The following is a 72089-nucleotide window of genomic DNA, read 5'->3' as shown; positions in this document are numbered from 1 at the left end:
CATCTCTACTGACCAAGTCAAATGCCTTGCTGAGATCAATAAACACAAGGTAGAGGGGCTTCTATTGTTTTCTGCACTTCTCCTGGAGCTGGCAGAGAGAGAAAATCATGTCCACAGTTGACCTTCTAGCAAGAAACAACTCTGTCACTCCAGGTAGACACATTCAGCCAACTTCTGAAGCAGAACCAAGAAGATTCGGCTGAAGACTTTGCCAACAACACTTAAGAGAGAATGTCCCTGTAATTGTCAAAGTTGCTTCTTTTGCTTTTGTTTTTGTAGAGGGTAATGATCTTGGTGTCCCCCATATTTTATGGTAAAGCTTCTTCATGCCTGCACTGACAGAGTACTTCATGTTGCGGGTGCAGTGGGGTAGTCGTGCAGTGCTTGGTCAGGTCTTGGGCAATCTCATCATGGTCTGGTGCCTTCCCTGAGGCCAAGCTGCCTTGCTGAGCTCCTCCAGGCTGTGCATCCAGTCGATCCATTCCCAGCAGGAAGTCAGTGGTGTCCAGGGCTGAGGTGGTGACAGTGTTCACTCTGGAGTAGAGGTCAGAGCAATGTTTTACCCACCTCTCTACCTGTTTGTCCCATCTGTGATTTCTTCCCCATTGAAGGATTTGAGGAGCCATCTTGCTCTGAGATGGGCTGAGGGATTTCTTGATATCCCTGATATTGACTGTCAGTCTGTGGTCTGGATGTCTTCACTGAATTGCATCCGGTACTCGTCTGTGCAGAGCCTGGCGGTCTGCTGAATTTTTACCTCCAACAGCCTTGAGGATCTATATGTTCCATTCATTGGAAAAAGCTTATACTCAACCTGGGCAGCAGATCTGTTTTCAATGACAGGGTCAGCTCAATAGATTTGGCTTCGAACCAGTTATTTGTTTTTGAGGTCATCTTCCCAAACGTAGCTAAGGCTGTGCTGTGGATGGGAATTTCTGTGGCATATGATTTTTCTGTGAAGAGTTTCCAGGCTGTTGGGTGCTCAATTCTTTCTAGATGGACTTAGCAAACTGCTCAAACAGGTCTGGGTGAGACACCTTGTTGAAGTCAATGTGAGGGTTTCCTTCTTCTTTAGTGCAATGGAATTTCTTTGACCACAGTCTGATCTTACAACACACCAACGAGTGGTCTGTGTCACAGTCTGCACTATTAGAGGAACTTGTGAAGCGTATGCTGCTGAGGAAGGTGTGTTTGACCAGTGTCAAATCCAGTTGTTTACAATGTCTGGAGTGAGGGTGCCTCCAGGGAACCTTGTGTGGAGATTTGGTCTGGAAGAATGAATTGTTGGAAAAGTACGTAGATTATGATAGGTACAGATCTCCAGCAATCACTATCTGTTCTCGTTCAGGTTACCCACACCAAAGTGAGCTCGGCAGAAAGATCATGAGTCAAGATCTGCACCCACTCTGGCATTGAAGTCATCCAGGAGAACAAGATGCTCCTTGCTGGGGGATTCTTGTTGGTGGCTGCGATATTCTCATAAAGCTCTTCTTTTCCCTCAGATGCGGAGCATATTGTGGGAACATACATAGCAAGAAGAGTAACTGGAACTTCGGTGGTGTTGAGCTGAAAAGTAAGAAGATGCTCAGATCCATTGCTGCCTGGTTCCATCATCTTCAGCGGAGGTGTGAGATCAAGATTCTCCTTTATGAGCTACCAAACATAGCTCATGTGCCCCTTCTGCCCAAAACTGCCAAACACCCCATGTGCAGAAGACAACCTGTGCTTGAGTAGATATAGATGATATTCCTTTGAGATTAGAAGAGAGGAGCAGTCTTATCATAGTTTAAGAATAAGAAGCAGGAAGATCCAAACTAAAATGAGAATAAAGTTCATCATTCAGTGAGTGATAAACCTTTGGAATTCCCTGTCAAGGGGGCCTGTAGAAACTCAGTCATTGTTTTAATTCAATAAAAAGAGCTGTAGATTTTGGCACAATTGGGTGTCAGGAGATATAGGTATTGTACTGCAAACGCTGAGGTAAAAGCTTAGCAAATAACTTTATGAAAACTAGGGCAGAAACTGATAGTCTACTCCTGCTTTTATTTCTTATCTTCATAAGTTCACAGCTGATTCTTAATATATAGCCTTGAAACTAAGTGCAGGTATGTTCCTAGGCTAGGAGGGGATAACCATTTCTGAGTTATCTGCACAGTTTTGTCGCAGACAAAATAGAGAGACATTGCATGTACAATTTACCAATATATAGGAATTACATTTTTAAAGATATTACTAACTGCACACAGCCAATTAACTTGAGCTGAGTTATAATTTTCAACATTTAATTAGAGATCAACAATCTGGTCATCAATCCACATATGTTGGCAGTAACATTAAAAAATATATATACTTAGAGATAGAGTGCCAAACAGCCCCTTCCAGCCCAGCAACCCACCTATTAACACTAGCCTAATCACAGGACAATTTACAATGACCAATTAACCTATGAACTGTTACATCTTTTGAATGTGGGAGGAAAAACAAGCGCTCACAGAAAGGATGTACAAACCTCTTACAGATGGCGTTGGAAATGAACTTCGAACTCCGGAGCACCAAGCTGTAATAGCGTTGTGCTAACCTCTACAATACCAAGACACTCTACTGTTCTGAAAGGTTGATACATTAACAGCAGAAAGTCTATCGAACGATTCCTTCAGGATGTGATCAATTTCCCAATGCATATGCCAGAGCACAACATTGTCAACAATTCTGAGACATAGTCACCATTAAGAAATGTTGGTGGGAAGCCAAGAAATAGTGTCACATATCAGAACACAGAAACAGGTACTTTGGCCTCTCTTATCCTTGGAGCCATCAAGTACCCATCTATAGAGACCCATTTACCTGTACCTTTATGCACTATTTTTCTCCATATCCTTTGCTGTCATAAATGACAACTGAGATGAAAATATTATGTATTAATTCACCTGAAAGATGTTTTGCTTTGAATCATTAGTTATAATATCATCACAGATGGGCATTTAGTGGCTTGACCTTCAGATTAATTGCCAGCCCCTTATCTCCATGTTCTTGCAATTAATGACAAATAAAGTATTGTAGGTAAAAAAAAACTACAAAAACAAAATAACAGATTTCTCTTTACAGTATTTGTTGCTTCATATCTTTGCTGCAATGGATGAACAGGCAGCAAATGGAGGTGAAAAGAATATGTTGATTAATATATTTTATTTACCAACAGGTGAGTCAGGGAAAAATAAATCAATGTCCTATTCAATCAGAGATAGAGTAGTTCTGCTCACATATTGGACTGCTTAAGGGACACATATAACTTTGCAGTTGTCAATCAGTGATCCCCAATAGTGTCATTCTTCTACTTGTCAAAATGTAAGCTTCTGTATCCGTATACCTTCTTATTGTTCATGCTTTAGTTTACAGCCTTTTGGTTGATATTATTTATAGTCATAGTCATACTCATACTTTATTAATCCCAGGGGAAATTGGTTTTCGTTACAGTTGCTCCATAAATAATAAATAGTAATAGAACCATAAATAGTTAAATAGTAAGATGTAAATTATGCCAGTAAATTATGAAATAAGTCCAGGACCAGCCTATTGGCTCAGGGTGTCTGACCCTCCGAGGGAGGAATTGTAAAGTTTGATGGCCACAGGCAGGAATGACTTCCTATGACGCTCTGTGCTGCATCTTGGAGGAATGAATCTCTGGCTGAATGTACTCCTGTGACCACCCAGTACATTACGTAGTGGATGGGAGACATTGATCAAGATGGCATGCAACTTAGACAGCATCCTCTTTTCAGACACCACCAACAGAGAGTCCAGTTCCATCCCCACAACATCACTGGCCTTACGAATAAGTTTGTTGATTCTGTTGGTGTCTGCTACCCTCAGCCTGCTGCCTCAGCACACAACAGCAAACATGATAGCACTGGCCACCACAGACTCGTAGAACATCCTCAGCATCGTCCGGCAGATGTTAAAGGACCTCAGTCTCCTCAGGAAATAGAGACGGCTCTGACCCTTCTTGTAGACAGCCTCAGTGTTCTTTGACCAGTCCAGTTTATTGTCAATTCGTATCCCCAGGTATTTGTAATCCTCCACCATGTCCACACTGACCCCCTGGATGAAAACAGGGGTCACCAGTGCCTTAGCTCTCCTCAGGTCCACCACCAGCTCCTTAGTCTTTTTCACATTAAGCTGCAGATAATTCTACTCACACCATGCGACAAAGTTTCCTACAGTAGCCCTGTACTCAGCCTCATCTCCCTTGCTGATGCATCCAACTATGGCAGAGTCATCCGAAAACTTCTGAAGATGACAAGACTCTGTGCAGTAGTTGAAGTCCGAGGTGTAAATGGTGAAGAGAAAGGGAGACAAGACAGTCCCCTGTGGAGCCCCAGTGCTGCTGATCACTCTGTTGGACGCACGGTGTTGCAAGCACATGATGCTTGTGCATTTATTGGGATAGATGTGAAAGCTCTCTCTGTCCGCTTTTCCATCCCTGCATCAGTACCAGCACAGATGACTGAAAAATAACCATGCAAAATTATTAGTGTTAACAAAATAGTTCTGCTTTTACTTCAGCATTGTCTATGAGAGGCATAAAAGCCTCTGTATCTGAACCTTTAGTAAATAGAAATACAGGATTGGTATTAGACTCTCAAGTCTAGTTTGGCTTTCAGCTCGGAAGCGTTTGAAATGTATCTTTTCTTATCTATCTACCTACCTTGCTTCCATAACTTAAATTCATTCGAATCCTCATTGTCTATTACGAGGGGTGATTGATAAGTTTCTGGCCTAAGGTAGAAGGAGATGAGTTATTAACTTCAAACTTTCTGCATTTTCACTCAATGAATTCAACTGCATGGGCATGTAACGAGAGCTGTATAACTCATCTCCTTCTACCCTAGGCCACAAACTTATCAATCACCCCTGCTGTGGACCACCTGCAGGTCTAAGACGCTCTCATTACATGCATGTGAAAAATAAATGTGCTAGGTTTTCTTAAATTGACTCCTTCTACCTTAGGCCATGAACTTATCAATCACCCCTCATATTAAAGCAAATATTAGTACAGTATTTTGTATGGTGTGTCAAATAAGCTAAGCTCCCCAACCAGAGGCATCTTCTTAAAGTTTTTTTTAAAAAAGAATTCATCTGAACTTTACTCCTAAATTTACTTCTTTCTTTATTTCTCTTCCCTTGCTGACCCTTTTGCTGAGTAAGAGTGTTAATGTTTAGGTTATTTTTCCAGGTAATGACCTCTTCTACAAATCTCTCTCAGATTACCCCTCTCTATAGATAAAGAAATGTTAAACTTGAAAACTATCAATCTAGCTCAAAATTCCCCTTACTTTTCTAAGTCGTTGAACATGTTGTAGCCCTCACAGTTCATGTGCCCAACTTTCCAATCCCTGCATCAGTGCCAACATAGATACTAACGTCCCTTGTGAATATTTGTCCCTCTTTAATCTTTTTGTGCTCTTCTCTTTTGCACTTTTTTTAATATATTGTAACTTAGAATAATTTGTTATGCCTGTACTGTACTGCTGCTACAATGCAATACATTTCATGATTTATGTCAGTGACAATAAAGCTAATTCTGGTTCAACTGACTACAAGTTTTCACAATGTAAACCACACCATCTTCCTGCAATGAAATAAAACCAGAAGAATGATTATCCCTCTTTTTGTTACTACTGATATCTTTTAGTTACTGCTACCTCCTAGATTCTGTATGCTTGATGTTTTCTAAAAGCCTGCTGGCCATTTCCAATCTGCACTTAATTCCATTCATTATCACTCCAGTGATGGTGGAATTACAATGCTCACAATTTGGCATTGCATACAGTTAATTAACATCTCTGGTTTAAGAAGTTCAAATTCCTTCATGGTCCTGCCCATTTCCTTTCTTTATAATCTTGTTCTTCAGCCATAAAGCCCTCAGAAATTTCTGGGCTCATTCAGTTCTGATCTCTTGATCACTAATTGCTTACTAAGACCTTAATATCTTCTCTGCCTCACTACCTATATTTCCTCATTAAGATGTTTATCTGCCTTAATATGGAACTAAACAGACCACAACTTCTAAACCAAGCACTGAACACTCATTTAAACTAATCCTAAACCTATCCAATTTTTCTCTCTTTCATTCCCATTAACAACCCTTCTGAATTTCATACAGACAAATCGACTAGGAGCAATTAAGAAAAACTAAGCAACCTACTAATCTGTCACAAGGGAATAAACCAAAGCACATGTGAAATCCTATGTAATCATAGAAAGAATGTACCATCTCCACATCGGAGTTTAGGTCTGTGAATCTGTCAAGCAATTCAAAGTTCAAAAATAAATATTATTATCAAAATACATCTATGGCACCACGTACAACTCTGAGATTCATTTTCCAATGGGCAAATCTAGAATAGTAACTATAACAGGATCAATGCAATATCAAGCAGAGTGCAGAAGACAACAAACTGTGCAAATGCAAATATAAATAAAGAGAACATAAGATAATGAGATAAAGAGTCCTTAAACTGAGATCATTGGCTGTAGGAACATTTCAATGATAGGACAAATGAGTGTAGTTATCGTATTCAAGAGCCTGATGGTTCAGCAGTAATAACTGTTCTTGAACCTGGTGGTGCAAGTCCGGAGGCTCTTGTACCTTGTACCTTGTGCCTGATAGCAGCAGTGAGAAGGGTGCATGACCTGGGTGGTGGAATTCTCTGAAGATGATGCTGCTTTCTACAGCAGTCTTTCATGTTGATGTGCTCAAGTGTTGGGAGGTCTTTACCCATGGTGCACTGAGTCGAACCCCCTATCTTTTGTAGGATTAACCATTCAAAGGTTTCAAGGTTTCAAAGGTACATGTAATGTCAGAGAAATGTATAGAATATACATCCTAAAATGCTTTTTCTTCGCAACCATCCACGAAAACAGAGGAGTGCCCCAAAGAATGAATGACAGCTAAATGTTAGAACCCCAAAGTCCCCCCCAGTTCCCCTCCCTCCCACACATAAGCGGCAGTAAGCATGATCCCACATCCCCCCACCGGCAAAAAAAATGCATCAGCACCGATCACTGAGCACTCAAGCATGAAGCAAAAGCAACAGTAACAACACAGACTTGCAGTACTCCAAAGACTACATTGTTCACCCAGCATTCGACATACCAGAGGCTCTCTGTCTCCCTCATAAGGGAGAAAGTGATGTCTCCATTTCACAGTGAGAGGGGAGACATAACAAATAACTCAGTGGTTTACGATGTTAAAAGTCTGTTGCGTCACTTTTTTTTTTAACTCTGTGCCCAAAGATCTCAGGTCTCTGGGCACACAACCAAAGATGTTCCAGCTCCCACGATGCACCCGTCTGGGACACTAACCTTCAATCTGCCTGTCTTCAGAGCCCTGAGATCCTAGGCCTCCAAAGCCAAACCAAACTTTTACGCCAAGCCCTTGGCGTGCCGAACAATGGCCAGTTGTGAAACCCTGATGGTGAGTCCCATTCCTGCAAAGAACCATAGTCAGCGTATAACTCCAGGTCAGGGTCTTCAAAAGAGCACTGAAAGGGAAAAATAGAGATATTAAAGATGAAAATAGAGCTGTCTCCAAAGATGCAAGCAACGGAGTTGCTGTTTAGCGCCATCATCACTTCGCTCCATGCTGCCTTAATATCATGTCTCAATGTCAGTTATTTTGTGAGACAGCATGGAAAGTGTACACCAAGATGATATACTAAAAGGTCTGTTCTAATTAAATCATTCCCATCTTAATTTTACAGACTTGATATTGACTTTAGCTGGAGGTACAAATCAGCATTGATGAATCAGCAGCTTGGTTGAACTCTTGTGGATGCTTCTTTTCCACTGGTCAATACATAAGAACTTAAAGAGGATCCTAACAGTGGATGCCAAATTTGCTACCAACCTGGCATCCATTTAGTAACAACTCGTTTCTAGTACTTTGTACTTCAAGTTGAGTTTATCATCGTGGACATGAGTACAGTGAGGACAGGTGCAATGAAAAATTTACTTATAGCAGCAGTGCAGGCATGTAGATTTAGACAATTCACAGAATATAGGCTATACAAACAGTAAGTGATAAAAGACTGTGCATAAAAAAGGGCTGTTCAAAATAAGATACTAGAGGGAAAAATAGTTAAGTCCTATAGTGGTCTATAATGTTCCTTTGTAGGATTAGTATAGTGCAGGGCAGTTCAGGAACCTAATGGTTGCAAAGAAGTAGCTGTCCCTGAACCTGCTAGTGTAGGACATCAGGCTCCCGCACCTCTTCTCTGATGGTAATAGCAAGGGGAAGGCATGGTCTGGATGTTGTGATCCTTATGATAGAGCTGTCTTCTTGTGGCATATCGTTACATACCGTTGATGCTATTTTCAAAACTGCTAATTTCCAGTTCAAAATATTTTGATAGACACAGTAGTTCTGCTCTAGAAGTCAATAGCTCAAAAAGAAAATGAAGATAGCTCACTTGAGTGGTCAGTCCCAAAGAAGAAAGATGGAATATTTCTTTGAAAAGGCTGAAATGAAAGCAAAACTGCATCTTGCAAATTGGAGCAATATTACTCCATGAAACTTTAATGAGATCATGCAGAATCACTCTCCTACTTTCATCGTGATGTTACTCAGTTAATGTTTGGATGAAAAAGATTAATGGGGAATTTGAGAGAGGCATTGAGAAGGAATAATTGTGGCTTAGGGTATTGGTTTAAAATCTGACCAAGTGCCTTTTTGCCTCCTCAAATTTTATTTCTATTGACTTTGAGTGCAGTGAGAGTTGCACAAGTGGCTGATCTGATATTCGGCCAGATCTCAAGGGTGGTTTGCAGGTGTGTGTGCAGCAGTATGTTCTAAAATATAATACTAGTACAAGTTGTGAATATGCTGGAGATCAGATACCTATGTGAACCATCAGATACTCATGTAGATGTGCTCAGAGGCATTTAGAAAGAGTACTCCAGCATTTGCTTCAAGGTAGAATCTTACTTAGGGACTCCATAGGTGGGAACTTACTTTTGCCCTGCCTGTTGCCTTGCTACTGCTTGCTGCACCTTGTGGAGCAACTAAGGTTGTGACACTTGCAGCAGCGTAGCAACTGTGTGGCTGCAAAGATCTTCTGTCGATATAAACTATGAGTGAGCATCTACTATGAAGCAGAGTTTGGGAACTCCCAGAGACATGGGGAGATATGAGGATGATGGGCCTCATTAGAAAGAGAAACAATTCCTGATGTTAGACCAGCTAGCTGGAGTTAAAGAGTGTGATGGGGAACAGACACATATAGAGTTGTTCAGGACAAAAACAGGTTATTTGGCTCACCATATCCATGACAACTGTATTGTTAATCTATACTAATCCCACTTAACTGCATTAATTCTATAGCCTGCTCATTCAAGTACCATCGTTCTCCATTATAGCGCTGGCAAAATACTTGCAAAAGTACCTGAGATATCTCCTATGAGATATCCTTTTTCTGGACTATGTAATTTTCCTTTTATAGACATACTTTTGAACTGTTTAAGCTATCTTGTGATGTAATGATCACCTGAATGCTTCAGCAAAATTGACTCTCAGAAACACATGTACAGCATGTTGAAGCAGACAAATGTCAGCCATCAATGGAAGAGAGCATGCCAATTAATTTGTTATGCCAGATTAAAGCATCAAGGTCCCAGAGTGGAAAGCAAACTGGTCTTCAACCCTACTACTCTATGTCACCTAAGATCCCTCACCTGAGATTGCCCAATCTGCCTGCTTGACCTGCCACTCTCTCTTCTTGCTATTAATTGTCTATTTGTAAAGTTTGCAGACAGTATGAAAAAAGGTGGAGGGGCAGGTAGTTCTGAGGAAGTACAGAGGCTACAGAATGACTTAGACAAATGAGGAGAGTGGGCAAAGAAATGGCAGGTGGAATATAGTGGCAGGAAGTGTATAATCATGCACTTCGTTATAAGAAGTGAAAGGGTTGACTATTTTCTAAATGGAGAAAAAGTACAAAAACTGAGGTGCAAAGGGACTTGAGAGTCCTTGTTCAGGATTCCCTGAAGATTAATTTGCAGGGTGAGTCCATGGTGAGGAAGGCAAATGTGATTTTAGTTTTCATTTTGATAGGAGTAGAATATAAAAGCAAGGATGTGACATTGAAACTTTATAAAGCACTTGAGGGGCCTCAATTGTGAGCAGGTTTCGGCACCTTAACATAGAAAGGATGTGCAGAAACAGGAGAGATTTCAAAGGAGGTTCACGAAAATGGTTCCATGATTGAATAGTTTGTCAGATGAATAGCATTTGATGGCTCTGAGCCTTTATTTACTAGAATTCAGAAGAATGAGGGGGTGACCTCATTGAAACCTCGTTGAATTGCCTTTTTCTGGATGAGACTCTCAATATCCCTCATTAGCCAGAGTTCCTGAATCTGGTAAACCTTGCCCTGCACTCTAGAAGGAGCGTGCTGGCCCTGAATTCTCCCCATCTCATTTTTAAAACTCTCCCTATTGTCAGATGTCCTTTCACCTGCAAACTGCTTCTCCCATTCAGTTTTTAAGAGTTCCTGTCTGTTGCCATTAAAATTAACCTTTCCCAATTTAGGATTTCAATTTGAGGGCCAGTCCTGCTTTTTCAATAATGATCTTGAAACTAATGGAATTGTGGTAATTTGTCCCAAGGTGATCTATAAACCTTTTACCCAGTCTCTTTTCCTAAGAAGAGGTGGTCAAGTGTTGCCCCAACTCTAGTAAGGCCATGCATTGCTTCAGAATCATATTGCTTCTGAAACTTTCCTGGAAACCCTTAAACAAATTCTGCTCATCTATTGCCTTAACTCTAAGGCAGTTGCGGTCAACTTTAGGGAAGTTATAATCACCAGTTATTATAACCCTATTATTCCTATACCTAAAGGTGACTTCCCTACATGAATGATCCTGCGTAATCTAATCAAAGTGATCATTCCTTTCTTATTTCTATGATGTTCCCATATAGCTTTGCTGGTCATCACTGCTGAAATATCTTTTCTAAGTGCAATCCTGATGTTCCCCTGAATCAATAGTGCAAATTCTTCTCCTCTCTTACTTCCACCTCTGGTCACATCACCTCTGACTTACTTATCTCCATCAGTACTCTAAAATGTTGATCTGCCAGTCTTATCCATCCCTCCACCATGTTTCCAGAATAGGTATAGTATCACAATCCCATGTGGTGATCACTGCACTGAGTACTTCCTTAACTATGAGCTTTATTGCATGTGGCACGTGGCCAAGTGGTTAAGGCATTGGTCTAGTGATCTGAAGGTCGCTAGCTCGAGCCTTAGCTAAGGCTGCGTGTTGTGTCCTTGAGCAAGGCACTTAACCACACATTGCTCTGCGACGACACTGGTGCCAAACTGTATGGGTCCTAATGCCCTTCCCTTGGACGACATCGGTGTCGTGGAGAGGGGAGACTTGCAGCATGGGCAACTGCCGGTGTTCCATACAATCTTGCCCAGGCCTACGCCCTGGAAACCTTCCAAGGCGCAAATCCATGGTCTCACAAGACTAATGGATGCCTATTATTATTATTATTATTGCATTTAACTAAATTCAGCTTAGACTACCATGTCTTTCATTCTCCCTGTCCTGCTCTTGTCTGGACTTGCTTATTTTAATCTGGATATTTGGTTCATCCTCCTCATCTGCCATACTACTACTTTAGGTGCACCCACCTGTCAGATGAGTTGAAACTCTCTTAAATAGCATGAGCAAATCTCCTCTGTAAGATCCACTCCAGTACAAATGCAACCTATTCCTCTGGTGCAGGTCACCTCTGCATTTGAAGAAATCCTCATGATCCAATAAGCTGATTGCTTCTCACCTGCACCTTCTCTTCAGCCACACAGTTGTTTGCCTCGTCCTATTCCTACCCTCACTTGTGCATGACACACGGAGACTCCTGAAGTTATCAAACTAAAGATTCTTCCTATTAATCTTCCATCTAACTTTCTATACTCACTTTGCAATTCCTCTTCTTGTCAATGTCGATGGTACCTATACCAACCATGACCTCTGGATACTCATCCTTCCCTTTCAGAATGTCCAGCACCTGTTCAGAGACACCCTTGACCCTGGCTGCAAGAAGACAACACAGTATCCTGCAGTTTCACTCACGGAAACAAATTTTCCATTCTGTGGCCCTGACTAAAGAGTCCTTAGCTTGCCTGCATTTTTAAGTTCTCTCATGTACAGCACAGCCAGTCAAGGCGCTATTGGTGCGGCCATTGCTGCTGTCATCTTCCCCTGAGAGGCCATTCCCCAAACAGTATACTTGTTAGAGAGGGCAATAGCCACAGGACCCTGGCAATAACACATTTATCTGGCTGAACCTTGGGTGTAACCAGCTCCCATTTATGATTCTGTGCTTGCTGTATGTTTTCTGGTCAATCCAGCTGCCGCTATATCTGATCCATGTGATGCAAGTGGAGGAACAGCTGTAAATATTTCGTCCAAATAGAGTCAGTTGCAGGAAGTATGTACGCTTGCCTTCACCCTGCTTCCCCACAATTCTCAGGACCAGCATACCACTCCACTGACTGCCATTTCTGCCTTTGAAGTTAGTACTAGATTAAGAGAAAGAAAAAGGATGTTGTTTGTATCATTTGTCAGGGTATTGATGATGCAAATTCACCTTAAACTCGAGGCAGGATTGAGAAAGAGTCAAGAGACAAGTAAGATACTACACTAAAGGAGGGTCATCTCTGTAGCTGAGATCAGGCCATAAGACAGAAAAGAAACATCTTAGACTTTGTAACAATAACATGAAACTTATGATTTCCAATTTTCATATATTGAACAATTGAATATTGTCCATGAATATAAAGGATGATGTGTATTCTAATTTCCCAAAATTTATTCATTAATACAAAGTGACTTACTTATAGCTTCTGATCTACCAGCTATCTGCAATTAGCTTTCATCTGCATGGGTACTAAACCGAAGCACAAATCCAAGAGAAAACAGCACTTCTGTTCTCTTCTTACCTGAAAGGTTACTAATTCCTTGGGATCAGCATAAATTGTGAACATTTCTTTTTGACTACACAAGCTGTGACTGAATGTAAATTGAATGTGATTGAAAAGCAACAAAATAACTCCCTACATAAAATATAAGAGGAATATGCATATTGCAGCTGGTTGAAAAGCTTAACCAGATATTGTCATCCTTTAACCTTCTTCCTGTATTCACTTCCCTTGGCACATTTATAGCTCTGTTCTTTATTGCTTAAAGAGTTATTCTCCACTAATCATTTCCCAGCTTTAGAATATATGATAAATATAAAAGAAATACATGTACAGCTTTTTTCCATGAGCTAAATTCATATTGATGTACTTTGTCTTTGCAAAGAATCAGCCTATTCACTTAGTTTATTTATTTATTGAGACACAACGTGGAGGAGGCCCTTCTGGCCTTTCAAGCCATGCCGCCCAGTGTCCCCCAATTTAATCCTGGTATATAGGAGGTTGATTGAAAACTTGGCTGAGAGGTACCACAACAACAATCTCTCACTCAACATCAGTAAAACCAAAGATTAATGACTATGGGAGGAAGAAGCCGGATGTTCATGAGCCTGTCCTTACTGGGGAATTGGAGGTGGAGACAGTCAGTGGTTTTGAATGCTTTGGTGTTAACACATCAGGGGATCTGTCCTGGGACCAGCAGATAAGTATAATTACAAACAATGCTCAACAGTTCCTCTACTTTTTTCAAAGTTTTCACAGGTTCAGCATGTCTCCAAAATCCTTGACAAACTTCCAGAGTTGCAGTGTGGTGTATCTCCTAACTGATTGCGTCGCACCCTGATATGGAAAATTCAATGCCAAGGAAGAGAAAAGGATATAGAAAGTGATGGACACAGCCCAGTCATTATGTGCAATGCCCTTCCCACCAGTGAATATATTTACATGGAGTACTACCACAAGAAAACAGCAGCCATCATCAAAGTCCACCACCATCCAGGCCATGCCCCCTCCTCATTACTACTATTGGGCAGGAGGTATAGAATCTATAGGTCACACACCACCAGGTTCAGGAACAGTTATTACAATCATCAGGCTCCTGAAGTGACATGGATGATTTCAATTACCACCACTCTGAACTGAATCTATGACTGACATTCTCACTTTCATGGAAATTTTACAACTAATCTTCTCAGTATTTTTTGTTTGCATTGCTTGTCTTCTTTTGTACATTAGTGGTTTGTCAGTCTTTTTCTGTTTATGAATAGGCATGCGTTAGTCTTGTGAGACCATGGATTTGCGCCTTGGAAGGTTTCCAGGGTGCAGGCCTGGGCAAGGTTGTATGGAAGACTGGCAGTTGCCCATGCTGCAAGTCTCCCCTCTCCACGCCACCAATGTGTGGTGAGGTGCCTTGCTCAAGGACACAACACCCTGCCTCAGCTGAGTCTCGAACTAGCAACTTTCAGATCACTAGACCGACACCTTAACTACTTGGCCATGCGCCAACCTGTTTATGAATAGTTTTTCATAAATTCTATTGTATTTCTTTCTTTTCCTGTAAATGCCTGCAAGAAAACAAATCTCCAGGTAGTATATGGTAACATATATATACTTCTATAGTAACCATGCTCTGAACTTTTGATAAAGAAAAGCATTATAGTATAGTTAGCACTTCGGAATTTCAGAATGCAAATACACTGCTTGAATCCAAGTTTGAATTTTTTGAAGTCTTAAGGTTTTGATGGACATAATTCAAACTTTTATGGACCTAATTTTACACTTCTTGTTTGCTTGCACATTCCATTTACTTTATACTGCCGTAAGCATTAGGAAAAGAAAACATAAATTGCTTCTAAAAATGTCTTTCCATTTCTGCACTGAGAATTGTCTTGCCTTAAAGGAATCTGTTAATGGATTGCTCTGTTTTGTTGGAAAGTCAAGGGAGGGAAGGTGTGCAGGATATTCTTTTAAAGTTTTTCACAGGCCTTTGGAACTGCCCAATAATACTCCTGCTTGCTCAGTAATACAGATGTTAACAATTAAGAAGAATCACTGAGCTTTCTTGACAAGCAACTTTTAACATAATCCACAACAAAGTTGCTGGTGAACGCAGCAGGCCAGGCAGCATCTCTAGGAAGAGGTGCAGTTGACGTTTCAGGCCGAGACCCTTCGTCAGGACTAACTGAAGGAAGAGCTAGTAAGAGATTTGAAAGTGGGAGGGGGAGGGGGAGATCCAAAATGATAGAAGACAGGAGGGGGAGGGATGGAGCCAACAGCTGGACAGGTAATTGGCAAAAGGGATATGAGAGGATCATGGGACAGGAGGCCCAGGGAAAAGGAAAAGTGTGGGGGGGGGACCCAGAGGATGGGCAAGGGGTGTCCTGACGAAGGGTCTCGGCCTGAAACGTCAACTGTACCTCTTCCTAGAGATGCTGCCTGGCCTGCTGCTTTCACCAGCAACTTCGATGTGTGTTGCTTGAATTTCCAGCATCTGCAGAATTCCTCGTGTTTATGTTTTAACATAATCCTTTTGTTTGTTTCTTGGTACTAACTGAGCATACATATGTTGAAGTTAGATCAGTGACAATGGTTAAGTAGCATTTCCACTGAAGTTATTTTCACCATGATATGCAGCAGTTTTGTACTGACCTAACTGGATTCGAATTTCAGATTCAGATTTATTTATCACATGTACATCAAAACGTAGGGAAATGCGTTTGTTTGCAGTATCAACCAATAAGATCTAGGGTTGTGCAAGGGGCAGCCAACAAGTGTCACCATGCATTCCAGCACCAACATAACATGTCCACAGTGCTCGGCAGAACAACACAACAAGCAACGAAACAACAACAGCAAAACAAGCCACTTTTCTCCCGCCCAGCCACCCACATACACAGACAATCTCCTTACTCTGGGACTTGTCTCCAGCCTGCAGATTCCAGGATTTGGCCACTGGTCTACTTTCAGACGTCCAATCGAGCTTTGGGCTCTGATATTTAATATCGAGCCCCATACTAGCCGATGACGGAGCTCCAGGCACACTGACCAAATGGCCCTTGTGGGTCCTGCTGACATGAACACCCGAACCCAGGAGACACAGTCTGGGATAGTCCAATGTCAATGGATGTTCTTCGTCATCTATCCACACTGCTGGCCTTTGAGAGCTGAACAGAGGCCTGGACTGCAGATGTTCTTCAGCACCTGTCGCTGGAATTTAAACATGGAACACAGAGTGTAGGGTGGAGCCCTAACCTCCACACCCCTGTCCCTCAACCCTAGTCTAACCTCAAACTTCCCCACATCACTGTCCCGAAACTGTAACTTGACCTCTAACTCCCCCCTCTGTCCTCAAAACCATCCCAACTAACTTAAAAAATAACTAACTCTGAGCCATGAGCTCGACAGAGACAGCAGTGCAGCACCATCTTAAAATCAAAAACCATAATAATGATTAGCAAAAATATACCATAAAACAGTGATGAATCCATGTATAATTTATTAATAAAATATAGGTCATATTTCACAATGACTTTTTGTCTAGCTATAATAATTGAAGATTATAATAATCTTGAATTGAGAGTTGTTCACATTAGATCAGTATTAAATACTGATTTACGGCAGTGTTGCACAGCAGCCATGCTGGAGTTGGTGCTGCTCCCCAGTGTTTCCTCAGCAGAAGACAAGCTGCGTTGTGTTCGACTGCAGGCCACTGAAACGTTCATGTACTCGGGTACCTGGACTATATTTTACTGTTATCTTATACAGTATGTGCTTGCTATCATATATGAGCTATATGTGCCTTGTTTTACGTGTGACTGTTGGTAATTTTTGCACCTTGGCCCCGGAATAACACTGTTTCATTTGGCTGTATTCATGGATATCAAGTTAAGGTTGATAGACAATTAAACTTGAACTTGGACTTAGTTAAATTGCCAGAATGAAACGGTCAGGGTGTCTGGACCGGAGGAGAGGGATGGGCTGGTGTTTAGCTCACTGCTCAGCGAGGTTCACTCATCTCTGCGCTGAACTGAGGCTGTGGCTTTCATCTCACGAGATCCTGGATCAGCTGAAGTTGTAACTGACTTTGTGGCTGTGGACTTAATTTTGTGAACTTTGAATGCTAATTGTTTACTTTTATTGTTTGCACAATTTGTTTTTTTTCAGCACGTTGGCTGTTTGACAGTCTTTTTACATACTTCAATAATAAATATACTTTGAACTTAATTGTAAATAATGCTGAATGTTAAGTGCCATTTCCAATCACGAATGTTCACTTATACAGATCTGATAAAATCCTGATTTCAGTATCATCAGAATTCTTTCTTTATCTAATAATGACGCAGTATAGAATATCTAAAAATTGGGAACCACTATAATCTTTTATCAGCCCATATACATAATTATACAGAATATTCTTATTTTCTGAAAAAGGATAATAATTTGTAATCTTTTGTTATCACTGCCTTAAGGTATGAGGTTCATTTAAAACATAGCTATGATAAGAAAAGTGCCATTCTGACACATTTTTTCATATGCATTGCTAATTCAATTTAAATAGATCATTGATTGGCAAATAAATTGCTGGTGCTTTCAGTATGTCAGCTGCACCAAATACAGAAATAAATTGTTGTTCATTGCCATGCTTAACAAAGACCTTGGAGAAGATCCAGTATCATTTGGCAATTCCGTTTTGACATTTGTAAGTAGTTTTTATACCTCAAATATCTTCTATAATACACTTCACTTCCAATGAGGCAGTTAAAGTTTGCAAGGATTACATCAACATCTGAATCCCCTTATTAACTAACATTAGCTAGCCTTATTTCCTTTGCTAATTTGAGTAAAAAATACTGCATCATTAGCTCTTGTAGCATTTTCTGTATGCTATCACAGTCTATTTTTCCTGATTTTATAATCTTTAATAACATTCATCAAAAAGAATCTATTATTATTAGCATCATAATTCTCGGTTGATTTAGCCTTAAATACTTCTCAGGAAAGAGATTAACAGGAACATGTTGAATTTCCATCAATATTCATTCAGATAATGTATTAAGTGGTCTTGCATAATATCTTGCAGCAATACTGCTGAGGGAAGATCTCTCTTCCTTTCATAGCCAGTCTCTTGGGATAGTGGATGACTTGTTTCTACTCACCTGTGGTGTATGAGGTCAGATAATGAAGTCAGTCAGGGAAACACGGACCCTTCCACAGATAGGGCGTGAGGTTCCTGATGGGATGGTCATATTGGTAGCCCATCAGGTGGTGTATTCCTTCTGGGATTTACCCTAGGATTCTGTTGGAGGATCTTGATGTGGTCCTAGTGTTTCTTCCCCATAAACAAGAGATTTTCAGGTATCAGAGGGGATCTCGTATCATTTCATGTGGTGTAAAATATCTTTGAATCTTTTCTAATTTGCTTTTTAATCTTTTTGTAATGATCTTCAGACAGGCATACCCAGGTATGGTGTAAACTCAGAACTTGAAAGTAATAATTAACAATGACGATTTATTCAGAGAATAATACAAGGAATAATCAAACTAAGAGCTCACTTACTTGGAAGTTGAGCACACAAAACAGTAGTTCACACGGAACTCAAATCCAGGACTCAGTCATGAATGCTCGTCCAGAATAACGTTAAATGGAGCATAAAACACTGGAAACCCGCCCAGGTCAAAATTAAAAACTAATCACTGAAAAACAAGAAGCATAAGGAAACTGTATTTTTATAATGAGCATTACAAAAAATACAGTGTCATCTTAATGATAAAAGTAGTCATTAAACAACTCCAATGAACTCAAATAAATGACATTCAGGTGCATCGAGACCTGCACTGCGACATGGCACCCCTCCCTAGTCCAAAGGGTTTATGACAGGACACCCCACCTTCCATTTCTAGCACTTGATGGCCAAGGACAATCTGTTATGAAACTTCATCATTAATTGAGGGTCGAGAATATCCTGAGGAGGAACCCAGCATCATTCCTCGACAGAAGGTTTCCATTATCCTAGTTTACGTAATTGATTTTTGCCACAAATTTTGTGTTTATCCTTTGAATTAATCCTTTTCTTTCTCAATATTTTTATTGATTTCTTACATAAAAGAATACAGAGTACAGTAGGATATATAATATATATCAATTACAATATATTGAAATGACAAATATAGTCTCATTACCCCATATCCATATACATTAAATTTAAACATAATATTGAAAACAGATAATTTTATTATACAAAAAAAAATCTAAACCCACTACCAGAAGAAAAGAACAGCTGTTTGGTTAAAAAAAAGAAAAGGAAAAAAAAAACCCTTATCATATAATAAAACATATTGTTAGCCAACATCTGTGCTTAATAACAAATCAAAGATTTTGAAAATAATTCCAAAAAGGTCCCCACAATGTTAAAAAATCTTGTCTAGGTTTAGAAATTGAACAGTGAATCTTCTCTAAATTTAAGCATGACATAACATCACTTAACCAATGAATATGAGTGGGCGGAGTGGCATCCTTCCACTTCAGCAACAATGCCCTCCTGGCTATAAGAGACATAAAGGCCAAAATATGCAAATCATGTGTCTCCAAAATAATATAATTTTCTCTAACAATAGCAACTAAGGCAATCAAAGGATTAGGTTTAAAATTTACTTTAAAAAGCACCAAAAAAGTTTAGAATACTTCCTTCCAATATTTTTCAAGACTCGGACAAGTCCAAAACATATGAATTAGTGAAGCTTCTCCATTGTTACACCTATCACAATAGGGAGATATATCTGAATATCTGAATATTTTGCCTAAATTTTTATATTTATTTCAGTCCATACCTGTTTTTATTCCTAAATCCTTCTTTGATTCTTTGGATTCTATTATATCTTCTTATATATGGAAAAATAAAATACCTCGATTAAACAAAGTTCATCTTCAAAAAGCTAAAAAGAATGGAGGTTTAGCCTTACCCAATTTTAGGTTTTATTACTGGGCAGTCAATATACGGAATCTTATGTTTTGGTTATATTACATTAATCGAGAGGATTGTTCGATCTGGGTTTCTTTAGAAGCTAATTTTGTTCAGAAATTTTCTATTATTTCTCTTCTCAGATCCTCATTTCCTTTATCTTTAAGTAATTTAACTGATAATTTTGTAGTTAAATACACTTTGAGGATCTGGGTACGATTTAGAAAATATTCTGGTTTATTGAGTTTTTCACTTTCAAGTCCCATTTTTTCTAACTTTTTTTTAAACCTTCTATGACTGATGTAGTTTTTAAAGAGTGGAATAGATTGGGTATTAAATGTTCTCAGGATTTGTTTCTTGGAGACAGTCTCTCTTCATTTGAACAACTGTCAGTTAAGTATAGCCTACACAAAACCCATTTTTTTGATATTTACAAATTAGAGACTTTTTGCGTTCAAGTACATACATTTCCTAAAAGTTCAGATAAGAATTTACTTGATCCAATTTTTAATGGATCTATATCTAACATTTATGGTGTGTTGTTGGGAATGAGAAATAGTCTTTTGGACAAAATTAAAAATCTCTGGGAACAAGATTTACAGATTCCAATTTCTGAGGATACTTGGAATGAAATTTTTAAATTGGTTAATACCTCATCATTATGTGTCCGTCATTCCCTTCTACAATTTAAAGTGGTTCATAGGACCCACATTTTTTTAAAATTTCAAAATATACTTCATTCAAAAATAAAATTATATACAATAAACCATTCAATGACTCGCAATCATTTACATACATTTCCCTTATGGTCTCTCGATATCCATACTTCTGGCCACCCACATGGCAGGCACTCCGTTGGTTCACCTTCCCACATCATTGTTGAGGGGTATACTCCCCGCCACCCGACACCTCTGACTCCCGTAGGAGAAGAACCCTAATATGTGGTCCTTCCCCACTGGGCCCTTGCGGTGCCTGCACCGAGTTTCAGAGCGTCCCTCAGCGCGTACTCCTGCAGCCGAGAATGTGCCAGTCGGCAGCATTCTCCCACGGACATCTCCATGTGCTGGTAGATCATCAAGTTTCGGGCCGACCAAAGGGCGTCTTTCACCGAGTTGATGATCTGCCAGCAGCACGGGATGTTCGTCTCCGTGTGCATCCCCGGGAACAGCCCGTAGATCAGAGAGTCCTCTGTTACACAGCTGCTGGGGATAAAACGTGACACTAGCCCGTCCATCCTCCTCCACACCTTCTCTGCGAACTCACAGTGTGCGATGAGGTGGGTCACAGACTCCTCCTCACTGCAGTCCTCCCATGGGCAGCAGGGTGTGCAGGCGACGCTCCGGGCGTACAGGAGGGATCTGACGGGGAGGGCCCCTCTCACCGTCAGCCAGACAAGGTCCTTGTTCCTGTTGATGAGGTCTGGCGATGAGGCATTTTGCCAGATGAATTGGACGGTCTGCTCAAGGAACCACCCCACTGTGTCCATCACATCCGTCTCCTGCAGTGCCTGCAGGACATTATGTGCCGACCACTGCCTGATGGCCTTGTGGTCAAAGGCGTTCTCCTGGAAGAACTTTTCTACGAAGGACAGGTATGGCGGCAACGACCAGCTGACTGGGGCATTGCGTGGAAGTGGGGCCAGACCCATCCTTCGTAGCCAGGGTGACAGGTAGAACCTGGGCACATAGTGGTACTTGGTGCTCAAATACCTGGGTTCTACACACAACCTGATGCAGCCACACATGAAGCTGGCCATCAGGGTGAGGGCGACTTTGGGGACATTCTTGCTCCCATTCTCCAAGGACTTGTGCATGACAGTCCGTCTGACCCGCTCCATCTTGGATCTCCAGACGAATCTGAAGACAGCTTGGGTGATTTCTGAGCTGTAGGAGCAGGGGACGACCAGGTTCTTGCCTGTTATCGATAGGGAGCACCCTCCCCACAGTCCTAGTTTCTTTTTCTCCTTGGCAGTCCGCTCCTGCTAGTTCTTGTTGCATGCCTCGGCCCCTCCGAACCAGATCCCCAACACCTTCACGTGATCAGACCTGATGATGAAGGGGACACTGGATCGGTCGGGCCAGTTGCCGAAGAGCATGGCTTCACTTTTCGTGCGGTTGACCCTGGCCCCGACGTTAGCTCAAACTTTTTGCAGATGCTGATCAGCCTGCGAACTGACCTCAGATCAGAGCAGAAGATGGTGACGTCGTCCATGTACAGAGAGGTTTTCACTTGGGTCCCTCACTGCCTGGCAGCGTCACCCCTCTTATGCCCTCATCCCTCCTGATGGCTTTTGCAAAGGGTTCAATGCAGCACACAAACAAGACCGGGGAGAGGGGACAGCCCTGCCTGACTCCAGACCTGATGGAGAAGCCGTCTGTTTCCCACCCATTGAGCTGGACTGCACTACAGATGTCTGTGCAGAGCAGTCCTATCCAATTCTGGATTCCCTCCCCAAATCCCATTTTGGAGAGCACGTCCGCCATGTACATGTGCGATATCCTGTCGAAGGCTTTCTCCTGGTCCAAGTTCATAGGGCCCACATGACTAAAGATAAGCTGAATTAATCCTAATGGGTAGTTTAAGGACTAAAGAAACAGATATATTATCCAGAATCTTTCTGCACTTCAAAGTTGCAAGATCAAAGGAGAATCGTAGTAAAGTCAAGATAAGATCATCCAGTTAATTCTACCACATCTTCAGTTTCTAGTAATGAAGTACATTTATTGCAATAATATCTGTTATTACCCTGACCGTATTTCTGGGGAAAGAAAGTAGAGAGGTCAGTAACTGGTCTATAGTTTGCTGAGTTGCATGTTCTTCTCCAGAGGTCAAGGCAAAATCATTCTGTGGCAAAGAACTAATTCTGGATGCTGCAGTCTCCGCTTTTGCTTTTTCATGAGAACCAATTATTTCAAATGGTACTACTCGTACTGAATTTTGTTTGTGTCTGTTTATTTGGAGACTTGGCAGTCGGGTGTTGTTGCTCAGCTTGTGATGCTGAATTATCTGCACTAGTAATCTTCACTGAAATACTCGGGTCACTTGAATGATCACATCTTTGTAGAACTTTGTTAGTAGGGATAGTAAAAGATTCCTCTCAGCAGGAAACCTTACCAGAACAACGACAAAGGATCCTAGTACCCATCCTCCCATCAAACATTCATTCGATTAACCTTTTCTATGGACCTTGAACTCATATCATATCATATCTTTTACTAGTCTTCTCTTCTTCATGTAGTCTGTCCAATAGATATCTTAAATACTCTGAACAGCTCTATTATTGATTGAGATGATGAATCTCTCGAGATTCTGGGAGAGATGGCAGGTCTCTGGCTATGCTCCAGCGTAACATTATGACTGAATTCAGAAGCCATGAAAAGAACTTGATGTCACTGTTCCTGTAGCAGGTATTGCTAAGATTTGCCAGTCCTGCTTTTCCTGTATCCAGTTTTGCAGCAAGTCTTGAGTACAAACATTCTAATGCATTTCTTTGTTACATCCAAACATTCTGATTGAGCAGCTTATTTTTCCCTCATTTGGAATTGGAAAATCCTTTTCTTGCTTGTGTGACAGATTCACACAGGCCAAGGAAGCCTGAGAACCAGAAAACCATGCAGAATACCAATTCAGACTGATGTCGTTGATGGCTAAGAGCAGAGTTGGACTCTTCTTTAGAGAGCAAGATCATTAATTTGGGAATGTAAAGTAGAAGCATATGGAATGCTTCCGATGAATGTTGGAAACTTAAAATTTCAGCACAGGTAATGCTCCTCCTCTTACAACTGGGGAAAAGAGCCTTGAAAGCATCTATTCAATTCTTGAAAGCGTGACTTCAGTCAAAATATTGAACATTTTCACAGCTGTCAAACATTTCAGTAAGCCAATAATCCACTTATTAGCTCATAGCCATGAAACCCAATCAATCAGATTGGTCTAAGCAGTCACCATCTCTACATCAATGATGCAATCATCATTCTCCAAGTTTTGAATGACCCCATCCACGATTTTCGATGGCACATACTGGACCACAGTGGCCAATACACTTGATGGCCCATCAAGTACATCCACATCCATTTCAAAATGTGTATCACTCATTGGAATGAACTTTGTAGACAACTCAGGCATGGCTATGCACTGTTGACTGTCATGAGACCTGTGGGCTCTGTGGCAAGCCATCAAGTACTGGGCTGCTAGGTTTCTCGAGCACCTGTTTTTACTAATTGTTGTCTTAACTAGAGTCATTAAGTCCTTGTGCTTTCTGTTTAATCTTGTCAATTAATTGTGACTGGACAGGTTTCCTGCATGTTATAATTATTTAATGGGAACTCTCATGTAGTGTTTCCAGCAGAGTCTTTGTGTGTTTATGGAGAATATTTTGTCTTGCAGCATCACTCAGTTATGCATCTGATGCTCTGTTACTGTTCCTATGTGTTTCTGTTTCCATCTTTTCATGCAAAGTCTGCTATTCCTCCACACCTGGGTCCAGTCCTACCAGTGTATATGGTGACATTTTACTGTTGAGAGGTTTTTTTACTGCTTCTGAAATGTGTCTTACAAGAAGATGCTTCATAGAGTTTGTATGACAAAGCAACATCATAGCATCCAAAATTCCATCCATGTCTTTTCAATCCTGTTTTCTTCAAACACCTCAATCACACCAAGGTTCCTATAAAACAAATATTCAATTTTCTCTATGCCTTCCATGGAAAGTTACAAGTTGAGATCATCCTTCAAATAGTTATCTGACAGACACAGAGGGGGAAAACAGTAAACAAAAAGATCCCTCCACAACTACCAGAATATTTTCCGCAGCTTGCTTCCCGGGAGTGGACAAAGCAAAATGTCCTCCCCACAGAGGACACATACCAGGTAGTAAATTGTTGACACAATAGTTGTCCCCATGTGGGGGAAGCGTAGTGATTCTCCTCTGTCTAAACACCTCCAACAAACGTAAATATTCTGAAGGAACTCCTGACAACTCTATTTAGTTCAAGTCCGCTTGTGAGAAGTCAGGAAGCAACTTGACTGAGAACTTGACATGGTTTACAGCAGGTTGTATGGAAACTTAGGCAGGCATTCCAAAAACCCGGGAAGGCCTCTCAGAACCTCTAGAAAGGCAGTTATCTAGGCATAGGGTCAACCAATCGGGAATGGTGCCAGAAGACCATAATCCAAGGATGACGAAGATATAACTAAGGATTAAGTGAATGTCTGGAGAATGAATAAGATGAAAAAAATTGTTTTCTCTTGCCTTCCAATAGTCAACTTGAGAGCAATGGAAAGATGAAAGATTTGTCTAGGTTCCAAAGGTCTACCATCCAGGCCAAAGCAGAGATAGGCTGGTTGAGGAATGCCTGAGGAATTTGTATTCTCTCTGACAGTTTGATATCCAAAAAAATATCCTCTAAACCCACAAAGACTCTCACAGAGACTACAAAGGCTCTCACAGAATGTTGATGATTCCCTTAAGATAATAGGGCTGGTAAGCCACTTCAACACTTGAGGAAATGTGAGAGGGACTTGAGACAGTTACAGAGGGTTCAGGAAGTTTTCCTCACAACTCAGGGCAGGTGACATGGAAGTGGCTGGCCTTGCCACAGTTTAAGCAACACTTCTGCTTCAAATGTCCCTCTCACCTTGCCAGAGAGACCTTGGTTTTTCTAAGTTGCATGGGTTCTTCTGGATATGACTGCAGGGATCTGCATTAGTTATCAGATTGAGGAACCAGTGTAGTCATTGGGTAGTTTTGAGAATCAGCTCTTCGGGCAAACTTGCCTTGTCTCTCCCTCCTTATTTCAGGAATATGGTTGTCAATTCTTAAGGCCATATCGATAATATATGAAAGTTCCACCAAATCCTCGACCTTGTGCCAGGTCGCAAGAATCTCTTTAAGCAGGTCATTTTATCCCCCGTCTACACAGAGCAACCAAAGCTTCAGTGCTCCATGTACTCTCTGCCGCCAGGTGTGGAAATCAATGGAGTAGTTGGCCATTGATCGTGCTCCCTGACACAGCTGGAGGAGTCTGCTGGCTGCCTTTGAGCCCCCAGCCGGATGACAGACTACACTCTTCATCATTTTTAGAAATAAATTTATATCCGAACACATGGGAGCATCCTTCTCCCATAAAATCATTGCCCATGAAAGGGCCCTGTCTGAGAGGAGAGAAATTATATAGGCCACCTTTCTCCTGTTGGAGGTTGTAATTCAAAAACTAGGGGCTAGCAAGACTCAGGGTCCCCACTATACTGTTCCAGGGCCGGCAGGTTAATTGTCTCTCCACGGTAGTTCTGGAAACACGTAGCAGGACACATAGGCGAATGCTTGAAACCAGAGTCCATCCCTGAGGAATATGAATCCTGCTTACCCGTCTCAGAGTCTGCTGTCCAGCTGGTCCTAAGGGTTCACGATACTATGAGAGAACATGAAGCAGAGTGTGTGTTTCATGAATTTACTGTTGTAGATTCAAATAACATGGTTTAGCCAACAGATGCAATTGAAAGTAACTGGAGTCTTACAGCTATGGATAATATCTTTGAAGATTAATATCCCATCTTGCTCGAGGTAGCCATAACCTAACACCATAGCACCTTGCTGCTTCTTTTTTTGAGAAAATTCTACTTGCGGCATGAGTCCAAGCTTGAGCATTATCCAGTCTTACTGTATGCAAGCACTGACTGCTTCAGTAAGTGGAAAATGGGTTAAAGTCATTTCTGGTTGAGATCATACTTCACACGTAGGGAGATATCTGTGGTTGTTTGAAGTCAATTATCTCTGCTCTCAGAGAATGTTACAAGAATTCTTCAAGGCAGTGTTCCATGCCCAACCACTTTCAGCTGCTCCATCAATGGCCTTCATCATGTGACCAGGAGCAAGGATATTCAGTTACGATTGCATAACACTTAACTCAATTTTTAACACTTAAAATGCAACAGTACACATCTGGTTGCAGCAACACTAGACAGTATAACACTGGACATACCAACAAAGAGCAACTTACTACCACACAGCTAGATCCCTAGCAATGATTATCTCTGATAGGAGTGAGATAAGTCACCCAGTACTTATTCCAAGGATTGTGCTTCTAGCATCAATGACATTGGGGTATGAGCAGGAGGGTGGAGAAGAGTCTTGATGGCAGCAACATGCATGTGTTGCAGGGAGAGGAAATCTTCATAAACTCAACTAAGCTTCTTCAAAGTCTTTCCACCAAGTCTTTCTTCACTTGCCTAGATCTGTGTTCTTCCAATAGCACGTGAAAAACCTCTCAACATCTGGCAAAAAGTAGCTCCCTGAATTGGAACCCCATTCACCATCTCACTCGCTCAACTACTATGTACTGAAATCCTCACTGCACTGGTGATCAACCCAGCCTACTCCAGTACCACCAGCACATGGCAAAAAAACAAGTTTGTTGCAGGCAGCATTTGAGAGAGAGAAACAGAGTTAATATTTTAACATTTTTAATTGTCATCAAGAACTTGGAAATTTGAAATCAAGCATGTTTTTAGTTTAACTTAAATGCCCTTATGTAAAGTAACCAAAATATACTTGATTAATAACTTCAAATTCTGAGTAAAGATCACTGACTTAATACATTAATTTGTTCCATTCTTTGCAGATGCTGCCTGCCCTCCTGAATATTTCCAGCATCCTCAAGTTTTATTTCAGATCTCAGGCAGTTTTTCTTGCCTATTCAAACTCTTCCAGCAGTTTTGTCTCAAAAGGCATTATCCCATCTTTTAAATATATCACCTTTCCTCCTTCACTGCCAGGCCTTAAGACTGGGATTTTATGCCCAACAGTACTGTGGCAGTAACTTTACCTGAAGGACTTAAGAAATTGATGAAATCAGATCACCATGATGTTCACAAGGAAAATCAAATCAAAGCTGGGTTTCTTGTCATATGTACAAATACAGAAGGCAGCAGAAAGGAAATTATAGACCAGTTAGCCTGGCCTCAGTGTTGATGAAGCGTTAAGGATGAAGTGATGGAGTACTTGGTGACACAGGACAAGGTAAGATAAAGTCAGCATGGTTTCCTTAAGGGAAAATCTTGCCTGACAAACCTGTTAGAATTCTTTGAGGAGATTACAAGTAGGATAGATAAAGGGGATGCAGTAGATGTGGTATATTTGGACTTTCAGAAGGCCTTTGATAAGGTGCCACACATGAGGCTGCTTACCAAGTTATGAGCGCGTGGTATTACAGGAAAATTACTAGCATGGATAGAGCATTGGCTGATTGGTAGGAGGCAGTGAGTGGGAATAAAAGGATCCTTGTCTGGTTGGCTGCCAGTGACTAGTGGTGCTCCACAGGGGTCGATGTTGGGACCACTTCTTTTTATGCTGTATATAAATGATTTAGATGATCAAAAGATATAGGTGCAGAATTTGGCCATTCAGCCCATCGAGTCTGCTCCGCCATTCTATCATGGATGATTCCGGATCCCACTCAACCCCATACACCTGTCTTCTCATCATGTCCTTTGCTGCGCTGACTGATCAGGAAGCTATCAACTTCCACCTTGAATATACCCACGGACTTGGCCTCTACTACAGTCTGTGGCAGAACATTCCAGATTCACTACTCTCTGGTTAAAACAATTCCTCCTTACCTCTGTTCTAAAAGGTTGCCCCTCAGTTCTGAGACTGTGCTCTCTAGTTCTGGATACCCCCCACCATAGCAAACATCCTCTCCATATCCACTCTATCTAGTCCTTTCAACATTCGGAAGGTTTCAATGAGATCACCCCACATTCTTCTAAATTCCAATGAGTACAGGCCTAAAGCTGCCAAACGCTCCTCATATGTTAACCCCTTCATTCCTGGAATCATTCTTGTGAATCTCTTCTGGACTGTATCTGATGACAACACATCCTTGCTGAGATATGTGGCCCAAAACTATTGGCAATACTCTAAGTGTGGCCTGACTAGTGTCTTATAAAGCTTTAGCATTATCTCCTTGCTTCTATATTCTATTCCCCTTGAAATAAATGCCAATATTGCACTTGCCTTCTTTACCACAGACTCAACCTGTAAATTAACCTTCTGGGAGTCCTGAACGGGGACTCCAAGTCCCTCTGCGTCTCTGATGTTTTAACAATAGTGCAGAACAATATTTCTTTTTACTAAAAAACATTATCATGCATTTGCCAACACTGTATTCCACCTACCACTTTGTTTGCCCATTCTTTCAATTTGTCTAAGTCCTACCGTAGTCGCACTGCTTTCTCAGCACCACCTAACCCTCCACCCATCTTCATATCATTTGCAAACTTTGCACAAAGCCTCAACTGCATTATCCAAATCATTGACAAACAAAGTGAAAAGTGGTAGTCCCAATAACGACCCCTGAGGAACATCACTAGTCGCTGGCAGCCAACCAAAAAAGGCTCCCTTTATTCCCACTCCCTGCCTCTTGCCTGTCAACTTTTCCTCTATCCATGCCCGTATCTCTCCTATAACGTCACAGGATTTTATCTTGTTAAGCAGCCTCATTTCTCCAGCCTCTGGTTATTTCTTCCCTTTTCGCCTTCTCTCTTTTTCCATTCCCAATTCTGGCTCCCCCTCATCCCTTTTTCTTCTCCTCAACTGCTGTCATCTTCCTCTGTGGTCCTCCTCTTTCCTTTTATCAGATTCTTCCTTGTTCAACCCTTTACCTCTTTCACCTATCATCTCCCACTTCTCACTTCATTCCTCTTCTCCCCATCTTCATATTCTGGCTTCTTCCCTCTTCCGTTCCAAACCTGCCTGAAAAGTTGACTGCTTATTCCTTTCCAAAGATGTCCTGACCTCCTGGGTTCATCCAGCATTTTATAGGTGTTGCTTCTTCTGCAGAATCTCTTGTGTTTATGATTCCCATTGACACCATCTTCTCAGATAATAACAAAAACAACAAACAAAATGTGCCTCATTTCTTCTCTGATTATTTTACCTTTTAACTTAAATCTCTATCTTCCAGTTACCCATAATGGAAAGAGTTCCTCCTTCGTCACATTACCAAAACTCCCCATATTTTTAGTTGCCTTCTATACATTTTTTCTTGCCCTTCATTGTTCCATAGAGAATATTTTCACTTTCCCCATTCTTTCCTCCAGTCCCTTATCTCTGTTATCATATTCAAATTGCCTTTGCAACCTCTTTAAGACTTTGTCATTCTTTTTCAAACACTAGGCAATTACGACTGAAATCATGCATTTATATCCTTCTGAGAATGAGCCTGAATTTCAATAGTTTGGCATGGACTAGATGGGCCGAAGGATCTGTTTCTGTTCTGTAGTCCTCTATCACTGATGAAGTAGTTGGCTTTGATGCAAAGTTTGCAGATGATATGAAGATTGGTGGAGGGACAGGTGGTGTTGAGGAAACAGGTAAGATGCAGAAGGACTTAGGTTAGTAGAATAAGCAAGAAAGAGGCAAATGAAATACAGTGTTGGAAAATGCATGGTCATGCACTTTGGTAGCAGAAATAAGTATGCAGACTATTTTCTAAATGGGTAGAAAATCCAAAAATCTGAGATGAAAAGGGACTTAGGAGTCCTTGTACAGAACACCCTAAAGGTTAACTTGCAGGTTGAGTCGGTGGTGAGGAAGGTAAGCATTCATTTCAAGAGGTCTGGAATACAAGAGTAGGGATGTAATGCTGAGGCTTTATAAGGCACTGGTGAGGCCTTACCTTGAGTATTGCGAACAGTTTTGGTCCCCTCCTCTTAGAAGAGATGTGCTGGCATTGGAGAGGGTCCAGAGGAGGTTCACAAGGATAATTCCAGGAATGAAAGGGTTATCATACAAGGAATGTTTGATGGCTCTGTGTCTGTACTTGCTAGAATTTGGAAGGATGAAGGGGGATCTCATTGAAACCTTTCGAATGTTGAAAGACCTAGATGGTGTAGATGTGAAAAGGATATTTCCCATGGTGGGAGAGTCTAGGACAAGAGTGCACAGCCTCAGGATAGAGGGGTGCCCATTCAAAATAGAGATGTGGAGAAATTTCTTTAGCCGGGGGGTGGTGAATTTGTGTAATACGTTGCAACATGCAGCTGTGGAGGCCAGGTCATTGGGTGTATTTAAGGAAGAGGTTGATAGGTTCTTGATTGACAAAGCATCAAAGGTCACGGAGAGAAGCCTGGGAAATGGGGTTGAGGAGGGAGAAAAAAGGATCAGCCATGACTGAACGGCAGAGCAGACTCGATGGGCCAAATGGTCTAATTCTGCTCCTATGTCTTATGGTCTTTTAGCCCTATGGTACATGTAATCACAGGTGCACCAAAAAACTTAATTGCTTGGAGCTGCATCGCAAGCTTAGGGCATCATATACAACGCATATACTAAAAATACATACATAAATTATAAATTATTTTTACAAAAATGAACGCAGAACAATAAAAAATGCAATTATAGTGCAGAGTAGTCAAAGTGGTCATGGTGTTGCAATATTAATGTCGTGATTAAAGTCGTGTAGGTCGGTTCAAGAACAGAATAGTTGAAGTGAAGATGCAGTTATTGAACCTGCAGTAAATGCTAACAAAGTGGTGCAAATGAATACAACAAAAATAGGAATTTGCCATTCTTCTGCTCATAATGAGAACAGGTAAATTGAATGGTTGCCTGACAGGTTGGATTTGTCTGCATTACTGGAGATATCTGTAAATGTAAACCTCGTGAAAAATTGCTCACCAATAAGATGTGCAACAACACTGGACAACAATATTTTTCAAAAATGTTGCTTCCTCAGAAATTTTCTTTATTTCTGATAGACCACTTGAGGCTGAACAAAAATATAATTTCAGACTACCTTTATCACATAGGAATTTGGAGAAACAAGACATTAACTTTTATTGAATATAATGTGTTTAATTGCAAAATGGTGCTGATGCTTTCAATAGCTCAATTAAATTACCAGTGTTTGTTGATGATTTTCATCTGTACTCAGCGTCTGAGATTTCTCGCTTAAGCGTCCAACAATAATCGGCCAACATTGATGGATTTCAGCTGCCCTGACACCGTTTTTCCATGTCCATAATTTCCAGGTGAAATTTTTCTCCATGCTCATCGTCAACAATACCAAGATTTGATGGGAATATGTCTAAATGGGAATGCAGAAATTGAACCTTTAGTGATGTAAGGGGTTTCTTCTTTTATGTTACTGCTGAGGCTAAAAAAATTGGCTTCTTTGTTATGTTAGAATAAAATGGCTGTTTTGTTAAGTTAACTGCTGAGAAAGTTCTCTCTCTAGCAGCTTGTTTGGGTTATATTACTGATAATGAAGTTTGTATTCATTTGCTAACCAATTGGGATAGATGTTATTCTTTCTTGTGTGTCTGTAAACTATTATTTTTAGCCGGCTTTTGGGGCAGAAGGTGGATGGGGACAGAGAAAGGAGACGAGATGCTGTAAGCTGGGTGACGGGATGGACCCCGAACGGGAGTCCGAGGCCCAGGGTTTTGGGGAGGAGAACCGAAGAGGACTGGATGTGGTGGACGCGCTCTGGTCGACCACCGTGGTTGTTCCCAGGTGGTGAGTCTAGGAGGTCAGAAGGGATTGAATGGCGGAAAGAGGACTCGGTTAATTGAGCTCCAACTGTGTGCACGAAGTGGTTGAACTTTGATAAGCTTGGCGCCTTTTATTTTCCTTTTATATTTTATCTCTATTAATTACATAGTTCCAGTGTTAATCGTATATGGTGTACTGTCTGTTATTTGGCGGGGTGGGGTACATCACACAGCATCTACACAAACTTGATTACCCCAGTATGGCGGGGCCAAAGGCTGCTCCCCCTAGACGACAGTGAGCTGAGCGAGCCTTAGGCTTACCGGGGGACTACAGTGTCATGTTGCACTTCTTGGTTTTGTATGCTTAAAGCATGTTGTCAGCCAGCTGCACCTAGTTTGGTGTTCTATATTTGTCAAGAAAATTTTCATCAACATCGTTCAATGCCTTTCATGCAGTTTCTCCGGTTCCACTAGAAGTTCTCTGAATTGCCTGTCATTGATGACCTGTTTGATTTGTGGACCAACAAAAATGCCTTCCTTCATCTTGGCATCAGTTGATCTGATTTGAACTATGAATTGAGATAACAAATAAAGGTGATTTCAAAAAAAATGGCGCCTGACAGGGATATTTCATGGTGATTTTCGTGATCAGCAGCCCAAAATCCGTAAGATACACCGAAAAGTATTCAATAAGCAAATTTTTTTTTTGTCCAGTGTAAGCAGAGGCTGGGACTTTAAAGGTAATAGGAAAAGAGCCAGAGAGCAGCCAAGGAGATTTTTTAAAAACATATTTACTATTATCTGGAATGTACTGCCTGAAATGATGGTGAGAGCAGATGCAGAAGTGATTTTTGAAAAATTGATTGGACTCATATTTAAAAGGATAAAATTGGCATTCTGAGGTGAAGATCCAAAGAGAACAGCTAACTGAATAGTTCTTTCACAGAAGCATCAACAGCACAATGGGATGAGAGAACTCGTTTTGTGCATTTATGTTTCTGTGATTCCCTCATGTATCACATATGTTTCCTGGGTACTCATCCCCGAATTCCATATAGTTCACATTTTAAAGGTGTTCTGACAAACAACACAATTGCGAAGAACAATGATCGAACAAGACAGAGATTCCCCCCTCCCCCCAAGCTAGCTGTAGTACAGTGTGAAGCCTTTGCTTAAATTCAATTTTACTCTCAGAACGCAGAGAAAATCTTACCTCATGGCACGAGAGGAGATATTCTAGCCTTGTTTCTTTCACCATCTGTGTCGAAGGCACTTCACATAATAGAACCTCTGACTCCTCTAACAACCTGCTGCATAAAATTACTGTCAGGAAATGTAAAGGAGGCTTGACCCGAATGCAGAACAGTGGAGAAGATTTAGCGGTGAATGATCACTTTTAGTAATACACTGCAAAGCAACAAGCCATAATGGGCCACAAAACAAGAGAGAACAGATACTTAACACAACAAGGCAACAAAATAACTGAAGGCTGGAAGCAACTTGATGAGGTTAGGTTGGTTCATATGAGTGAACAAGGATGGTGAATGACAGTTGGGTTTAAATAGGCTGCAGGTGATGAGCTGGAAACAAGTGGCAGTGGTGAGCTATAGGACTAGGCAGATGGGACTTCCACAGTTGGCTCTTCCATGGGGAACAACGGGGGTTGCTAGTCATGAAACACTTCAATGGGTGAGATACACATGGAAGAGGAGGTGCGTAGGCTGTGGGACAGTTCAGCCCAGAGCAGATTCTTCTTCTATATGGAAAGATTAGAGTTAACAGAGCATCAAAGGAACTTCTCCATTTGCTGGTTAGCTATTTCTGACTGCCCATTAGTCTAGGAATGATACCCATAGATCAAATTCATTGATGGGTGGAGGAGGAAACAGAAGGCTCACAAGAAGAACGAGATGAATTGTGGGCCCAGGTCTGACACAAAGTCCTGGGGTAAGCCATGGGGATAAACTGCTTGTTGGAGAACCAGGCCTGTGGTCTCAGTGGCTGATGGAAGTTTGAGGAGGCCAATAAAGTGGGCTGCCTTGGAGAACTGGTCCACCACTGTCAAAATCACCATTGTCCCAGAGGAAGGTGGCAAATCCATGGCAATGTTGGACTATGATCCAACGTAAGGATTGTTCGGGGTTACAGGAGCCAATCCTGTAGTGTTTGAAGAAATTGGACTGGGCACATTGAGGGTAGGCAGCAATGAACTGGTGTATATCTGCAATCATAGTGGGCCACCACTATCAGCATTGCAGGAAACCCACTGTCCATCACGTACCTGGATGGCTGGAGAGGGATGTGGAGGAAACCCACTGGAATGCCTCAGAGCGCATGACTGCTGGCACATACATATGGTCATCAGGGGTGTCGGCCTGGTGGACCTGGGTCTCAAGGTCCAGATGATTGGGGCAAGCATCTAGAAGGATGGAATCATGGACTGAGGGTCAATCTCCATTTCAGCTGGATGAAACTGTGTGACAGATCATCCTCCTTAGTACCCTTGGAGCTGGGTTGCCAGGAGATGGTGAAGTTGAATTGCTTGAAGAAGAGGGCCCAGCGAAACTGACATGGGTTGAGTTGTCATGTCTGTTGTATGGATATGGGGTTCTGGTGGCCAGTCCAGCTCAGGAAGGGCTCAGCAATTCAGCATGACATCTAAAACTTTGACAAACTTCTACAGATGTGTGGTGGAGAGTATATTGACTGGCTGCGTCACAGCCTTGTATGGAAACACCAATACCCTTGAACATAAAATCCTCCAAAAAGTGGTGGCTATGGCCCAGTCCATCAGGAGTAAAGTCCTCTCAGCCATTGAGCAGAACTACACGAAATGTTGTTGCAGGAAAAGAGGGACCCTTACCACCCAGGACATGCTCTCTTCTCGCTGCTGCCATCAGGAAGGAGATGCAGGAGCTTCAGGACCTACACCATCAGGTTCAGGGACAGTTACTACCCCTCAACCATCAGGCCTGTGAACAAAACGGGATAACTTCACACAACTTGGCTTGCCCCTTCACTGAAATGTTCCACAACTTATGGACTCAGTTTCAAGGGCTCTTCTTCTCATATTCTTGATATTTATTGTTTATTTATTTATTATTATTATTATTTCTTCTTTGATTTTGTATTTACATTGTTCGTTGTCTTCTGAACACTGGTTGTACACCCAGCTGGTGTGGTCTCTATTATGGTTATTGGATTTAATGAGTATGCCCACAGGAAAACAAATCTCAGAGTTATATATGGTGACCTATAAGCACTTTGATAATAAATTTATTTTGAACTTTTGAATCCTTGATGGAGGAATCTGATGGACTTGCAACGTTCTCCAATGCTCATACGTACAGGCCCTTTGCACGCACTGACCATCGCAGACTCTAAGAGACATCTGTCAATGGCGATATCGTTTGTAGAAGGGGTGTAGGATAGGCTCCATAGAGAGTCCACACAGAGTCCTTTCTAGGAAGTTCTCTGCCGCACCAGAATCCACCAGAGCCATTAGAGTGCGGAGAACAGAGAGAGTGATTTGGGCCATGGTGCTGGAATGAGGGACCAGAGGGAGGGAGATGGTGTGTGAGGAGAGCTCACCAGGTAGAAGGTTCCTCAACTTTACCTCATGGCGCCAATTCCCGAGTGCAGAGGGCATTTAGTGCATGGGTGATTGGCAGCTCTGCAGTAAGGACAGAAGTTGTTTCTCCACCAATGCTCATACTCCTGGGTGGTTTAAGGGAGCTCTCCCTAAATGTCTGGTCTTTGGAGGTAAAGCTAATGAAGGTCCTGAAGCATGAAATGGTTCTGGGAAAGGAACTGGGGTCCTGGCTGATGATCTGGAGGTCTAAACACAAAATAATCTGCAGATGCTGGGGTCAAAGCAACACTCACAACACGCTGGAGGAACTCAGCAGGTCAGGCAGCGTCCGTGGAAAAGACCGGTTGACGTTTCGGGCCGGAACCCTTCGTCAGAACTGTAGAGGGAAGGGGCAGAGGCCCTATAAAGAAGGTGGGGGGAGGGTGAGAAGGAGAAGGCCGGTAGGTTCCAGGTGAAAAACCAGTAAGGGGAAAGATGAAGAGGTGGGGGAAGGGAGGCAGGGAGGTGATAGGCAGGAAAGGTGAAGAAAGAATAGGGGAAAACACAGTGGGTAGTAGAAGGAGGTGGAACCAAGAGGGAGATGGTAGGCAGCTGGGGGAGCGGGCAGAGTGACATAGGGATAGGGGAAGAGAGGGGGAGGAAATTACCGGAAGTTGGAGAACTCTATGTTTATACCAAGGGGCTGGAGACTACCTAGACGGTATATGAGGTGTTGCTCCTCCAACCTGAGTTTAGCCTCATCATGGCAGTAGAGGAGGCCATGTATCTGAACGGGAGTGGGAAGCAGAGTTGAAGTGGGTGGCTACTGGGAGATCCTGTCTGTTTTGGGGGACGAAGCGGAGGTGCTCGACGAAGCGGTCCCCCAATCTGCGTCGGGTTTCACCGATGTAGAGGAGGCCGCACCGGGAGCACCGGATACAATAGATGACCCCAACAGACTCACAAGTGAAGTATTGCCTCACTTGGAAGGACTGTTTGTCGCCCTGAATGGTGGCAAGAGAGGAGGTGTAGGGACAGGTGTAGCACTTGCGCTTATAGGGATAAGTGCCAGGTGGGGGATCCGTGGGGAGGGACGTATGGGCCAGGGAGTCGCGGAGGGACCGATCCCTACGGAAAGCAGAGAGGGGTGGAGAGGGAAAGGTGTGCTTAGTGGTGGGGTTCTGTTGAAGGTGGCGGAAGTTGCGGAGGATAATATGCTGGATCCAGAGGCTGGTGGGGTGGTAGGTGAGGACAAGGGGAACTCTGTCCCTGTTGTGGTGGTGAAATCAGATGCAGATTGGGGGACCGCTTCGTCGAGCACCTCCGCTCCATCCGCCAAGACAGACAGGATCTCCCAGTAGCCACCCACTTCAACTCTGCTTCCCACTCCCATTCAGATATGTCCATACATAGCCTCCTCTACTGCCATGATGAGGCTAAACTCAGGTTGGAGGAGCAACACCTCATATACCATCTAGGTAGTCTCCAGCCCCTTGGTATGAACATAGAATTCTCCAACTTCCGGTAATTCCCTCCCCCTCCCTTCCCCTATCCCTATGTCACTCTGCCCCCTCCCCCAGCTGCCTACTACCTCCCTCTTGGTTCCGCCTCCTTCTACTACCCATTGTGTTTTCCCCTATTCTTTCTTCACCTTTCTTGCCTATCACCTCCCTGCCTCCCTTCCCCCTCCCCTTTATCTTTCCCCTTACTGGTTTTTCACCTGGAACCTACCAGCCTTCTCCTTCCCACCCTCCCCCCACCTTCTTTATAGGGCCTCTGCCCTTTCCCCCTACAGTCCTGACGAAGAGTTCTGGCCCGAAACGTCGACCGGTCTTTTCCACGGATGCTGCCTGACCTGCTGAGTTCCTCCAGCGTTTCGTGAGTGTTGATCTGGAGGTCTGTTCTATGAGATGCTTGTCAATGCAGGGGGCCGGAGTGGTGAAGCTTTTGAAATCAGTAGGTATCTCCTAGTAGACGTCTCCAAGAGGCTGTGATGCTAATGTGCCCACAGTCCTTCTGCATTTCAGCTGCACTCCGTCATGAGGGTTCTGAATTCCACAGTGTAATCCAGCACTGAGTGTGAGCCTTGATGAAGGCAATATGTCTGATACACTCCCTGCCTTCAGCTTCCCAGATGGTCAGGAACACAGCACATCTCCGCAGTAAATTCTTTATATTTATTGCAGATGATGGTTTTATTGTCCCAGTCAGCAGTGGCCCAGGTTACGGCTCACCCAGTCAAGAGAGGGATGATGCAGGCAACCTTGGTAGAAGACAGGGATGGCTGCAGCTTGTAGTGCAAGATGCAACGAGACCGAAAGCTGCAGCATCTGATTGGAAATTCGTTGAAGAGTTTGGACACCAGAATCCAGGGCTCTGAGAGAGAGGATTAACTGTCGCAGGGTTGCTGTAACAAGACAGAGGGTTGGTTGAGGGAGGCAAGCCCAGGCCAATAATTTCCTGCAGCATTTCGATTGCATACTTGTTAAGGCGGGCGACGTCCTTTAGGCGAGCAAACTCTGCTCGGTCAATCGTTGGATCACTCACCCTGCCAGGAAATGTAGAGGAGGCGTAACCCAAACACAGAGCAGCAGAGTCGATTTAGTAGTGAGTGACCACTTTAACAATAAACTGTAAAATTACAATCTACAAGGGGCCACTAAACAGAGAGAATGGATACATAATATGAAAAGGCATCAATGTAACTGAAGCAACACACACAAAATGCTGGAGGAACTCAGCAGGTCAGGCAGCATCTATGGAAATGAATAAACAGTCAACGTTTTGGGCTGAGACCCTTTTTCAGGACTGAAGGCTTGGACCAGGGAAGTAATGGACAGTATAAAAATAAAGGAGAAGAAGTATAACATAGCAAAGATGAGTGGGAAGCCAGAGGACTGGGAAACTTTTAAAGAGCAACAGAAGGTAACTAAAAAGGCAATACACGGACAAAAAGTGAGGTACGAAGGTAAGCCAGCCAAGAATATAAAGGAGGATAGTAAAAGCTTCTTTAGGTATGTGAAAAGGAAAAAAATAGTTAAGGCCAAGGTTGGGCCCTTGAAGACAGAAGCAGGTGAACTTATTATGGGAAGCAAGGAAATGGCAGACGACTTGAACAGGTACTTTGGATCTGTCTTCACTAGGGAAGACACAAACAATCTCCCAGATGTAATAGTGGCCAAAGGACCTAGGGTAATGGATGAATTGAAGGAAATTTATATTAGGCAGGAAATGGTGTTGGACAGGCTGTTGGGTCTGAAGGCTAATAAGTCCCCGGGACCTGATGATCTGCATCCCAGGGTACTTAAGGAGGTGGCTTTAGAAATCGTGGATGCATTGGTAATCATTTTCCAATATTCTATAGATTCAGGATCATTTCCTGTGGATTGGAGGGTGGCTAATGTTGGCCCTCTCTTCAAGAAGGGAGGAAGAGAGAAAACAGGGAATTATAGACCAGTTAGCCTGACGTCGGTGGTGGGAAAGATGCTGGAGACAATTATAAAAGATGAAATTACGACACATCTGGATAGTAGTAACAGTATTGGTCCGAGTCAGCATGGATTTACGAAAGGGAAATCGTGCTTGACTAATCTTCTGGAATTTTTTGAGGATGTAACTATGAAAATGGACAAGGGAGAGCCAGTGGATGTAGTGTACCTGGACTTTCAGAAATCTTTGATAAAGTCCCACATAGGAGATTAGTGGGCAAAATTAGGGCACATGGTATTGGGAGCAGAGTACTGACATGGATTGAAAATTGGCTGGCTGACAGAAAACAAACAGTAGCGATTAAAGGGTCCCTTTCGGAATGGCAGGCGGTGAGCAGTGGGGTACCGCAGCTGTTTACAATATATATTAATGATTTAGATGAGGGAATTAAAAGTAACATTAGCAAATTTGCCAATGACTCAAAGCTGGGTGGCAGTGTGAAATGTGAGGAGGATATTATGAGAATGCAGGGTGACTTGGACAGGCTGGGTGAGTGGGCAGATTCATGGCAGATGCAGTTTAATGTGGATAAATGTGAGGTTATCCAATTTGGTGGTAAGAACGGGAAGGCAGATGATTATCTAAATGGAGTCAAGTTAGGAAAAGGGGAAGCACAACGAGATCTAGGTGTTCTTGTACATCAGTCACTGAAAGCAAGCATGCAGGTACAGCAGGCAGTGAAGAAAGCTAATGGCATGCTGGCCTTCATAACAAGGGGAATTGAGTATAAGAGCAAAGAGGTCCTTCTGCAGCTGTACAGGGCCCTGGTGAGACCACACCTGGAGTGCTGTGTGCAGTTTTGGTTTCCAACTTTGAGGAAGGACATTCTTGCTGTTGAGGGAGTGCAGCGTAGTTTCACAAGGTTAATTCCAGGGATGGCGGGACTGTCATATGTCAAAAGATTGGAGCGACTGGGCTTGTATACTCTGGAATTCAGAAGGCTGAGAGGGGATCTTATTGAAACATATAAGATTATTAAGGGATTGGACACGTTGGAGGCAGGAAGCATGTTCCCACTGATGGGTGAGTCCAGAACCAGAGGCCACAGTTTAATAATTAGGGGTAGACCATTTAGAACAGAGTAGAGGAAAAACTTTTTCACCCAGAGTGTGGTGGATATATGGAATGCTCTGCCCCAGAAGCCTGTGGAGGCCAAGTCTCTGGATGCTTTCAAAAAAGAGATGGACAGAGCTCTTAAAGATAGTGGAATCAAAGGTTATGGGGATAAGGCAGGAAGTGAATACTGATTGTGGATGATCAGCCATGATCACAGTGAATGGCGGTGCTGGCTCGAAGGGCCAAATGGCCTAATCCTGCACCTATTGTCTATTGTCTATTGACCAAAGGTAACTGAAGGCTAGGAGCAACTGGCTGAGGCTGGCTGGTTTGTATGAGTGAACAACGAATGTGGATGAGAGCAGGGTTTAAATATGCTGTAGGTAATGCATTGGAAACGAGTGCCTGGTAATTCTTGGAGGAATTCTGCAGGCCTGGCAGCATCCATGAAAAAGAGCAAACAGTCAACGTTTCGGGCCAAGACCCTTGATCAGGAAGGGTCTGATGAAGGATCTCGGCTGGAAATGTTAACTGTTTCCTTTTTCCCATAGATGCTGCCTGGCCTGCTGAGTTCCTCCAGCATTTTGTGTGTGTTGCTTGGATTTCCAGCATATGCAGATATTCTCATGTTTGGGCTGGTGATTCTTGTTAGCTAGGTGGAGACGGGGAGGTGCCTACCTATATAGACCTGACAATTACATTATTAACAGCAGCCTTAGGGTAGTTAAAGACGAATATTGAAAAGCTATTAACATATTTCTTGTCTTCACTGAGCCACACAGAAATATTTAAATTAACTCCCTGAATCACTTATGTTATTTGGATCTGTGACAATCCCAGAATTTTGTAGTTAATCCCACTAAAGGGATTTTGAAAATAGCCAATCATGTCAGGAGGACGCAAGAAGTAGGTCATGCAATATCATGGGGCGCTTTTTATAAAAACCGTCTGCTGCTCAGGATAATCTTAGTTGAAGGGTTTATTTTGTGGACCTCACATTTTTAACATAAATAGCATAAACAGTGGGACATAGTGCAAAACTCAAATTATTCAAGTCATTAGTAAACTGTACATTTTTTTTTAGCTAGTTTCCTTTCTCTGTGGAATAAATTGAGCTTTCAGCAGCTCCCAACTGTGTATTTTCTATTTATTAGATCCACAATAAAAGGGAAGTTTTAGCCAAATATAGGTTTAAACTATCCCTGAGGTTTATTATTCGTATCTAAATCCATGATTTATTCCAGCAGAAAGGTTAAGTACATATATAACTGTGGACATGGCTTTCACAATCCTCAGAGTTCATTTTAAAATATTGTTAAAAGCTCAGGGGCTTGATTCTATTTTTAACCATTTCTCTCCACTGACAATAATTTTGTTGAAAATCTAGAAATGCTGTCAACCAAAGTGCTAAGACAAGATGTTTTGCTTTGAATATTGTGTCAAATCCAGTTACAGCAAATCTAATCACTGTGAAGGTGAAATAAATGTCATTCAGTTAGTCAAATAGGGAATCTAGAATTAGCGCTCATTAATATTTTGAAATGAGTTCAAAAAAGTTGAAAAAGTCTGAAGAAAAAAGTCCACTTCGGAGAGGCAGATTTTGATAAATTAAGTTTGGAAATGGGAATATATTTTCAGAGCCAATTAGTATTTTGTCACTCTATCTTGTGTGTTATGAAAAAAATGAATACTTCTATGAAATACTGGAAGCAACTGATACAAACCTGTTTGTCAGAGTCTAAGTCACACTCTGAATCCAGTATACTGCCTCTGCCTAGTTTTCATTGTGGATTTGGCCTTGCATCAAAATAACAGCTATTCGGGAACTGAGATGTATTTCCTGATGAGGTAAATTCATTGCTGGTGAAAAGGACAATCACAAAAGCCTACAACACATATTTAATCTCCATTTCAGCATAATAGTTTATAACACAAGGTATTGTGTGTTGAGAAGTGCTGCATTGTCACATCAATGTTCTCTTATATGGGATGCTGAATCAAGTCTTTCTCCTGTTGACATTAACAATTTGTGAAGGCTTACAGCCACATCACGAAGATTTGATGGTACTTTAAATAGTGGCGTGAAAACAACTCCTAGTCTGGGCAGGTAGTAGGAAAGTGACAGTGGAGTTGCTGGGCTTGTGAAGTTATTGGAAAATGAAATGATTCTGTGTCAACGCAGACTCGATGGCCAGTTGGCCTTCTTTTACAGCACAGGGAAACATGAAAATCATGTGAATTGACTCCGTAATGCTGAGTAAACAACGCTGTCCACTGCTGCCTACCACAGGAGGTGGTGTCTCTCAAGTCCAAGGTAAGAAAGCACAGAAATTATTGAAAAATGACAGTATATTCAAATCTAATTGCTATTGTCACACCCAATTCCCTTCATCTGGTAATCTTTCCTGATATATAGATAGTGTTAAAATGCCACCTGAACTCATCATGACCTTTTCTTACACTCCATCACCTTTCAGATGGTAAAGAAATCCAAAGGGCCAGACTCAGCTGCTCAACAACATCATACCCCGAGGGATCGCTCAATTTAACAATCACAGTCACTAGCTCAGATAACAAATAATCTGCTGGAGGAACAGCATCTGTAGCAGGAAAGTAATTGTCAACATTTTGGGTGAGATCACCTTTTCAACCCAAAATATCAAGAACTCCTTTCAAGACCGTAAGACCGTAAGACAATGGAGCAGAATTGGGCCGTTTGGCCATTGAGTCAGCTCCGCCATTCAGTCACGGATGATCCTATTTTCCTCCTCCTCAGCCCTACTCACCAGCCTTTGCCTGTAACCTTTGCTGCCATGGCCAATTAAGAACCTATAAATTTCCACCTTAAATACCCAACGACCTGTCCTCCACAGCTGCCTGTGGTAACATATTCCGCAAATTCACCACCCTCTAGCTAAAGAAATTTAGCTTTCAACCTTTGAAAGCTTTCATTGAGAACCGACCCCCGCCCTTCATCCTTCTGAATTACAGCAAGTACAGACCCAGAGCAATCAAATGTTCCTCACATGATAAACCTTTCATTCCTGGAATCATACTTGTGAATTTCCTCTGAATCTTCTCCAATGCTAGTACATTTTTTCTCAGATAGGAAGCACAAGAAAAACCTTCATAGTACTTAAGGTGAGGTCTTTCCAGTACCCTTTAAAGCCTCAGCATCACATCCTTGCTCTTGTATTCTAGACTTCTTGAAATGAATGTTAACATTACATTTGCCTTCCTTGCCACCAACTCAACCTGCAAGTTAACCTTTAGGTTGTTCTGCACAAGGACTCTCAAGTCCCTTTGAATCTCAGATTTTTGGAATTTCTCCTTGTTTAGAAAATACTTTGTATATTTATTTCTTCTACAATGCATTTTCCAACATTGTATTTTATTTGCTATTTTCTCCTAATCTAAGTTCTTCTGCCGCCTTCCTGTTTCCTCAACACTACCAGCCTCTCTGCCAAACATTATATCATCTGCAAACCTGAAAACTAAGCCAACCATTCCATCATCTAAATCACTGAAATACAGCATAAAAAGAAGCGGTTCCAACACCAACCCCCTACAGAACATCACTAGACACTGGCAGACAACCAGGAAAGAATCCTTTTATTCCCACTCGCTGCCTCCTACCAATCAGCCAATGCTCTAACCATGCAAGTAACTTTCCTGTAATACCATAGGGTTTTAACTTGGTAAGCAGCCTCTTGTGTGGCACTTTGTCAAGGGCCTCCTAGAAATCCAAATATACAACATCCACTACATCTCCTTTATCTATCCCACTTGTAATCTCCTCAAAGAATTCCAACAGGTTCATCAGGGAAGATTTTCCCTGAAGGAAACCACGTTGACTTTGTCCTATCTTGTCCTTTGTCACCAAGTACTCTATAACCTCATACTTAACAATTGACTGCAACATCTTCCCAATCACTGAGGTCAGGCTAACTGATGTATAATTTCCTTTCTGCTGCTTCCCTCCTTTCTTAAAGAGTGCAGAGACAATTGCATTTTCTAGTCCTCCAGAACCATGCCAGAGTCCAATGATTCTTGAAAGATCATTGCTAATGTCTCCATAATCTCTACCGCTACCCCTTTCAGAACCCTAGGTTGCAGTTCATCTTGTCCATGTGACTTTAGGTCTTTCAGCTTTTTGAGCACTTTCTTCCTTGTAATAGTAACTGTACTCACTTCCCTCTCCTCACACCTTTCAACACCTGGCACACTGCCAGTGACTTCCACAGTGAAGGCTGATGTAAAATACTACTTTAGTTCATCTCCTTGTCCCCCATTATTTTTCTTTGGTCTCATTTTCTAGCAGCCTTATATCCACTCTCATCTATTTTATTTTTTATATACCTGTACTTGAAAAAGCATTTTCTATCCACCTTAATATTGTTTGCTAGCTTGCTTTCATATTTCATCTCTTCCCTCTTAATGATTCTTTTAGTTGTTTTCTGTCGGTTTTAAAAGCTTCCCAATCCTTTATCTTTCCAATATTTTTTGCTTTGTTTTATGCCCTCTCTTTAGCTTTTACATTAGCTTTGACTTCCCTGGTCAGCCATGGCTGTATTATTTTGCCATTTGAGTATTTCTTTGTTTTTGGAATACATCTATCCTGCTCCTTCCTCATTTTTCCCCTAAACTCAAACCATTGCTGTTCTGCTGGCATCTTCTTCCAGTTTACTTTGACCAACTCCTCTCTCATACCACTGTAATTTCCTTTACTCCACTGAAATACTGCTACATCAGACTTTACTTTCTCCCTATCACATTTCAAGTTAAATTCAATCATATTATGATCACTGCTTCCTAAGGGCCGTTTTACCTTAAGTTCCCCAATCGCCTCCAGTTCATTGCAAAACTCCAAAACCAGAATACCTGATCCCCTAGTAGACTCAATGAATGCTACTCTAAAAAGCTATCTCGCAGGCAGTCAACAAATTCACTCTCTTTAGATCCATTACCAACCTGATTTTCCCAATCTACCTGCATGTTAAAATCTCCCATGACTATCATAACGTTGCCCTTTTGACACATCTTTTTTATTTCCTGTTGTCATCTGTAGTCCATATCCCAGCCACCGTTTGGAGGCCTGTATATAATTTCCATCAGGGTCCTTTTACCCTTGCAGTTTCTTAACTCAGTCCACAAGGATTCAACATCTTCCAATCCTATGTCATATCTTTCTACTGATTTGATGCCGTTCTTCACCAGCAGAGCCACGCCACCTCCTCTGCCTACCTTCCTATCCCTCTGATACAATGTGTAACCTTGGACATTCAGCACCCAACAGCAACCAGCCTTCAGCCACGATTCAGTGATGGCCACCACATCATACCTGACATTCTATAAAAGTGCAACAAGTTCATCCACTTATTTCTTATACTCCGTGTTTTGAGATAAAACACTTTGAATGCTGTATTTGCTATCCTTTTTGATTCTGAATCACCTAATGCATTGATACTCACCTTGTTGGCCACAATTTTGTCCTTACATCTGCTGGCCCTTCCTGATAGTCTGACTGCATGCTCTCTTTGTTTTTTTTACCATCTATCCTATCATGAATCCCTTCACTCCGGGTCCCATCCCCTGCCAAATTAGTTTAAACCCTCTGTAGTAGCTTTAACAAACCAGCCTGCAAGAATGTCAGTTCCCCTGCAGTTTCAGGTGCAACCCATCCCTTTTGTGGCAGGTCATACCTCCCACAGAAGAGATTCCAATGATCCAAGAACCTGAAGCCTTGTCCCCTACATCAGCTTCTCAGCCACGCATTTATCTGCCAGATCCTCTTGTTTCCACCCTCACTGGTGTGTGGCACAGGTAGCAATCTAGAAATTACTACCCAAATATCCTGCTTCTCTACTTTCTGCCTAGCTCTCTACACTCTCTTTTCAGGACCTCTTCACTTTTCCTTCCCATGTCATTGGTTGCAATTTGTACCAAGACATCTGGCTGCTCCCACTCCACCTCCAAAACGCTGTGGATGCGATCCGAGACATTCCTGATCCTGGCACCTGGGAGACAACATGCCATCTGGGTATCCCTTTCAAGTACACAGAATTTCCTGTCTGTTTCTCTGACTATTGAGTCCCCTATCACTACCGCTTCCTCTTCTCCCTCTTTCTCTCTGAACCATGGAACCAGGTTCAGTACCAGTAACCTAGTCTCCATGGCATTCCCCTATGAGGAAATTCCCCCACAACAGTATCCAAAATGGTATAATTATTGAGGGAAATGGCCACAGGAGTGTTCTGTGCTAACTGCCTATTCACTGTTTCATTCCTTCTCCTGACAGTTACTCAGTTACCCGCCTCCTGCAACCTAGTGGTTACTACTTCCCTGTAACTCTGATTGATGATCGCCTCACTCTCTCGTACAAGCCGAAGGTCATCCAGTTGCCGCTCCAGATCCCTAACACGGTCTTCAAAGAGCTGCAACTGAATGCTCTTCACGCAGATATAGATCCCTTACTCTGGGTCTCCCAGGACTCCAACATCCAGCATGAAGAACACACAATGGCCATTTAAACTACACTAAGTACCCCTGACACAGGTAAAAAAAAAAAAGGGAAACTTAACAGAAACATACCCAAAGCAAGGTCTTCCTCCAAGCTGAAGTCTCCTTTGAGAGAAAGCCTGGCACTCCACTCTCATCACTGGCCCACTCCCAACAATGGCCACTCCAACAATTACTGTTCCATTTGTCCCTTCTGTCCTTTCATTTACTTCTCTTTGCATTTCTCCCACACTGATTGGGCCACCAGAATGACACTGAATGCCCACAAAGCTCTTCTTTGAAACAAGTGCGGCTGATCTGTGAGAAACCTCCTCGCAATGTCCTGCTCACACAGCTAATTGGGCTGCCAGAATGACACCAAGCACCCGTGAAACTCTTTCTTTCAACCCATAGATGCTGCTCAACCCAGTGAATTTTTGCAGCAGATAGCTTGCCACTCCATATTCCAGCACCTGCAGTCTCTTGTGGCACCAGTTCAGATATTGGCACTTCGTTCACTGTTGTGAAAACAGAATCACCAGACAAAACAAGAAACATGCATTGGTTTTGCCACTTTCCCAGGTATCACCACACATGAGTTCTATTTTATGAAGGCCTTGGATAAATAGTTTGATGAGCCAACTCAAACACACGCAATGTGATGCTTAGGGCATTGGCAGATTACCCAAATATTTGCAACAAATGTTGAGCAATATGTGAATATCCATCTTAAACCTTGGACACTGAAAGGAGCCTGACCAATTTGTAACCTCTGATATCTAAGGTCTCAACAGGTACCACAGAGGAACAAGCAGAAGCTATCTGGTATGTGGTCATTGCACTGGAAGATCAAACGACTGCTCACATGGGTTGGAAAGTGTTCAAATGGCTTTGAATATGTGACAACAATATACCCACCAAAAGATTCAAGGCATAAAGCCTCAACTACCCCATCCAAAGTTTTTTTTTTTGCTGGGTAGATTAGACAATAAAACCATAGAACATAGGAGCAAAATCAGGCTGTTCAAACCATTGAGTCTGCTCTGCCGTTCTATTGTGGCTAATCTATTATTCCTTTCAACCCCATTCTCTTCCCTTCTCCCTATTAATTTTAATGCACTTGCTAATCAAGAACATATCAACCTCCACTTTAAGTATACCCATGACCAAGCCTCCACAGCCATGTGAAGAAATGTACAGCACAGACTCACTACCCACTGTCTAAATAAGTTCCTTCTCATCCCTGTTCTAAAGGGATGTCTTTCTTTACTTAGACTGTGTCCTCTGCTCCGAGATTAACCAACTATGGGGACCATCTATAGGTGGTGGGGACCTCTGCTAGAAAAAGATTAAATCAAATTATTAGAAAGAGGTGACATAGGTGGGAAGTTGTAGAATCATGTGTGTTAACCTAAGAATCAGCAAGGGTAAAAAGACACTGATGAGAGTTACGTAAAGACCTCTAAACAGGTGCAAAGATGTAGTCTACAAATTACAAGGGGTGATATAAATGCATCTCAAAAGGACAATGTTACAATAGTCATGGGGGATTTCAATGTGCAGGTAGATTGGAAAAATTGGGCTGCTGCTTGATCCCAAAAGGGGGAATTTGGAGAATGCCTATGAGATGACTGTTCTGGATTGGATATTGTGTAATAAGTTGGAATTGATTTGAGAGCTTCAGGTAAAGGAACCCTTAGGAGGCAATGATCATTATATAATAGAATTCACCCTGCAATTTGAGAAGGAGGAGCTAAAGTCAGATGTATCTGTACTACAGTGGAGTAATGGAAATTGCAAAGGCATGGGAGAGGAACTGGCCAAAATTTATTGGTAGGGAATACTACCAGGGATGACAGTGGAGCAGCAACAGCTGGAAATTTTGGAGGAGCAATTTTGAAGGTGCAGAATAGATAGATCCCAAAGAAGCATAAGTATTGCAAAGGTAGCATGATGCAACCATGTCTGACAAGAGAAGTCACAAGCTAAGAGCCCATGTATTACAGGAAAGATACTAGCATGGATAGAAGATTGATTGACTGGCAGGAGGCAAAGAGTGGGAATAAAAGGACCCATTTCTAATTGTCTGCTGGTAACAGTGGTGTTTCACATGTGTCTGTGCTGGGACAGCTTTTTTTTACATTATATGTCAATGATTTGGGTAAAGGAATTGATGGCACTGTGGCCAGGTTTGCAGGTGATACAAAGATAGGCAGAAGGGCAGATAGTGTTGAGGAAACAGGGAGGCTACAGAAGGATTTAGACACATTAGGAAAATGGACAAAGAAGTGGCAGATGGATTACAGCACCAGAAAGAGTATGGTTGTATACTTTGGCAGAAGAAATATAAACGTAGACTATTTTCTAAATGGAAAGAAAATTTAAAAATCTGGGTTGCAGAGGGACTTGGGGAGTCCTTGTGTAGGATTCCCTGAAAGTTAATTTATAGGTTGAGTCTGTGGTGAGGAAGGCACATGCAATGTTAGTGTTCATTTTGAGGGTTATTGTATGAGGAGCATTTGACAGCTCTGGGAATGTACTCACAGGGATTCAGATGAATGAGGGGGTATCTCATTGAAACCTATTGAATGTTGAAAGGACTTGATAAAGTAGATGCTATAGTGGGGGACATCCACTACAGGCCCGGAGCCAACAACCACTCTTTTTTTCATTAACCATTTCATTCCTTGAATCTTCGTCCTAAATCTCCTCTGGACCCCCTCCAATGCTAGCACGTCCTTTCTTCAATAAGAGGCCAAAACTGCTGATAATATTCTAGGTATGGTCTTACCAATGCCTTATCAAGACTCAGCATTACATCATTAATTTTATATTCTAGTCCTCTCAAAGTGAATGCTAACATTGCATTTGATTTCAATCACTTTTTATTGTCATTTCAACCATAACTGCCGATACAGTTCACAGTAAAAATGAAGCAATGCTCTTCAGGCCATGGTGCTACGTGAAACAATACAAAAACTACACTGAACTACGTAAAACAACACAAAACTACACTAGACTATAGACCTACCCAGGACTGCATAAAGTGCACAAAACAGTGCAGGCATTGCAATAAATAATAAACAAGACAATAGGCGCAGTAGAGGGCAGTAGGTTAGTGTCAGTCCTGGCTCTAGGTATTGAAGAGTCTGATGGCTTGGGGGAAGAAATCATTACATAGTCTGGTTTTGAGAGCTTGAATGCTTCGGTGCTTTTTGCTAGATGACACGAGGGAGAAAAGTTTGTATGAGGGGTGCGTGGAGTCCTTCATAATGCTGTTAGCTTTGCGGATGCAACATGTGGTGTAAATGTTTGTAATGGCAGGAAGAGAGACCCCGATGATCTTCTCAGCTGACATCACTATCTGCTGCAGGGTCTTGCAATCCGAGATGGTGCAATTTCTGAACCAGGCAGTGATGCAGCTGCTCAGGATGTTCTCAATAAAACCGCTGTAGAATGTGGTGAGGATGGGGGGTGGGAGATGGACTTTTCTCAACCTTCGCAGAAAGTAGAGACGCTGCCGGGCTTTCTTTGTTATGGAGCTGGTGTTGAGGGACCAGGTAAGATTCTCCTCCAGGTAAACACCAAGAAATTTGGTGCTCTAACGATCTCTATGGAGCAGTCGTCGATGTTCAGCAGAGAGTGGTCACTCCGTGTCTTCCTGAAGTCAACAACCATCTCTTTTGTTTTGTTCACATTCAGAGACAGGTTGTTGGCTCTGCACCAGTCCGTTAGCCGCTACACCTCCTCTCTGTATGCTGACTCATCGTTCTTGCTGATGAGACCCACCACGGTTGTGTCATCGGCGAACTTGATGATGTGGTTCGAGCTGTGTGTTGCAGCACAGTCGTGGGTCAGCAGAGTGAACAGCAGAGGACTGAGCACACAGCCCTGGGGGACCCGTGCTCAGTGTGATGGTGTTGGAGATGCTGCTTCCAATCCGGACTGACTGAGGTCTCCCAGTCAGGAAGTCTGGGATCCATTTGCAGAGGGAGGTGTTCAGGCCCAGTAGACTCAGCTTTCCAATCAGTTTCTGAGAAATGATTGTGTTGAATGCTGAACTGAAGTCTACGAACAGCATTCGAAAGTATGTGTCTTTTTTGTCCAGGTGGGTTAGGGCCAGGTGGAGGGTGATGGCAATGGCGTCGTCTGTTGAACAGTTGGGACGGTATGTGAACTGCAGGGGGATCCAGTGAGGGGGGCAGCAGGGTCTTGATGATCCTCATGACGAGCCTCTCGAAACACTTCATGGTGATGGATGTGAGAGCAACGGGATGGTAGTGGTTGAGGCAGGACACTGAAGACTTCTTCGTCACGGGGATGATGGTGGCTGCCTTGAAGCACGTAGGAACGACGGCGCTGCTCAGGGAGATGTTGAAGATGTCAGTAAGAATATCTGCTAGCTGGTCTGCACATCCTCTAAGCACTCTGCTAGGAATATTGTCTGGTCCAGCAGCCTTCCGTGGGTTGACCCTGCACAGGTTTCTCCTCACATCGGTCACGGTAAGACACAGCACCTGGTCATTTGAAGGATGGGTGGTCTTCCTTGCCATCACGTCATTTTCCCCCTCAATACGAGCGTAGAAGTTGCTCAGCGCACCTAGGAGGTGATGTTGTCCTACAGTTGGTGATGTCCTGAATGCCCTTCCACATTTGCTGCATGTCGCCGCTGTCCTGGAAGTGGCTGTGGATTCACTGGGCATGTGCATGCTTTGCCTCCCTAATGGCCCAGGACAGTTTGACCCTCACTGTTGTTAGGGCTGCCTTGTCGCCTGCTCTGAAGGCAGAGTCACGGGTCCTCAGCAGCGCACGCACTTCCGCAGTCATCCATGGCTTCTGGTTAGTGCGTGTAGTGATGGTCTTGGCAACACTACACGCTCTTTACCACCTGCTCAGCCTGTAAGTTATCCTTCAGGAAATCCTACACGAGGATTTCCAAGTCTCTTTGTACTTCTGATTTTTGAATATACTCCCCACTTTGAAAGTAGTTTATGCCTTTTTTCCTTTCTTTCTTTCTTTCTTTTCAGATCTTTTTATTGTTATATTACACAGGAAAAATAACATGAGTACATTGAAGTAACAACACTCACAATGTCTCAAAAAAGCATTATCTTAAAGATTAAAAAAGAAATTTTGTGATAACAAAAAAACCCACTAAGCAGAAAAGTGAGAAAAAAAGAGATCCTTTTTTCCTTCTACCAACTAGCATATCCATACACTTCCCTGTATTATATTCCATCTGCCACTTCCTTGCCCTTTCTCCTAATCTGTTCAAATCTTTCTGCAGACTCCCTGCTTCATTAACACGATCTACCCCTTCACCTATCTTTGTATCACCCACAGATTTGGCCACAAATCTATCAATTCTATTATCCAAATCATTCTGTGAAATGTCATTACCTTGTCAAAGGCTTTCTGAAAATCCAAGGAAACAACATACTTTCCTTTGTCTATCCTGCCTGTTATTTCCTCAAAGAATTCCAACAGATTTGTCAGGTGAATTTTCCCCTTAAGGAAACCATGCTGACTTTTGGCCAATTCCTGAAGTATTGTTAAATACTCAAAATATTTTGAGAATATGACAACACTTACATGACTTCAAGAGCATCAATAGTTGCCCAGTATCATTTTAACAGCATTAGTAATCCCATGCATTGACATTGACCAGAAGATCAAGGATACCCCCAGAGGTCTGGGCCCTGTTAGAAGTACAGGAAGTGCAGAAGGACAGTAAATTATTTTTGTAAGAAGGGGTATAAAATATCACTGATGGAAAAGAATGGGGAAGATTCCAATGCAATTTATAAATATATTAAGGTCAAGGGAGTAACCAGGGAACGGGTAAGGCACATTAGGGAACAAAGGGCAATCCGTTCACAAAACCAGAAGATGGGCATACCTGAAGTCTTAAGTGAATACTTTCTATCTGTATTCCCCAAGGAGACAGGGATTCTAGTTAAAAAATTGATGCAGAGTTAAATTCTAGAATATGTTATCATTAAAAAGGCGAAGGTGTTAGACATCTTAGCAAGCTTAAACATTGACAAATAACCAGGGCCTAATGAAATGTATGTCAGGCTGGCAGAGATATCTAGATTTTTACTGGCCACAGTTGAGTTGCCAGGTAACCGGAGGACAGCAAACGTAGTGATTTTAGTTGGAAAAGGTACCAGAGCAAGGTAATTACAGGCCACAGAGTCTAATAATAATGGAAAGGATGCTATTGGAAAATAAATCTAAGGGACATGATCCATCTACTGTATGCTTGGGAAAGCAAGGATTAATCAAAGTTTGTTGTCATGGCTTTGTCAAGGACAGGTCATATCTAACCAATCTGATTGAATATTTCAAAGGGATAACATTGAGTCCAATGCTGTTAATATCAGTTCCATTAACTTCAGTATGATATTTTGAAAGATCCCTTATGGTAGACGGGTCCAAATGATTGGAGTCCATGAGACCATGGCAAGCTGTAAAACTGCTCCCAAAATTGGCTTTGCTATAGGAGGCAGTGGCTGATGATGGAGCGTTGATTTTGTAATTGGAGTCTTTTTACCAGTGATGTGCATGACAACTTGGTCTAGGGTATTTGCTGTTTGTAATTCCCATATCATGTTGGATGTGAATGTAGGAAGTATGATGGGTATATTTGAGATGGCATCAAAATTGATGATGTTGTTGATAGTGAGGGGAGTTGCATAGGGCTACCAGATGATACTGACAAGCTAGTTAGATAGGCAGAGAAATAGTAGGTGAAAATCAACCCTGACAAATGGAAGGAGATGTATTTCAGGAGGCTTAATAACATTAGGACATAAATGATGAACGTTATGGCCCTAGGAAGTATAGAAAAACAAAGGGACCTTGGCATATAAGTCAGGATTCTTGAAACTGGTATCATAGATAGATAAAATGATGAAGAAGGCATAACAAGTACTTGCTTTGTTTAGTTACAGTATAAAATATAAGAGCAGAGAGTTTATAGTTAGGCTACAGCTTTAGTATCAGGTGCAGTTTGTGCAGTGTGCATTTTGTGGGAAGGGTGTGATTGCACCGGAGATGGTACAGAAGAATTTCACAAGGTAGTGAACTGGGATGGAATATTTCAGTTATGAGGGAAGTTTAAATAGACTGAGTTTGTTTCCCTTGGACAAGAAGAGACGAAGAGGGGACCTGACTGAGATATAGGAAGTTATTAGGGGCATAAATAGGGTAAATAGTAAAATATTTTTCCCCGTAAAATTAAACAAGACCATTAAACAAGATTTAAGGTGGAATTTTTGGGGAAAATCAGATGAAGCATTTGTTTTCACTCAGAGTGAAGTTGGAATCAGGGAAGCACTCCCGAAGTGGTGGTGGATGCAGAAACTCTGACAACACTTAAACGGCATGTACATTAACATTTGAACCACAGCAGGGAAGGCTAAGGATCAAACACCAGGATGTGGGATTAACATAGATGGGATACTCACTGATCAGCATGGGCATGATGGGCTGCAAAGTCTCTTTCTGTGCTGTACAGCTCCGGGGGAGCACTGAGGTTAAGACTGAACGGAATTGCTATCTCTTTCAAAAAAACAGGTGAGGTACTCCTCTGTGTCCCATTCAACAAGACAGTGACATGATTCAGAAATGGTCTGATAAGCGAGAAATAAAACCTACTCCATGGAATTCAATAGCCATGTTCAACACAATAGGATATAAAGGGTTTCCGTGATCATCTGTTCTTGACGAATGACTCAATATAGGGATGACTATTTACAATAGCATAAACACCAGAGCCATGAGAAAAAGTCAGAGACAGGAAATTTAACTTCAAGGCTCTTAAGGCTTTCCTGCCATTTGTCTAAGACAAATCTGGACATGATGTAATATTTTTCACCTAACTGGATGAATGCTGCTCCAGAAACAATCTTAACATCATCCAAGTCAAAGCAGCTGGAGAGATAGTAATGGGGAACAAAGAAATGGTAGATGAATTGAATTTTATGTTATTCTTCACTAGCGGTATGCCAGAATTCGAGAGCATCAGGGACCAGAAGTGAGTGTTGTTACAATTATTAATGAGAAGGTGCTTTGGAAGCTGAAAGGTCTGAAATAGATGACAACTGGATCAGATAGACTACACGTCAGGGTTCTGAAAGAGTTAGCTGAAGATATTATGGAGGTGATTTTTCAAAAAAAATTAGACTCTAGTTTCTAGATGAACTTAATGCAGACAGCTGTGAAGTGTTGCACTTTGGTAGGACCAACCAGTGTAGGTCTGATACGGTGAACAGTTGGGCCCTGAGGAGCATGGTAGAACAAAGGGATCTGAGAATACAGGTACATAATTCATTGAAAATGACATCACTGGCAGATAGGGTTGTAAATAAAGCTTTTGGCACTTTGGCCTTCATAAATCAAAGCATTGAGTACAGGAGATGGGCTGTTATTGTTGAAGTTATATATTACTTTGGTGAGGCCTAATTTGGAGTATTGTGTGCAGCTGCGGTCACCTACCTACACTTCACTCATAGGGTCATGGGAGTGTGGAACAACCTGCCAGCCCGTGGGGCATGCATGCTCAATTTCAACATTTAAAAGAAGTTTGGATAGGTACATGGATGGTAATGATATGGAGGGCTTTTGAGGTCAATGGGAGTAGGCAGCTTAAATGGTTTGGCATGGACTAGATGGACTGAAGGGCCTCTTTTTGTGCTATAGTTTTTTATAACTCTCTGACTCTATGTCTATGAAAGTGTGTACTAGCATTCGAGAGGGTCCAGAGAAGGTTTTCAAGAATGTTCCTGTGTTGAAAGGGTTAATGTATGAGAAGCTTTTGGTAGCTCTGGCCTGTACTCACTGGAGTTTTGAAGAATAAGGTGGATCTCATTGAAACCTACCAAATATTGAATGGTTTCGATTAGCCTTTCTCAACCTTTTTGCCCTGAAGGAACCTTGGAATAATTTTTAGGTCTCAGCATACCCCTGTTTAAAAAATATTCCATCTACAGCTCACAGTAAGTTAGCATGATCAGTAAATTGTAGATATAATAATCCAAAAATAATTGTCAATGCACTTTTGAGTACAGAATTAATTTTTAGCCAACCCTATCTTGGAAAAAAAACAGGTAGTTAAGCTTAGCTTACCTTCCTTGAAATTAATCTCTTTCTTTCTTTTTCATAAATTTAAAAAACCCACAAGGTAAACATAATAAATTTCTATTAAATAACTGGCTTAAGCCAAAATGGGATTTATTTTTTCTAAAGGTAGGCTTGGTAGATTTAATTTAAATGAAGGTTGTAAATTGATTTTAATTAATGCTATTTACAACATGAAAATTTATTGACAAGGTTGACTAATAAAGTAACTAAAACCCATAAGCCAAAGGTATATGAATAAATATATAGCCTGAGACACAATTTTATACAAGATTTTGAAAAAACATTTTCTTACTAATTGACATGAACAGGCTCAAATATAGGCCTAGTTTGTGAAACTTGTGCTTGATTTTTGCTGCACAAGTTCTCAATTCTGGGCAGGACTTGAGATAAGCACACATGGATTTCACCTTCAACTGAAATGAGATGATTTCAATCCTTGCCTTGATGCTTGTTAAACAAGAAAAAGCTTGCTTGCACAATTAAGAAGTTGAAAACTACCACAAAATGTTCATTGCTTTCCTATGAATGGCAGGATACAGAAATCCAGAACTTGTCCAGGGGTAGGTCAGTAAATCTCATCTTGAGTGCATGATCAGAATGCAGCTCACAAAGTTCTTCCTCATCTCTCAAAGTCAAGTTCTCAGGCTGAGCAGGATATTCAGAAAAAGGGTCCTCACCCATATACTTGTACTTGTGTCGAACGGGAGGAAAAATAATGTTCAATTTTGTTCTGCAGTTCTTCCAGGTGGTTTTCAATAAGACTCAAGACTTTCTGATATCTTCCTCGCTCTCAAACCCAAGCAGCACTGAAAACATTTCAAGATTTCATTTTACAACATGATTTTTCCAAAGATTCAATTTCCTTTTAAATCCAAGATTCTTGTCACTTGAAGTCAAAACATTTCCTCCAGGGCCTCGCAGAGTTTTGTTCAAACTGTTTCCTATGATGAAAAATGTCTGCTAAGCAGGCTAGTTTCTGCAGCCATTCTTCATCTTCAAAGCACTCAGCAAATATAGCCTTAATTTTTTCATAAGTGGAAATTGGGGGAGGTCATTTGTGAGGGAGAGGCTGATGTCACATCCCAGTTGGGCAGGTCCATTCAACGTTCGGAAAACACACTTCACGCTCCTCATCAGCCTACCGTCCTCCCCTCTGTGCAATACAGTGCTCACCAATTATCAATGACCTCCCCTATCTCATGTCAAAAACTGAGAATGGACTGAACCAAATGAACACGGTCCTACTGCGCACTGCCATACTGGGTTGAAAGACCTCTACCGAGATTGCTAACCGGGCTGCTTGGTCACGGCTCACCACTGCAAGCACTAGCATGGCACATTGTGCAAAGTTTAAAACACGATGTTTTTTTAAAAAAATCAAGATCTCTTGAAGAATCCCTAGCAACCTCTCACAGAATCCCAGTTGAGAAACCCTGGTGTAGATTGTGTGGACATGGAGAGGATGTTTCCAATAATGGGAGAGAGTAGGACCAGAGGGCACAGCCTCAGAATAGAAGGCTATCCCATGTAGATCAGAAGGAATTTCTTGAGTCAGAGAGTGAAGAATCCATGGAATTCATTGCCACAGATATTTGTGAAGGCAAATCCATTGGGTATATTTAAAGTGGAAGTTAATAGCTTCTTAATTAGTAAGAGTATCAAACTTACAGGGAGAAGAGAGGAGAATGGGGGTTGAGAGGGATAATGAGTCAGCCTTGATCAAATGGCAGTGAAAACCCAATGCTCCATATGGACTAGTTTTGCTCTTATGTATATGGTCTTACAGTGTAATGATCATCCAAGTTGATCACCACATTGGCCTGCACACATGTCAAAACACTTGCACCTGCATCTAGCAAACCCAGGACTTCTATATTTAATTTTAGGACAAGCATAGTAATCACATGGCTGCCCTGTATGTAGTTTCAGTTTTAAGCAGACACCATCCTGACATGGAATTATATGTATTGGCCTCTCTTGTTTTTTGGTCAAAATTCTGGATCCAGATGAAAGTTCCAGGAAACAGTTCTCAGCATGAAAAATTATCTGATCACTTGCTTGACCACAATTGTTTCTAGTCATGCCACGGTCTTTGATCTTGCAGTCATTAAGTAAGAGGTTGTTGTTAATGGCACCACTCAGCCAGATTTTCAATCTCACTCCTAAATGCGATCTGTCACCACCTTTGATTTGGCCAATGACATTGGTGTCGTCAGAAAACTTGAATATGGCATTGGAGCTGTGCTTAATCACACAGTCATAAGTGTAAAATGAGTAGAACAGGGGACCACCTATACCCACAACACTCACAACACACTGGAGGAACTCAGCAGGTCGGGCAGCATCCGTGGAAAAGATCAGTCGACGTTTCGGGCCAGAACCCTTCGTCAGGACTGTAGAGGGAAGGGGCAGAGGCACTATAAAGAAGGTGGGGGGAGGGTGGGACTGAGAAGGCTGGTAGGTTCCAGGTGAAAAACCAGTAAGGGGAAAGATAAAGGGGAGGGAGAGGGGAAGCAGGGAGGTGATAGGCAGGAAAGATGAAGAAAGAATAGGGGAAAACACAATGGGTAGTAGAAGGAGGCGGAACCATGAGGGAGGTGAGAGGCAGCTGGGGGAAGGGGCAGAGTGAAATAGGAATAGAGGAAGGGAGGGGAAGGAAATTACCAGAAGTTGGAGAATTCTATGTTTATACCAAGGGGCTGGAGACTACCTAGACGGTATATGAGGTGTTGCTCCTCCAACCTGAGTTTAGCCTCATCATGGCAGTAGAGGAGGCCATGTATGAACATATCTGTATGGGAGTGGGAAGCAGAGCTGAAGTGGGTAGCTACTGGTAGATCCTGTCTGTCCGACCAGAAACGTTGATCGATCTTTTCCACGGATGCTGCCCGACCTGCTGAGTTCCTCCAGCGTGTTGTGAGTGTTGCAGGTATAGGTGGTCCCCTGTTCTACTCGATTTACACTTTTGACCCCAGCATCTGCAGATTATTTTGTGTCACCTATACCCGCACCCTCCTCTGGATGTTACTTCTCCAAATTTAACAGTGCACCCTACTCCTTGATGAATATCTCAAGTGCAGAACTATGCCATGACTCTTTCTTTTGCTTATTGTTGAAAGACCGAATAACTAAGTCTGACCTTCTGCCAGCTGATTGCCAACCAACCAGTGAGGGTGAATTTGCCATTCATTGGACAGAAAGCTTTTGATGCTTCTTAAAGTATAATCCATTCTCATAATTCTATTAAATGTGAAGCTTGTCTCCAGGCTTAGTATAATTTGGCAATTTACATGCGTTGGTATGGTGTGTACTCCATGTGCAAGACATTTTTGAAGAAATGGAAAAGGAAAGCATTGCTCAGAAGTAATGACATGCTAGGATCAAGGCTACAGAGTGTCTGAAGCCACTGATGTTTGATATAGAAATTTTCTTTTGAAGAATTAATAGATTTCCTCAGGAAGGAAGTCAACAGACGAAAAGAAATGTTTGCTTAAGGCAAAAAGAGATTACCTGTGGAGAATGGAATCAATTCCTTTGCATTAACATAAATGAAAAAGCAAAATAAAAGAAAGGTAGTCAGCAAGTTAAAGCAAATGCAAATTTGTGGCAATGTTGTGCATAATCAGATGGATCCACAGATAAACAGTATCTGAGATTGGTTTTATTTTAACTGGTAATTCCAGTTTCATTTCATCACATGCTATTAACTCTGCTTTTAAGGAAGGAAATGTGATTAGAAGTGGAAGTTATAACATCAGAAATATTAAGAATGATCAAAAGATGGTATGAGTACTTTAGCAGTAAGATGTATTATTGGGCACATAACTGGAGGAGAGGAATTATTGCCTTTGTATTCAGAAATGTAAATAAGAATATTTGCACTGTAGCTTTCTGTACCAGCATAAATTCATTGTGAAATTGAAGAACTTTTCTGATGGAAGATTCAAGGATATTCTTTTCTGATTATTCAGCAAAGCCAGCCTGTATTCATTGCCACAGAGCCCAATTTCATGCTCAGCATCTCATCATTCTGAGAAAATCATGTCACTTAAGGAGACAATTCAACATACTATCACAATGGTATGTCTTGGATTTTTAAAAATTAATCCCCAGCTCTGTTCTTTTAAGATATTGCAGTGACAATCACCTTTCCAATCCCACATGGTTGACTAATTCATAGAACATAGAACATAGAACAGAACAGCACAGGAACCAGCCCATAATGTTGTCCTGAAATAAATAAACTAATGATGGCTAAATACGCTAATCCTTTCTGTCTGCACATGGTCTGCATTGTGATCATTTTATTAGGTACCTCCTTGTTCATGATTTGCTGCTGTTGTAGCCCATCAACTTCAAGGCTCAACCTGTTGTGCATTCAGAGAGGCTCCTCTGCACACCACTGTTGTAAAGTGTGGTTACTTGAGTTACTGTCACCTTCCTGTCAATTTGAGCCAGTTTGGCCACTATCCTCTGATCTTCCTCATTAACAAGATGTTTTCTTGTTTCTCGGACCATTCTCTGTAAACTCTAGAGAATGCTGTGTGTGAAAATCCCTGGAGATAAGTAGTTTCTGAGATACTCAAATCACCACATCCGGCCCCAACAATCATTCCACGTCAAAGTCACTTAGATCATATTTCTTCCCCATTCTGACATTTGGTCTGAACTACAATTGAACCTTTTGAACATGTCTGCATGCTTTTATTGCTGCCACATAATTGGCTGATAAGATATTTATAATAATGTGCAAGTGTACAGGTGTACCTAATTAAGTGGCCAATGAGTGCATATTCCTCCATTCTCTGCATATTTTTGTTTCTATCATAGTGTTTCTTAACATCCCTGTCATACCTTCCTCCAGCACAACTGCTGGCACTGCTTTCCAGGGACTCACCACACTGTTGTAAAAACTGCCCCACATGTTTCCTTTGAACTGATCTTTACTCACCTTATACGCATGCCCACTCGTACTAGATCTTTCAACACAGTAAAAAATAACAACCTGCCTACCCTATCTATGCCTGTCATAATTTTTATAAACTTCCAGTGTTGATTGTGTGGATAGTCAGAGGTTTTTTCCCAGGGCTGAAATGGCTAACATGAGAGGGCACAGTTTTATGGTGCTTGGAAGTAGGTACAGAGGAGATGTCAGGGGTAAGTTTTTTTACGCAGAGAGTGGTGAGTGCGCGGAATGGACTGCCGGCAACGGTGGTGGAGGCGGATGCGATAAGGTCTTTTAAGAGATTCCTGGATAGTTACATGGAGCTTAGGAAAATAGAGGACTGTGAGTAACCCTAGGTAATTTCTAACGTAAAAATGTTTGTAAGTGCATGTTCGGCACAGAATTGTGGGCCGAAGGGCCTGTATTGTACTGTAGGTTTTCTAGGTTTCTGTGTTAAATTGGTCTCTCCTCAGCCTCCACTGCTCCAGAGAAAATAACCCATGTTTGTCCAAACTGTCTTTGTAGCATCTGCCCATTAATCCATCCTCCAAGAGTTCCACAACATTGTTATGGTTTGGAGGCTTGCGCACATCAATGACCCAGAGAGCTATGCGAGTTGGAGTCAGGGCCTTATGCCTTGGCACTTGGTAGGGTCAACCATGCCAAACATGTCAAAGGGTAGAAGCCAGACCGAGAGAGGACCACCAGTCCTTCAGGTTCAGGGGTTCATCTCAGGGCTAACGATCCTGACTGGGCAAACAAAACTGTTACAGAAACAGCAATGAAGAATTCTTCTACATCTGTGTGCAACGGTAATCCTGAGTTTTCACCCGGGACTTGCATGGCTAATAGTAGTGAAAACCGAGAGGAAGCTGCTGACATGATGAAGGAGGTCCTGAACACTGATGAATATTGCTGGTCTAAACAGGCAGTAAGATAAGTCTATAATCCAGGCAGCATCCTTGTAACTTTCTTCAGCACCCTTTGAAAAGCTTCTACATCCTTCCTCTATTAGGACAACCAGAGCTCCTGATGCACCCGAACCAGAGTTGCATAAAGCTGCAACGCAACTTCTTGAACTCAGTTCCTCAACTAATAAAGGTAAGCATGCCATATGTCTTATTTACTACCCTATCCACTTGTGTGGCCACTTTTAAGAAGTTATAGCTTTGCACTCCAAGATCCCTCTGTACATCAGTGCTGAAGAGTCTTGCTATTAGCTGAGTAATTTTCCTTTACATTTAATCTTCTAGAGTGCTTTACCTCACACTTGCCCAGATTAAACTCCATCTGCCATTTCTCTGCCCATATCTGCATTTGATCTGTATCCTGCTGTACCCATTGGAAAACTTTTACATTATTCACAACACTGACAATCTTTATATCATCTACAAACTTACTAACCCACACATCCACATTTTTATTTAAGTCATTTATAAATATTATCTTCCACAGCAGTGATCCTAAATTGGATTGCTGCAGAACACCATTAGTCATTGTCCATCAACCAGATTAAGACATATTGAGCATTGCCCTATCCTTCATGAGTAAGCTAATTCTAAACCCAAATGGCCAAATCACTATGGATCTCATGCATCTTAATCTTCTGTATAAGCCAACTAAGATAGACCTTGTCAAACACCTTACTAATATGCATGTAGAAAACATCTACTGTTCTATCTTCATTGACCAGTTTCTTAACCACCTGGAAAATTTCAATTAAGTAAGAAGTACATGACATGAGGTCATACTGACTGTCCCTCATTAGGCCATGCTTTTGCAAATGCTTGTAAATCCTGCCCTAAGTTTCCTCTCCAGTAGTTTTCCTGCCACTGCCACAAGATTCACTGGGCTATAACTTTCAGGATTATCCCTGTTTCCCTTCTTGAATGAAGGAACAAACATTAGCTACTCACCAATCCTCCAGAAGTTCACCTGTGGCTAGAGAGGGCACAAATAACTTGATCAAGATTTTTGCAATCTCATCTCTTGCCTTTCTCAATGATCTGAGGTATATACCACTAGCCCCTGGGAACTTGTCCACCTTAATGTTCTCCATGAGATTCAACACCACCTCTTTTTTATTGCAAATTGTCATAGCATATTAGCATGTTTCACATTGATCTCATTATCGTCCATATTTTCTCCCTATTGAATACCAATGCAAAGTACTCATTGAGGTTTCTTGACCACATCCTCCACCTCCAAGCACATGTTCCTTTCTTTACCTATGCCAAATAGTTTAAAGGGTTTACTCTCTCCCTAGTTATCCTCTAACTCTTGTAAAAAATGCCTTGAGATTCTCTTTAATCCTACTTGCCGAGGTTTTTTGCACAACCTCTACTGACTCTTCTAATTCTCTCAGAATTATTTTCTGAATTCTTTATATTCCTTAAGATCCTTGTTCAGTTTTAGTTTTTTAAACCTTACAAATGCCTTTTTCCTTTTTGAGTTACTCTTCCAAAATTCTCTGAAGTGGAATTCCTTTTTGCTGCAATATACCTTTCCTGTAGTTTGTGTAGCTGGCCTTTAAACAAACTGCATTGGGTTAGTAAGTAAGTGGGTTAGTTTAGCTGGAGGTCTGTGATTAATGGTATTCCACAGAGATCTGTACTGGGACCTCTGCTGTTTCTGATGAAAAAGTAGATGGGTCGGTTAATAAGCTTGCAGATGATGCAAAGATTGGTGGTGTTGTGGATACCATAGAAGACTGGGAAAGAATACACCAGAATATAGATTAGTTGCAGATATGGGCAGAGAAGTGGCAAATAGAGTTTAATCTAGACAAATGTGAAGTGTTGTACCTTGGTAGGTCAAATGCAAAAAGTCAGTACCACGTTAAGGGCAAGACACTTAATAGTGTTGATGAGCAGTGGGATCTTGGAGTCCAAGTTCTTAGTCCCTGAAAGTGGCTACATAGGTTGATAGGGTGGTGTAGAAGGCATATGGTATGTTTGTCTTCATTAGTCGAGCCATTGAATTCAAAAGTCAGGAGGTGATTTTGAAAGCATTATAAAACTCTAGTCAGCCCAGTATGATGAGCCAATAGCATTGTGCTGCTTACTTTTTGACTTGTGTCGTAAATACTGCTTATTACTTGCTAATTTATTTGTGAAGTTTACATTATATGTGTGTGTGTGTGTGTGTGTGTGTGTGTGTGTGTGTATATATGTGTGTGTGTGGTACATGTACTGTGTTGTGCACCTTGGTCCAGAGGAACATTGCTTCGTTTAGAGGTATACATGCTTATGGTTGAATGACATTAAACCTAAGCCTGAATGTGAACTTGTGTAGACTATTTTCTAAACAGTGCGCAAATTCCAGAAACCAGACGTGCAAAGGGACTTCCTTATCTAAGAAAGGATGTGCTGGCATTGAAGAGAGTCCAGAGGACTTTCATGAGAATGGTTCCGGGAATGACAAGGTTAACGCATGAGGAGCGTTTGATGGCTCTGGGCCTGTACTCACTGGATTTTAGAAGAATAGGGGGGGTGTGAGTGGGATTTCTTATTTAACCTAACAAATATTGAAGTCCTGGACAGCATGGATATGAGGAAGAAGTTTTCTATGGTGGGCAGTCTAGGACCAGAGAGCACAGCCTCAGAATAGAAGAACATCCCTTTAAAATAATTTCCTTATCCCCTGTAAAATTCCTTGCCAACCAAGAATCAAGTTATTGATTATATTTAAGGCAAAGGTTGATATGTGCTTGACTAGCAAGGATGTCAAAGGCTATGGAGAGAAAGCAGGAGAATGGGGTCGACAGGTGTGATAAACCAGCCGTGATGGAATGGCAGAGCAGACTCAATGCGACGAATAGCCTAATTCTGCTCCTGAGTCTTTTGGTCCATTTAGACTCAATGTATGAGCCCTCCATAATGTTCCTCTGAGTGCAGCTCTGATATTGTACCAGATTAGTTGTGCAAATAGAGCAGCACGGTGCATAGAAGTTTGTGCAATGTTTTACAGTGCGCCCGCTGTAAGAACAGGGTACAATTCCTACTGCCATCTGAAAGGAGATTGTATGTTCTCCTCATGATCGCATGGCTTCCTCCGGGTGCTCTAGTTTCCACCCACATTTCACAGATTGAGGATTAGTGAGTTTTCAGGGCATACTGTGTTGATGCCAGAAGCGTGATAATGCTTGCAGCCAACCCCCCAGCACATTCCCGTCACAAGCAACATATTTTACTGTATGTTTCGATGTTTTTATGCGCATGCAAAAAATACAGCTGATCAATTTCTCACCATCTTTTATTTCTCTCTCTATCTGTTCAAAACCAATGAAACCATGGAACGTTAAGCAACCAGTCCATTCCTTCTCCACCAGTGACCACAACATGTGTCATTATTTTTAAAATTTCATTTTATTTAGAAATACAGTGCAGAAATGTCCCTTCCGGCTCAGCAAGCCTCACCACCCAGCAACCAACTTATTTAAACCTAGCCTAAACATAGGACAATTTACAATGACCAAATAACATACTAACTGGTACACCGTTGGAATGTGGAAGGAAACCGGAGCACCAGGAGGAAACCCATGTGTTCACGGGGAGGACGTACAATGTTCTTACAGGAGCACGTATTGATTCATGCCCTAAGATTATCTGCCTTACCCTTAATACCAAAATAAGCATGCTTTAACACTTTTGCCCTTCCAAGTGTATTATTTTGCTCCTGCCTATTTTTCCTACAGAACTCTGCCCATAATTTTAGCCTTCACCTTTCAGTTTCTGACCTGGCACTCTGGTTCCCATTCAATTCTGTATCATATTTCAGGTTTCCAGCTGCCTCCCTGCTGCTTTGGATCCAACACCCCTGCCAGATTCTGTTAAACCCTCCTTTATAGAATAAGCAAATTGGATAAATATGATTCAAAATGCTAATGACTAATATTTAACAAAATGTTCATTGTTAAATATTTAGCGCAATGAGAAGTCAGGTTCAAACATAAATATAAATTATGGAAGGCATATTATTGCTTCATGTCAAGTTGTAAATAATACCCCTTAGATGAAAATTATGTCAGCTGTTCAGAACATTGGTGCAATTCAACAATACTATTCTTTCCTGAATGTTGGGCATATGTAAAATGACTCACTAGAGAGATAGCATGAATATTCCTTCAACTGCCAAACAAAATGATTGGACCTCATGGGGCCAGCTTACAAATGCTCATATTTGATATAACGCTATTTTTAGACAATGTATCTTAGAAAACTGGAGGATAGCTATGGAGAAATCCAATGTTTACCCAATATTCTTCAGGGAAATGATTCACTGTTTTAGCTACTGTAAGATTGTTGCATTCTTGATGCAATGCTATACAGCTTGTTGCAAGATGCAGTGTCCTGCATCTTGTCCTGCTTCTTTGAAGGATGTGGTAAATAGACTCAGGTGGTCACCTTAGTCGCTTGGAGAAGAAGCCGACTTGATAAGTGTTGTGTATTTCGACAACAGAATTGATGGTGCAACCTTTTCCACAAAATTTGCCATATGCTCCAGTTAAATTGGCTGGCAAGTTTCCACAACTGTCTCTTTTGTGAAACATTAAGAGGACTTGTAAGGAAAGTGCAATCACCCTCTGCTCTTAACTTTATAACCTTGCTCTAAAATTAAGTGGGTGGCTCTTTCTTCAAACACAGTATCAGTTCATGAACTTTTCATCAAATACTGCTCCTGATTACCCATTTAGCAAACTCAATTAAAAATGTAATTGTACATATATTACAATATGATGTGTCACTGATATGTAGCACTAAGAAATAGTTCAACATTACGACTGTGACCAGATGCAATTATTTATTTTAGAACTGTTACCTGCTCTTTTTTTTTGTGTGCCATACTCTGCCAGAGCCTCGGCGACCACGTTTCAAGTGGTTGTCTTGGAGGAAAGATTCTGTGAGTGGTCCTCCACGTCCTTCTCACAGCGCAGTTTTTTTTTTACGAGGCTGAGTTGCGAGCTCGACACTCAACCCGGCACGGATGGAAAGCGTGCCCGGGAGTGGCCCGACTGGATTCGAACTCGGGAACCTTCACTCCGGAGTCCAGTGCTGATGTCACTGCGCCACCAGCCGGGTTGTTATCTACTCAGTTATGTCATATATCCACTGAAAGACTTTTAGTGAAGGTGTCATGTGACTGAATGTATAACACGATCCTTCCAAAGGGATTCCCAAAAAAGAAGCAACAACGTTTCTTATCTGCCTTAACTGCAGCAACTGGCATTTTATTCCCGAATGATGATTGGCAATGCAGCGGGCAGTACTTCGCTTCAGTTCTTTCCTTAAAACAGTACCTCATATTATGGCAAGTATCTTGCAAAATTTAATGGAACTGGCCAGTATTTTTCATAGTGGTAGCTGAAATAATTCACTTGTCAATGGTGTTTATCGAAATTGTGAATGTTCCTTGTCTTCCAACTCCGTCTGGGATGGGATTTGCTTGCTCATGAATGATAGGCCACTAACCTGCCAGTCAGTATTTTACAATGTCTTGCATAGTATTAATTTTCTGTCAGTAAGATCACTCCTACAATTTATCTTTCTGAGCTGTTTTGTTTCCTGGCAACTGTATCTCAAATTCTTTTCAACTTCAGGAAGCATGAATGGTACATTTGTGATGCAATCTCATCACATTCAGATTGCCTCCTTTCCATTTGTCTTTTCAGCACTTCATATTTCCAATTATTCCTGCCTTCTCCCCCACCTCAGTTACTCCTGTTGACATGCTTTACATTCTCTGTCAATTTTTTCTGGTGCTACTGTCATTTTTTTCCCTTTTTACATTTGACACCTTATCTGTCCCAACATGTGTCTCTGTCAGTGATCTCTGTATTCTATGCACTCTCACTTTGTCATTTTTTTTCACTTTAGTCCAAATAACAATCTACAAAAAGATGGCAATTTCTCGATAATGTAAATATAAAGCGATTGTGTATTGCTTCCGTTATTCTTGAGTAATTGTGTATTTAAAGATTCTAAGGTTCAAAGTACGTCAAAATATGGATGCAGTATACAACATCTTTCCACAGACAATGTTATGTTACTTCTATTTAAATGTACTGTGGGTTAACAGTAAAGAATCATATTCTGGTAGAATTAGAGAACTTTTATTTACAGTAATAAACAAACATGTCTTAACCCCGCCACCTGCTGAAACATTCTGGCAAACCCTACACATGTTCAGTGCTCTGTCCAATCATGTACTGGAACATTATTGCACATGATATCACCACATCTTCCCTTCCTTAAAAAGAAAAACAATTAACAACATTAATCAAAGCCAATACATAATTCAACAAATCTCTGTCAGTCTCTCTGTGGGTTTACAAACACGAGTAGCCCTCCTAAGTGGTACACACAGATCTTGTGTTTCCTTATTATTATTTACATGTTTTGTCTCGTCTGCATCAGTTAACTGAATCTCTGAAGAATCACATCTTCCTTTCCTCAAAAAGAAAAACAAATAACAATATTAACCAATAAACAAATCTATATCAGTTACCTGAAACTCTGAAGTTGGCTCTTCGCTGTCTGAGCCATAACTCTTCTTGTGATTCTTCTTTTCCTTCTTCTTTTCTGCTTTAAGCTTTTCTTTATGTATCTCAACTAAACTTTCTGGTATACTCTCACATGCCTCCTGGTTAGAATCTGGAATTTCAGGTAAGCAGTTCACGCTATTCTCCTCAGTAATCTGCTTCCCTGTTTCTGTTTGGACTGTACCATTCCTAATTGCTTCCACTTCCATTTGTGATGAAATACGAATCTTCTTTTCTTCATCAAATTCATTCATTAACTGTGTAAACTCTTTTTTATGCTGAGACTTCATCATTTCAATAAAACTTCTAAATTCCTTCACTTCTGCTTTCACTTCTTCCTTATACTGTGCCCATTGTGAGCATTCTTGCTCTAGACTGTGATTAGACTGAATCTCATACTCTCTCAGTGTGTCTTTCATTATCGCTTGCATTGAAGCAACCTCTTCCTGCCATTGCTTTTTCACATCATCAATTGCCTCCTGATTGGCCCTCTCAGACACTGCAGCTACTGCTTTTATATTCTCCATGTCAGTATTTTCATAAAGCACATCTATATAAAATTCCTCACATTCATTTTCTATCACTGCATTTACTTGTTTCATTTTTAATTGGGGAAGGGAAAATTGTAAGCTATAAGGCTAGAACTTGCAAGTGTGAATTGGGATGATGTTTTTGCAGAGAAATGTACTATGGACATGTGGTCGATGTTTAGAGATCTCTTGCAGGATGTCAGGGATAAATTTCTCCCAGTGAGGGAGATAAAGAATGGTAGGGTGAAGGAACCATGGTGACAAGTGAGGTGGGAAATCTAGTCAGGTGGAAGAAGACAGCATACATGAGGTTTAGGAAGCAAGGGTCAGATGGCTCTATTGAGGAATATAGGGTAGCAAGAAAGGAGCTTAAGAATGGGCTGAGGAGAGCAAGAAGGGGGCATGAGAAGGCCTTGGGAGTAGGGTAAAGGAAAACCCCAAGGCATTCTTCAATTATGTGAAGAACAAAAGGACGACAGGGGTGAAAGTAGGACCAATTAGAGATAAAGGTGGGAAGATGTGCCTGGAGGCTTTGGAAGTGAGCGAGGTCCTCAATGAATACTTTTCTTTGGTGTTCATCAAACAGAGGGAACTTGATGACAGTGAGGACAATATGAGTGAGGTTGATGTTCTGGAGCATGTTGATATTAAGGGAGAAGAGGTGTTGGAGTTGTTAAAATACATTAGGACGGATATGTCCCCGGGGCCTGATGGAATATTCCCCAGGCTGCTCCACGAGGCGAGGGAAGAGATTGCTGAGCCTCTGGCTAGGATCCCTATGTCCTCGTTGTCCACGGAATGGTACCGGAGGATTGGAGGGAGGTGAATATTGTCCCCTTGTTCAAAAAAGGTAGTAGGGATAGTTCAGGTAATTATAGACCAGTGAGCCTTACATCTGTGGTGGGAAAACTGTTGGAAAAGATTCTTAGAGATAGGATCTATGGGCACTTAGAGAATTATGGTCTGATTAGGGACAGTCAGCATGGCTTTGTGAAGGGCAGATCATGTATAACAAACCTGATAGAGTTCTTTGAGGAGGTGACCAGGCATATAGATGAAGGTAGTTCCGTAGGTGTGATCTACATGGATTTTATTAAGGCATTTGACAAGGTTCCACATGGTAAGCTTATTCAGAAAGTCAGAAGGCATGGGATCCAGGGAAGTTTGGCCAGGTGGATTCAGAATTGGCTTGCCTGGAGAAAGCAGAGGGTCATGGTAGAGAGAGTACATTCGGATTGGAGGGTTGTGACTAGTGGTGTCCCACAAGGATCGGTTCTGGGACCTCCACTTTTCGTGATTTTTACTAACAACCTAGATGTGGGGGTAGAAGGGTGGGTTGGCAAGTTTGCAGACGACACAAAGGTTGATGGTGTTGTGGATAGTGTAGAGGGTTGTTGAAGATTGCAGAGGGACATTGATAGGATGCAGAAGTGGGCTGAAAAGTGGCAGATGGAGTTCAACGTGGAGAAGTGTGAGATGGTACACTTTGGAAAGACAAACTCCAAGGCAGAGTACAAAATAAATGGCAGGATACTTGGTAGTGTGGAGGAGCAGAGGGATCTGGGGGTACATGTCCACAGATCCCTGGAAGTTGCCTCACAGGTAGATAGGGTAGTTAAGAAAGCTTATAGGGTGTTAGCTTTCATAAGTCGAAGAGTAGAGTTTAGGAGTCGCAAGGTAATGATACAACTCTAAAAAATTCTGGTTAGACTACACTTGGAGTATTGTCTCCAGTTCTGGTCGCCTCACTATAGGAAGGATGTGGAAGCATTGGAAAGGGTACAGAGGAGATTTACCAGGATGCTGTCTAGTTTAGAGAGTATGATCAGAGTTTAAGGGAGCTAGGGCTTTACTCTTTGGAGAGAAGGAGGATGAGAGGAGACATGATAGAGGTGTACAAGATATTAAGATAATAGACAGAGTGGATAGCCAGCGCCTCTTCCCCAGGGCACCACTGCTCAATACGAGAGAACATGGCTTTAAGGTAAGGGGTGAGAAGTTCAAGGGGGATATCAGAGGAAGATTTTTTACTCAGAGAGTGGCTGGTGTGTGGAATGCACTGTCTGAGTCAGTGGTGGAGGTGGATACCTTAGTGAAATTTAAGAGACTACTAAACAGGTATATGGAGAAATTTAAGGTGGGGGGTTATATGGGAGGCAGGGTTTAAGGGTCAGAACAACATTGTGGGCCGAAGGACCTGTACTGTGCTGTACTATTCTATGTTCCCTATGTTCTATTTCATTTTCCTTCTTTCTACTTCTACAGCAGCGTGAAAAATGATTAATCTTATTGCAGTTGTAGCAAATTTTGCCATATGCGAAACACTGATTTGGACGGTGATCCCGCGCACAGTGATCACATGACTTTTTTTTTCAAATGCTGTCTTGCTCTCGGTTTTGTCGACGTATTATTATATTTCTTATCGATAGCGGCTTCATCTGGAGACTGCTTGTTATGTTCAACGCATGAGGAACTGAAAAATAAGCTCACAGTAAGATGTGGGTGAGGACTGATTGTTATTGTTTATTCTTAGAGTTCAGAGTGTATTTGTGGAGAGGTGTTTCTCCCGTGTTTATTGAGTAATGGGTAGTTATCTTGCTATTCCGGGCCACGTGTTGGCTCTTGGATATAGCTTTGACTCCTAGGTTAGAGATGTACTACTCCTGGTGTGTTTTTATTTTTGGGAGGGTTTTTTGTGTTTCTCAAGCGGTTGTTACAGCACATCTATTTGTTCGAGTTACAGTTTGTGTTATGCCATGACCACACAGTATTTTTTTTTGTTAAGCAACAGATATGACATCTAATTCGCATATGCACAGCACTGGTGAGACTAAACTTGTCAGCTGGAATGTACGGGGGATGAATAGTCCACTGAAGAG

The 72089-nt window shown here is 41.8% G+C and overlaps 1 pseudogene; it reads right to left on the bottom strand.

Annotated features, from left to right (window-relative positions):
- Positions 1–23135: 23135 nt before the first annotated feature.
- Positions 23136–24184, bottom strand: LOC140203709 (ubiquitin carboxyl-terminal hydrolase 35 pseudogene; annotated as a pseudogene).
- Positions 24185–72089: the final 47905 nt, after the last annotated feature.

Source organism: Mobula birostris, chromosome 10 (assembly GCF_030028105.1).
Source record: "Mobula birostris isolate sMobBir1 chromosome 10, sMobBir1.hap1, whole genome shotgun sequence".
NCBI classification, from domain to species: Eukaryota; Metazoa; Chordata; class Chondrichthyes; order Myliobatiformes; family Myliobatidae; genus Mobula; species Mobula birostris.
Note: the sequence above shows the minus strand (reverse complement) of the source record. Positions and strands in the feature narration are given on the sequence as shown.